Below are 71,512 nucleotides of genomic sequence, written 5' to 3'. Positions count from 1 at the left end.
CCATCTGAGGACCATCTCTCTGTCCTTATATCGGAGAAATCTCACCACTATGCCTCGAGGAATTTCTCCAGCCCTCGGTCTTCGCGCCATAACTCGATAGGCTCCCTCCACCTCCAGCGGACTCGTCGGGGCCTCCGATCCCATCAACGAGTGCAGCATCGTGCTCACATATGCCCTGGCGTCCACCCCTTCTACACCTTCGGGAAGACCAAGAATCCTTAAATTCTTCCTCCTCGCATTATTCTCCAGCATCTCCAGCCTTTCCACACACCTTTTGTGTTGTGCCTCGTGCATCTCCGTTTTCACCACCAGGCCCTGTATGTCGTCCTCATTCTCAGCAGCCTTTGCCTTCACGACCCGAAGCTCCTGTTCCTGGGTCTTTTGCTCCTCCTTTAGCCCCTCAATCGCCTGTAATATCGGGGCCAACAGCTCCTTCTTCATCTCCTTTTTAAGTTCTTCCACGCAGCGCCGCAGGAACTCTTGTTGGTCAGGGCCCCATATTAAACTGCCTCCTTCCGACGCCATCTTGCTTTGTGCCTGCCTTCCTGGCCGCTGCTCTAGAGGATCCACCGCAATCCGGCCACTTTCCTCTCCTTTTTCCATCCGTGTCCAGGGGGGATTCCCTTCTGGTTTACCGCACAGTGTTTTTTGCCGGTAAAATTGCCGTTGGGGCTCCTGTTAAGAGCCCAAAAGTCCGTTCCACCGGGAGCTGCCGGAACGTGCGACTTAGCTGGTCATCGCCGCACCCGGAAGTCGTTGATATACTGTTTAATTGGCATTGATTTCTACCCTGTGTGGGAGTCACAGCAATATAGCTAGTTTTTAACATTCAGTTACGAGATATGGGCGTTGCTAGTTAGGCCCAGTCACAGCGGGCTATGGCCAACGTGACACAGATCCAGAGGGAGTTGGCACAGCCACTGCACTGCAAATCATACCCCTGCTTGTCCCCCTCTCTCCCCCTCCCCACACCCACCCCGGCCGTTCCCCCTGGCACTGTGTGGGCCCTCTGGCCCTAGCGCCCGTCCCTGCTGCCAGAGGTACCAGCGGTGTGGTCCGCAGGCCCCATCCAGCAGCCTCCTACAGCGGCAACTGTGGGTGTTGCCCTTGGGTGGGCTGCATGCTGCCCTGCCAGCAGATGGCGGCCAGTTGGGGGGGGGGGGGGGGGGTGGGGTAGGGTTGGTGAGGTGGAGGGTGAGGGATGGGGTGGTGGGTGGGGTTGGGGTGTGGGGGTGGTGGATGGAGGGTGGGGGCACCCATCGGGCTGGTGTCTGCACCACCAGGTTCCACGGTGAGCAGTCAGTGGGTGCACAGCAAGATGGCTGCCTTGCAGGTCGTGGCAATGGCGAATCATGCCTGGACACCTCAATTCCATGGGGGGGGGATCACCCTGATCCCTCGGCCTAGCCCACCGCTGCACCCCCTTGGCCTGGCAGACATTTTCCTTCCCCAGCCTGCCCGCCAGCAGCAGGACCAGCAGCCCACAGTCTCGCTCTGCATGTCCTACCTCTTCTCGTTTCCTCATCAGACGGCGCCTGTTTCCCAATTTTTAAAACGACAAGTGAAACAGGCCATCGGTAATTTCCCCCGGCGGAGGTGGAGCATTGCGGAGGCCCCGGAGAATACCGGATCAGGTCTGCTAATAATATACAAACGCCATGTATATTATTATCCGTATCTGCGGAGCAGAATGCATTGATGCCGCTGTCGGGGAACAGGAACATGGCATCGGATGCAAGCCACGATTTTGGCGCCGGGACTGATTGTCCACCCAATCGCGTTTCGCAATTCCGGTGTCGGCCAATGGTTAATCCCGCTGCATATGTACACAAAGAAGACATTTCTATTCCCTATCTATCCTATTCCTCAGCATTCCTAAGAAACAGGACAATAATAATTATCTTTATCATCACAAGTAGACTTACATTAACGCTGCAACAAAGTTACTCGAAAATCCCCAAGTCGCCACATTCCGGCGCCTGTTCGGGTACACGGAGGGAGAATTCAGAATGTCCAAATAACCTAACCTGCACGTCTTTGGACTGTGGGAGGAAACCGGAGCATCCGGAGGAAACCCACGCAGACACGGGGAGAACGTGCAGACTCCGCACAGAAAATGACTTAAGCTGGGATTCGAACCTGAGACCCTGGCAGTGAATTGCTTTGGAAAAAGGTTCTTCCTTACATTCCCCTGCATCTTTTGCCCCAAATCTTAAATCTGTGCCCCTTATTCCTTGTAGCTAGCTAATGTGAAGAGATTTTCCTTGTCTACTTATCCAAGCCAGTCATAATATTCACAACTCTATTAAATCTCCCTTCAATCTCCTTTACTGCAAGAGGATCAACCACAGCCTTTCCAACCTCAACCTGATGTTGTATCTAAAACCTGCATTCCTAGAACCATTCTGGTTAACCTTCTCTGCACTTGCTGAAAGACCTTCACATAGAACGTACAGTGCAGAAGGAGGCCATTCGGCCCATCGAGTCTGCACCGACCCATATAAGCCCTCACTTCCACCCTATCCCCGTAACCCAATAACCCCTCCTAACCTTTTTGTGGACACTAAGGGCAATTTATCATGGCCAATCCACCTAATCTGCACGTCTTTGGACTGTGGGAGGAAACCGGAGTACCCGGAGGAAACCCATGCAGACACAGGGAAAACGTGCAGACTCCACATAGACAGTGACCCAGCGGGGAATCGAACCTGGGACCCTGCGCTGTGAAGCCACAGTGCTATCCACTTGTGCTACCGTGCTTCACATTTTTCCTCAGGTGCGATGACCAGAACCGCATACAATGGGAAGAGGTAGTGTCGTAGTAATGTCACTGGACCAATAATCCAGAGACCTCGGCTAATGCTCTGGGGGCAAGGATTCAAATTCTACCATGGCCACTGGTGGAATTTAAATTCAATTAAAGAAAAAAATGAAATTGAAAACTGGTCTCAATAATGGAAATAGTGAAGCCATCGTCAATTGTTGTATTTTCAACAGAACCCCCAAAACCAGCACCTCTCCAGCTTAGAAGGACAGGGGAATGCTATTATCACAGTTGTGGCATGTAAGTCGACTATTGAAGCTCCAAAAAACAGATGTCAACTTATGCATGGAGATGATGCCATCGGAGGAGGGAGAGGCGGAGATAGTGGCAGCTATGGACGCGGAGAAGGCCTTTGACCAAGTAGAGTGGGAGTACCTCTGGGAGGTGCTGCGTAGGTTTGCGTTCGGGGTAGGGTTTATCAATTGGGTTTAGCTCCTTTACAGAGCCCCGATGGCGAGTGTAGCGACGAACCGGCGGAGGTCGGAGTACTTTCGACTGTACCGAGGGACGAGGCAGGGGTGCCCCCTGCCCCCCCTGTTGTTCGCATTGGCGATCGAACCATTGGCCATGTCATTGAGGGAGTCTAATAAATGGAGGGGGGTGGTCCGAGGGGGAGAAGAGCATCGGGTGTCGCTATTTGCGGATGACCTGTTGCTGTACGTGGCGGATCCAATGGAGGGGATGGTGGAGGTCATGCAGACTCTAAGGGAGTTTGGGGAGTTTTCGGGCAATAAGCTCAATGTAGGGAAGAGTGAGCTCTTTGTATTACAGGCGGGGCACCAAGAAAGAGGGATAGGGGACCTACCGCTGAGGAGGGCGGAGGGGAGCTTTCGGTATCTGGGGATCTAGATAGCCAGGAGTTACATAAACTGAATCTGATGAGGTTGGTGGAGCAAATGGAGGAGGATTTCAAAAGATGGGACATGTTACTGCTCTCGCTGGTGGGTAGAGTGCAGTCGGTCAAAATGGTGGTCCTTCCGAGGTTTCTGTTTGTGTTTCAGTGCCTTCCCATCGTGATCACTAAGGCCTTTTTTAAGAGAGTAGGCAGGAGTATTATGGGGTTTGTGTGGGCGAATAAGACCCCGAGAGTAAGGAGAGGGTTCCTGGAACGCAGTAGGGACCGAGGAGGGTTGGCGCTGCCAAACCTGGGGAGCTACTACTGGGCAGCAAATGTGGCGATGATCCGCAAGTGGGTTATGGAGGGAGAGGGGGCGGCATGGAAGAGGATGGAGATGGCGTCCTGTAAAGGAACGAGCCTGGGGGCGTTGGTGACGGCACCGCTGCCGCTCTCGCCGACAAAGTATACCACGAGCCCGGTGGTGGCGGCAACGCTAAGGATCTGGGGCCAGTGGAGACGGCACCGGGGTGCAATGGGATCGGTGTGGTCCCCGATCAGGGGTAACCACCGGTTTGTCCCGGGGAAGATGGACGGGGGGTTCCAGAGCTGGCATCGGGCGGGGATTGAAAGAATGGGGTCCTGTTCATCGACGGGACGTTTGCGAGCCTAGGGGCACTGGAGGAGAAGTTTGAGTTACCCCCGGGAAATGCCTTTAGATATATGCAGGTGAGAGCTTTTGTGAGGCGACAGGTGAGGGAATTCACGTTGCTCCCGGCACAAGAAGTTCAAGATAGGATGATCTCGGGTGTATGGGTCGGGGAGGGCAAGGTGTCGGAAATACACCAGGAGTTGAAAGAAGAGGGGGAAGCGCTGGTAGAAGAGTTGAAGGGTAAATGGGAGGAGGAGCTGGGGGAGGAGATCGAGGAAGGTCTGTGGGCTGATGCCCTAGGTAGGGTTAATTCCTCCTCCTCGTGTGCCAGACTCAGCCTGATACAATTTAAGGTGGTCCACAGAGCGCACTTGATGGGGGCGTGGTTGAGTAGGTTCTTTGGGGTAGAGGACAGATGTGGAAGGTGCTCAGGCAGCCCGGTGAACCATGTCCATATGTTTTGGTCATGCCCGGCACTGGAGGGGTTCTGGAGAGGAGTGGCGGGAGCAATATCTCAGGTGGTGAAAGTCCGGGTCAAGCCAAGCTGGGGGCTAGCAATATTTGGAGTAGTGGACGAACCGGGAGTGCAGGAGGCGAAAGAGGCCGCCATTCTGGCCTTTGCGTCCCTAGTAGACCGGCAAAAGATCTTGCTAATGTGGAAGGAGGCGAAGCCCCCTAGCCTAGAGGCCTGGATAAATGATATGGCTGGGTTCATAAAGTTGGAGAGGATTAAGTTCGCCTTGAGAGGGTCTGTGCAGGGGTTCTACAGGCGGTGGCAACCGTTCCTAGACTATCTCGCGGAGCGTTAGAGGAAGGTCGGTCAGCAGCAGCAGCAACCTTTGGGGGGGGGTGGAGGGGACGTCCTGGGAGTGGGGGGACCGGGGAGGGGGGAAAGGGGGGACTGCCTGGGAGGGTGGATGAGCAAGAGATAACATGAAGGGTTGGGGAAACTGGCACGTACGGGTGAGGGCCAGTGTACAAAGCTGTGTAAATATATCATTTTGCCATGTATATATCTTGCTCTGCGCGATTTCTCTTTTTTTTTTGTTACGCGGGGGGGGGGGGGGTTATTGTTTGTAAGGGAGAAAAATTGTGTTAAAAAACTTTAATAAATATATATATTTTTTTAAAACTTATGCACGGAGTCTAAAATGTGAAACATGGGTGGTCGGCATTTTGAAATGTGAACCACATAATACTGATGACTAAGAATAAATTGCGTGGCCCAGTTTATTGGATGAATTTTGGCAGAAAATATTGCAAAAAGATTATCTAAATGATAAGAGGTTGCAGAGGGACCTGGGTGTCCTCGTGCATGAATCACAAAAGGCTAGTACACAGGTGCAGAAAGTAATTCGGAAAGCTAATAGAATGTTATCATTATTGTGAGGGGAATTGAATACAAAAGTAGGCAGATTATACTTCAGTTGTACAGAACATTGGTGAGACTGCAACTGGAGTATTATGGACGCTATTGGTCTCCTTATTTAAGGAAAGATGTAAATGTGTTAGAAGCAGTTCAGTTCAGCAGGCTAAAAGCAGGAATGAGCAGGTTGTCTTATGAGGAAAGTTCGGACAAGTTAGGTTTGTATCCGCTGAACTCTGAAGGTGGCTTGATCAAACCTTTAAGATCCTGAGGGATATTGACAGGGTGGATATAGAGAGGATGTTTCCTCCTGTGGGAGAATCTAGAACTAGTGGCCACAGTTTTTAAAAAGGCATCACTCATTTGACAGAGATGTGGAGAAATTCTTTCTCTTGGAGGGTCGTGAGTCTCTGGAACTCTCTTCCCCAAAAGTGGAAGCAAAGTCTGAATATTTTAAAGGCATAGATAGAAAGATTCTTGATTAACAAGGTGGTGAAAGGTTATCGAGATATGCAAAATATGCAGTTGAAGTTACAGTGAGATCAACCTGGATCTAATTGAGCGCGGGGCAGGTTTAAGGGGCTGAGTGGCCTACTTCTGTTCCTTATTTTTATGTTTGTAGATTATTAATTGTACAAAGATACCTTTAACCACAACACAAGCATTTTAAAAGCACCACATTAATTGCCTTAAGCATCTAAAGGAAAGAGTCCATCAAATCCATTCTTGTCACTTTGGCAATGAAAATAGACTTCTGCACTGTAAATTCTATGATAATCTATGAAATCATTGTAAGGATCCCATTCTGGATCAGACTTGAGCTTTCATTTTCAAAATCTCTCCTCCACAAACACTCATCTTCCTCTCCATCCAAGGACTTGAATATTCCACATTTTGTGAACAATCTGATGACACTTTGTGCACCACAATTTCATAATGAAACCAAACAAAACATCAAGCAGGGCAGTGCATAGGTTTCCACTCTTTGTGTAGGTTTTTCTCCATTAACCATCCATCTATTTCATTTGGCAAGAATGTGATCCTTGAATGACTTGCTTAGGCACACATCCAAAAGTTGAATTATGGACATTGCCCCCCCCGCCCGGGTATAACGGAAATGTCGCTGTTATTTCTTCATAGGCACCTCTTGATCTCTTTGGTTGTATGGAATCTGAGCATGTCTCACATGTATAAACTGTGTTCTTTATGTAGGTCGCTAGGACTCATAAACCGCACACCAATCACTCTGTCCTAATCCATCCAACCACTATGAGGAACATGCCCAAAAACCCCTGCGATGAACTTTATGTTCGGCATGATTTTATGGTAGACGATTACCATAGGCTTTAATTTTGCTTTGTTAACCATGCATGCAGGCTGGTACAATGGTGAATCTTTTTTGCTCCTAGCCTGTCATTTTTCACTAGAACTGCTTTTGAACCTTTTTATTCCACAGATTGGGGGCTGGGCATATTGAAATTTGTGGTGTTTCAGCCATGTTGCCAATGTGACAAAATGGGTACTCAAGTTTTTTGCCACTGATTTGATGGTGAACTGCTAAAAATTTGTCATTTTGGCATCGATGTCATGCTGTTGTCTCTGAGCACTCTGAGTCTTTTGTTCCAATTCGAGACAGTTTTGCTCCTTAAAGTGGCTACACCAATGATGTGTGGGTCTGAAATCTTTGCTGGACTCATGGTTTGATTTGGCCCTCGTAAGTATGCACGTACACAATTTATCTCTGGTGATGATGTAAACACTGCAACAACTTTCGAGGACCCTTTCCAATGCATATTTCTCAAGATCAGGCCAGTGGCTGGTTCCTGGTCTGATGATGCATTGGCCTTAGGCACCTTCTTCAGTTTGGAATTTTATTCCTTCATTCTTGCATCAGATTTTCCCCAGTATTAAACTCCCTCACGGCAGCAAACACTTGATGAGTGAGCAAATATTACGACTTTTAGCTTAAAATCGGCTTCCTACTTTATTATTTTTGCTGGAGGACCCATTTTTGTTTGTCACTCGCCAAGTTCAAGATATCTTGATATCTTGAACTCCTGTGCATCTTCTTCACAACACAGCCCATATCGTCTGCTTGGCCTGGTGTGCCGACTTATATTGAAAGAGTAAAACTTGCATTTCTGGGAGTGAAAAATTGAGGTGGACTATTAATGGGAGTTATAGCATTTTGTAGCTGGAAGGATGTGGGGGTGAGACTTCTATGCCGAGTATATTTAAAAGCATGATTTTTGGTGCCAAATGGGGTCATCTTATACGTGGGTTACATATATGTCGCAATCTATGGTCCCGCCAAATGACATACCATACAGAATTAGACATATGTCACCATTCCCCCATCATCACCAGGTCAAGTTACATTCGAGCCACACAGGCAACGGCCATCTCTTACAATCGCTCCTTGTCATTCAATGGCATTACCATTGCTGAATCCCTCACAATCAACATCCTGGGGATTACTATTGATCAGAAACTGAACACGACTACATATTAATACTGTGGCTACCAGTGCAGGTAAAAAGCTAGGAATCCTGTGGTGAGTAACTCACCTCCTGACCCCCAAAGCCTGTCCACCATCTACAAGGCACAAGTCAGGAATGTGATTAAATACTCTCCACTTGACTGGATGAGTGCAGCTCCAATGACACTCAAGAAGCTCGATACCATCCAGGACAAAGCAGCCCACTTGATTTCTCCCCCTTCCACAAACATTCAATCCCTCCACCGCCAACCAATAGTGGCAAATGTGTACCATCTGTTGTGTTCTTTGTTTTAATTCTTTCAGGATGGTGAATGTTGTAGTGCTAACAAAGAACAGCAAACTGCTTTTAATAAACAAAGCTAATGTATTACACTACACTGAATTAGATTTGAACATTTACTAAGGAAATAGCGAAGTAAAGATTGCACTACACATCTACACTATTAGTTCAACTATCTCACAACTACTCTATCTTGCTCTCTTCCACTCTCTCCATCTATCTCCATCTATCTTCCAGATGTCAAAGAGGCATGTGATATTTGTATGGTTGCTCGATAGCACCATCTAGTGACCAGAGTAGTAACATTACATTAACCATTTGTGTGCTTTACAATATCCACATACTGTGACACCATCTACACTATTCGCTGCGGGAACTAGCCAAGGTTGCTTTGGCAGCACCTTCCAAACCCATTACCATTAACACCTAGTAGAACAGGAGCAGCAGATACTTGGGAACCCCACCATCTGGAGGTTCCTCTCCAAGTCACTCACCACCCTAACTTGGAAATATATCGTTGTTCCTGTGTCAAAATCTTGGAATTCCTTCCCTAACAGCACAGTGGGTGTACCTACACCTCAGGTACTGCAGCGGTTCAAGAAAGCAACTCACCACCACCTTCTGAAGGGCAACTAGTGATGGGTAATAAATACTAATCTAGCCAGCGATGCCCACACCCCATAAATTATTTTTTTATTATATGTCTTGAAATTCCCTCACAAGCATTGTGGATGTATCTTTACCACATGGACTGTAGTGGTTCAAGAAGAAGGCCCACCACCTTTACAATGTTGGCCCTGCCCATATTTCCAAAATGAATAATAATTATGGGTACATCAAGTACGGCACACCTTGGATCTCAGTTCAGCACTGCATGCAGCCAGGCATGAGGGACATGGCCTGACAGCCCACATGCAGCCCAGCCCCCTCCCTCAACTCTCTCTCTGGCCAATAACACCTTGTGCCGGCTTCAGGAAAACTAAAGTGGAATCACTCCAATGCCACATTGGTGTCATGATATGCAGACATGCAGATAATGATATACAGATAAGAACAGGCAGTCAGCTAATGAACACAGAGAACAGGAGATGACCAATGAGCAGGCAGGACTCTCAGGGGTGGTATCTCACTATAAAAGGCATGAGGCACTCACACTCCACTCTTTCCACTGATGAACATCTACAGAGTGAGTCAGGGTGTATTTACAGTATCACACCTCCAGCACGTGGCTAAGAGCTAGTCTGGTTCACTCAGACAGAGTAACCACACTTAGGTTAGCAGAGAGTCAAACTCATAGAGAACTGTGCTAACTGTGCTACTGGCTCAATAAATCAGATTGAACTAACTTCAAGGTCTGGAGTACCTTTTGGTTAAAGCTGCATCCTGTTGCGGCCCGTGTTATCCCAGAGTACATGACAATTGGCACCATACTGATTCATGGTTCTATATTTAAAATCAGATGATTAAAGTCTGAATCCAGAATTCTATTAACTTACCGCCTCAGTAACATTAGTCTGACCAAAAAGAAGCTACTGGCAGTACACTGCTAAAAGGAAGATGCTGGTGTCAGTCAAGAATGACATTTACGTTACACTGATCAAAAGTAAACTCCAGCACTTCTCCAAGGCTTTATTTAAGACATGGCCTGATCAAATAGAATCACTGTTTTTCACAGTAGAGTTTTAAAAATTTTGAACTGCTCTGGAAAACCTAACGGTTGGCGTTTTAAATTCCTTTTTCACCTGATGCATCTGTTGTTAAGCACCGTATTGTTATAACCTGACAGGAGGCCCAGAGATCTGAAACATCAGAGTCCCTGTGGCCTCACTTGAACACGATTTACCCAGATGAGGGGTGGGGTGGCCCCTTTTCCGAGGGTACGGGAGTGTACAGTTAGGAGAATAAACTCGCTAGCCTGAGACTTTACACATACACTGCAGCCACATACTGAGCTCCCTCCAAACACGAGCTGCTCTCCATCTATTTCAGAAGTACAAGAATGCATGTGCTTCATGGGAAAAAGGAACAAACTGTATAATTCCAGTAGAGAGATAGCCTGATGGAAGCATCCAGCATATAAGGGGAGCAGCTCGATCAATCCATGCAAATGCAGTACGAGTCCACAGAACAGACTTTGGCCTCCAGAAAAATGCATTACATTGAAAGGCAGCAGACGGCAGATGCACAATTGAGAGTATATCAAACTGCAAGGGTGTAAATGACTCTGCAAACTGCAAGAGCCAAGCCCTGTAGCACACTCTTGGCCTTTGCTTATTTTCCGTTGAATTTATTACAAATTAACTTATTCCGTGAGAACTTTGAAGTTACAGCATTAAGTCTTTAATCCTGTGGATCATTTGGCATCAGACGTATTTTCTCTTGTAACCGCAATGATGACGCTTCTAAAATACTTAATTGGCTGTAAAGTGCTCAGGAAAACCCTGAGGTCATGGAATGCACTACTTCATTTATAATGTGTTCTTTTTTAGATTGCATTTTGGAAATTGGACCCGAAGATATTGGAGAACAAGTTCCAATAATTGCCAACGCTGGATAGGAATCAAACACACAACACATCCTTCTCTGCTTAATGAATTGATGATGATGGATTGCCCTGACGCTTCAATACAAGTGGAAAACAAGTTTACATTCTAGGTTGATGTTATCTCACGTGTGATGTTAGGCTAAGTCCCTATGAGGTTATTCATGAAGGCCCCGCCTTCTTGACCTTGCCCCTCGCCTGAGGTTTGGTGATCCTCAGGTTAAATCACCACCAGTCACCTCAAAGGGGAGAGCAGCCGGTGATCATCTGGGACTACGGTGATTTTACCTTTACCTATTGGCATAACTATTTGCAAATACTGCACCTGCAGTCAGTGCTGGAGGGATGGATGAAGGCATTAGCTTTGTGCCACACTCACAATTCCAATCCTGTTTTCTGCAAATTAATTACTATCCAAAAAAAAAGAGAAGTGGAAAAATAATTCCTGGAGCTGTAGCACAGGAACTGACTAAAGTTTACTACACTTTAAAAAGTACTGAATTATTGCCCGCCAAAAGTAACTTCCAAAATAAATAAAGCCTAAGTTCTTCAGAGATGTCTAATCTCCCTGTTGCCTTATTCATAAATCCCAAAGAACCAAACACATGTGTACTTTAGGGATTGCGGCTGTTTAACACGAACCAACTGCGAGGGTCAATAACAGTCTGTTTATCTTCCAGATGGCAACATATGTCAAATACATACTGTAGTGGGAGTGCTCTATTGCAAGTCAACTAATCAATAATCAGACTGATATTACTGTGGTTTAACAATGAACCAGTTTCACATGATTGTGCAGCAGAGCTTTTTATTAAAAGCAAAATATTGCAACTGCTGGAAATCTGAAATAAAAGCCGATATTGCTAGATAAACTCAGCAGGTCGGGTGGCATCTGTGGGGAGGAACAGAATTAGGTTTTCTGGTCTAAATGACCCTTCTGCAGAACTTTTTGTTACGCTTTGTTTTCACTTTTTCAGGGTGTACTGCTCGCCTTGCCATACAGAAGAACTTACAAAATAGGAACAGAAGTAGGCCATTCAGCCCTTTGAGCCCCCTCCAGCATTCAATGAGATCATGGCTGATTTTCCTGCACTATCCCTTGATGTTTTAAATATGTAGAAATCTATCGATCTTAGTCTTTAACATGCTCAATGACTGAGCTTCCACAGTCGAAAGATTGACCCTCCTCTGAGTAAAGAAATTCCTCCTCATTTCAGTCCTAAACGGTCTACCCCTTATTCTAAGACTGCGTGTCCTGGTTCCTGAACACCCAGCCAGGGGAAACATCTTTCTTGCATCTACCCTGTCAAGCCATGTAAAAGTTTTGTATTTTTCAATGAGATATCCTCTCATCTTCTAAACTCCAGAGAATAAAGGCCCATTTTATTTACGCTTTCCTTGTGGGACAATCCCTCCATCCCAGGAATTAGTCTGATGAACCTTTGTTGAACTCCCTCAATGGCAAGGATATCTTTCCTTAGGTAAGGAGACCAAAACTGCACAAAATACTCCAGGAGTTATCTCACTGAGGCTCTATATAATTGCAACAAAACATCTTTGTTCCAATAACAAATTGTATAGTAATATAGGTCACAACATGCCATTTGCATTCTTTTTTTTTAATAAACATTTTATTGAGGTCATTTTTGCATTGTAACAGCAGCAATATAAACAATGTACATGAAAATATAAACATAGTGAAAATATCACCTCCCTCCGCAACAGGTCCCACCATTAATTAACCCCCTAATCTACGCTAACCTAACCTCTGCTGACGATTAATTCGCCGCGAAGAAGTCGATGAATGGTTGCCACCTCCGGGCGAACCCTAACAGTGACCCTCTCAAGGCGAACTTAATTTTCTCCAGACAGAGAAAGCTCGCCATGTCCGACAGCCAGGTCTCCGACGTCAGGGGCCTTGAGTTCCTCCAAGCTAATAGTATCCGTCTCCGGGCTACCAGGGAAGCAAAGGCCAGAACGTCTGCCTCTTTCTCCTCCTGGATTCCTGGATCCTGCGACACCCCGAAAATCGTCACCTCTGGATTCAATGCCACCCTTGTTTTTAATACCTTGGACATGACATCAGCAAACCTCTGCCAAAATCCCCTCAGCTTTGGACATGCCCAGAACATGTGGACATGGTTTGTGGTCCTCCCGCACATTTTGCGCACCTGTCTTCCACCTCAAAGAATCTGCTCATCCGGGCCACTGTCATGTGGGCCCGGTGAACGAACTTGAATTGAATCAGGCTGAGTCTGGCACAAGTTGCGGTCGCGTTGACTCGACTCAACGTGTCCGCCCAAAGGGCCTTCTCTATCTCTCCCCCCAGCTCCTCCTCCCACTTTCGCTTCAGCTCCTCGGTCTGCGTCTTCTCTGATCCCATAAGATCCTTATAAATGTCAGAAACGCTCCCATCACCTATCCATCCTCCAGAAACTACCCTATCCTGAATCCCCCTTAGCGGCAGGAGTGGGAAGATTGATGCCTGTCTACGCGGAAAGTCCCACACCTGCAGCTATCAAAATTCTTTTCCCCCCGCCAATGCAAACTTCTCCTCTAGAGCCCTCATATTCGGAAAGCTTCTCTCTATAAACAAGTTCCCCATCCTCACAATCCCTGCTCTCCGCCATATTCGGAAACCCACATCCATCCTCCCCGGGGCAAACCGGTGATTATTGCAGATTGGGGACCAGACCGATGCTCCCACTGCTCCCACATGTCTCCTCCATTGCCCCCAGACTCTCAAGGCTGCCACCACCATGGGACTCGTGGAGTACCGCGCCGGTGGGAATGGCAGAGGCGCAGTTACCATTGCCCCCAAACATGTGCCCTTGCAAGAAGCCGCCTCCATATGCACCCATGTCGACCCACCCCCCCACCAGCCACTTCCTAACCATGGCCATGTTAGCCACCCAGTAATAATTGCTAAAGTTCAGCAGCGCCAGCCCACCCTCTCCCCGACTCCGCTCCAGCATTACCCTCCTCACTCGCGGGGACTTGCCCCCTCCCCATACAAAGCCTGCTATAACTTTATTGATCCGCTTAAAAAAGGGCCACGGAATGAAGATGGGCAGACATTGAAATCCAAACAGGAATCTCAGGAGGACAGTCATTTTCACCGTTTGGACTCTGCAACGGGAGCGCATCCCATCTCCGGAAATCACCTTTCATCTGATCCACCAACCGGGCCAAGTTCAATTTATGTAGCCGGTCCCCTACCAATTAGATTGGTAGGGGACAGTTACAGGTACCGAGGCATCCAAGTGGATACCGAGGTACCTGTAACTGTCCCCTACCAATCTAAACGGCAGTTCCCCCAGTCGCCTCTCCTGACCCCTCGCCCTGACCGCAAACATTTTGCTCTTCCCCATATTAATCTTATACCCTGAAAACCGGCTGAATTCCCCTAAAATTCCCATGATTTCTTCCATCCCCTCAATTGGATCTGAAACATACAGAAGCAGGTCGTCCGCATACAGCGGGATTCTGTGTTCCACGCACCGCACCCCCCCCCCGGACCAGCCCCTTCCAACCACTTGAGGCCCTCAGAGCAATTGTCAGCGGCTCTATAGCCAGCGCAAACAACAGTGGGGAGAGGGGGCATCCCTGTCTCGTTCCCCCGGTGCAGTCTAAAATAGTCTGAAGTCGTCCTGTTCGTCCGTACACTTGCCACAGGAGCTTGGTACTGCAACCTGACCCAGTCAATAAAGCCCCTCCCAAACCGAACCGCCCCAGAACCTCCCATAAATAATCCCACTCAACCCGGTCAGAAGCTTTTTCCGCGTCCATCGCGACCACTACCTCCACCTACCTACTTTCCAGGGGCATCATGATCACGTTTAACAGCCTTCTTACATTGGCCACCAGCTGCCTGCCCTTAACGAACCCCGTCTGATCCTCCACAATGACGTTCGGTACACAATCCTCAATCCTGGAGGACAAAATTTTGGCCTACAGTTTGGCGTCTACGTTCAACAGGGAAATCGGCCTGTAAGACCCATATAGCTCCGGGTTCTTGTCCTGTTTCAGGATAAGCGAAATCATAGCCTGTGACATCGTCTGGGGCAGAACCCCTCTTTCCCTTTCCTCATTGAACACCTTCTTCAGCACCGGTCCCAATATCCCGGAGAACTTTTTGAAGAACTCCACTGGGTACCCGTCCGGCCCCAGGGCCTTACTCGACTGCATGGCCTTCAAGCCCTCCACTATCTCTTCCAACCCGATCGGGGCCCCCAGTCCTTCTACCAGCTCCCCGTCCACCTTCGGGAAAGTCAGCCCCTCCAGGAAGTGCCTCATCCCCTCTGGCCCCGCAGGGGGTTCCGACCTGTACAACCTGCTGTAGAAATCCCCGAACGCCTTTCTCACCCCTGCCGAGTCCCCAACTAAATTTCCATCCCTGTCAATAAATTTCCCTATTTCTCTAGCTGCCTCCCTCTTTCTGAGCTGCTGTGCAAGCATCCTGCTGGCCTTCTCACCATGCTCATAGATCGCCCCCCTCGCCTTTCTGAGCTATTCCACTGCCCTCCCTGTGGTTAACAAACCAACTCCCTTAAAAGCCCCATCTCTGGAGACTCCGCGCACCTCCTGTCGACTTGTAGAATTTCTTTTACCAGTCGGTCCGTCTCTGCCCTGTCCGTCCTGTCCCTGTGAGCCTGGATCCAGATCAGCTCTCCTCTCACCACTGCCTTCAGCGCTTCCCAGACCACCGCTGCTGAGACCTCCCCATATCATTTACCTGCAGGTAATTTTGTATGCATTTCCTCAGCCACTCGCACACCGCTTCGTCCGCCAACAGCCCTACATCTAACCTCCATTGCGGGCGCTGATTGCTATCTTTACTAACCTGCAGGTCAACCCAGTGTGGAGCATGGTCCGTGATTGTGATCACCAAGTACCCCGTGTCCACCACCCCTGCCAGCAAGGCCCTAACCAAAACAAAGAAATCGATCCGAGAGTATACCTTATGCATGTGGGAGTAGAAGGAGAACTCCTTCACGCTCGGCTGTCTAAATCTGTCCATGGATTCCCCCCCCCCCCCGCCCCCCCCCCCCCCCTCCCCACGCAGACATGGGGAGAACATGCAGACTCCGCACAGACAGTGACCCAAGCTGGAAATCAAACCTGGGACCCTGACGCTGACCCACAACCCAAAGATGTGCAGGGTAGGTGGATTGGCCAACTAAATTGCCCCTTAAATGGAAAAAATGAATTGGGTACAAAAAGAATCTAAATATACCGCACCTACCAGTTCCCCCTTATCTGCTCTACCAGTTACATCCTTAAAAAAACCTCCCAAATGGTTTGTTAAATGAATTTCCCTTTCATAAATCCGTGTTGACTCCAGCCAATTCTACCGCGATTTTCCAAGTGTCACGGCAAATGCTTAAATACACAGCACGTCGCGCAGCACCTGCGGGAGTTGGTGGCTTTTTGTCAGAGGTGGCGAAAGTAAGGGGTGTAACAGGTTTTAAGCAAGCTCAGAAGCAGGAAAAGGAGGAGAGGAAAAGCAAGTCGGGCGGTCTGTGATAGTATAAGAAGCAGGAGTTTAGCGGTAAAAGGATGATGGTGCAAGGCAAAAAGAGATGATAATTTAATAAGTGCGGAAACAAAAGGTTGGCCTATTAGCGGTATTTATGCAAATAGCAGAATCATTAGTAGCTATTGTTCAAAAATAAACGTCAGCAGAGGTTATGATCTGAAATTTTTGAACTCACTAAAGTAAAAGCAAAATGCTATGGACGCTGGGATCTGAAATTAAAATAATTGCTGGAACAAATCAGCAAGTCTGGAAACTTCAAAGTGGAGACAAAAACAGAGTTAGTGTTTCAAATCCAGCATGACTCTTCTTCGGACCCCTGGAGTGCCTGAATGTTTGTATATGGGCTGTTCAGTGCAAGGGACAGAGTGAATGTCAGGCCAGGTGAATGGGTCAGAGCCTGCCTGAGGGAAAGTGCACTCTGGTTTGAACCCCCACCTCGTTCCTGCCCTGACTCCCTCATTCCACTGATCCACATTTTCCCACCCCCTTCAACATGCTAGATTTTAATGTTTCCATGTCACCAAATTGAAGAGTGAGTGCACTCCAGTAATTCCCACTTTTGATGTAATGGACACCAGCCCCTGCCCAAACCTAGTTTCAGCCTCCCCTGCTGGAAAGCATAAATCTTTTTGTTTCTACCATTGTAAGTTGACAACTTATCAAAGTATCATAGAATGGTAAAACAGAATCAAATCATAGAATCCGTACAGTGCAGGAGACCATTCGGCCCACTGGCTGCACCTACCCTCTGAAAGAACACTCTATCCAAGCCCAGGCCCATTCACCACCACCTCCCTCCGCTAATCCCATAACCTCACCTAACCTTTTGACACTAAGGGTTAATTTAGCATGGTCAAACAACCTAATCTTTGGACTGAGGGAGGAAACCAGAGCACCCAAAGGAAACCCACGCAGACATGGGGAGGAAGTGCAAACTCCATACAGTCACCCGAGACTGGAGCTGTGAGGCAGCAGTGCTAACCACTGTGCCACTCTGTATATTAATGTATGAATGATTAAACATTTTCTATAACTCATTATGAACTTTTTGGCGTACTAAATGTGGTCTTATTCATGGGGGGGGGGGGGTCGTGAACAAGAAACCCGATTTAGCGCTGTTTAGCACAGGGCTAAATCGCTGGCTTTGAAAGCAGACCAAGGCAGGCCAGCAGCACGGTTCAATTCCTGTTACAGCCTCCCCGGACAGGCGCCGAAATGTGGCGACTAGGGGCTTTTCACAGTAACTTCATTGAAGCCTACTCGTGACAATAAGTGATTTTCATTTTCATTTTCAATCTGGGGGCCCCCTGAGATGAAGATGAATGAGGGCCACTCGTGCTGCCCTCTCACTAGCCCAGGTTGACTGGTTGAGTCAATGTGTTGTCAACCATGCCCTGTACACGTCGTGCTTAACTTCCATTAGGAAGTCATTCAATTCCTCAGTGATGCGATTAAAACCCCACCTCTACCACATGTCAGCCTATGAGTCAACACTCTGGGCTACGGATATCTTCCTCCCCTTCTATATCAGTCTGTCGGAGACGGTATTCCTGAACGGTAGGTGCTGTGGTCAATTTTGCCTTCTTAAAAAGTTACTGTTATAACCTGCCTACTTACCATTGGCTGGGGACTAATGACAATCCCACAATCCTGTGGGAGAATGAGCTTCCCCAATGAAGGGGGCGGAGAAACCATTAGTAAACTCCTAGTATAAATAAAGTTGGCCAGTTCAGGAACCAGCAGGAAGGAGTATGCAGCAAGGGAAGTTACTGCTACTGTTATATATATATATATATATATATGTTATTGTAAATAAATGTTATTACTTTGTATCCTTAAAACCTGTGCTGGATTCTTCGTGGCCCTCACAAAACTGGCGACGAAGGTTAAAGTGAATAGCTGTCTACACTGCTGAAGCCACCTCCCTGGATCTTTGTTGGATACAGGTTGGAAGTTGTTTTCTATTATACCATGCCTCTGTATGGACATTTGGATGTTTTTGATGCTGCGCTGGAAAGCTGGAACCAGTACACACAACGGATGCGTTACTATTTCCGGGCAAACAATATCACCAAAAACGAGCGCCAGGTGGTCATATTGCTCACCGCCTGCGGCCCGCATACGTTTGGGGTGATTAGGAGCCTTACGTACCCAGCTGTGCCGGAGACCAAAACGTTTGATGAACTTGTGAATATAGTGGGGCAACATTTTATCCCAACCCCGTCCACGATAGTCCAGCGTTACCGGTTTAATACCGCTGAGAGGACCCCTGGAGAATCCCTTGCCGATTTTCTATTCAGGCTATGCAGGTTTGCGGAATACTGTGACTATGGTGTGACCTTGTCAGAAATGTTACGCGACAGTTTGGTTTGCGGTATTAACAATGCGGCCACCCAGAGAAAGTTGTTAGCTGAGCCAACATTGACTTTTCAACAGGCCATTCAAATAGTATTGTCCCGAGAGAGCACAGAACGAGGAGTGCAGGAGCTACAGGGAATGGAAGTGCATGCCTTGGGGCGCAACCCCTTCCGTCGAAAACGTCCCCCCGCACTCCTGCGGTATCTTGGGCGAGGCAACGTCCAGACCGACGCCAGTGGCCATTGGACATTCCTCCCCGAAGGGAGCCTTCTCCAGAACCAATGGATGAGGAGCCATGTCCGTGTCAGACTTGTAGGCGCCGACCCCGTCGCGGACGGTGGTCCTGGGGGCGCCAGAGGCGCCGTCGTTCCGACCGAAACTGGGACCAGCCCAGGGGCCGTACCTTCCATGTGGATGAACCTGCGCCGACTACTCCTGAGGACGTGGAGACGGAGGACGACTGCCTGCAGCTGCATTGTGTGGCAGCTCCCCGTGTGGCCCCCATTAAGGTGACAGTACGGGTCAATGGCCACCCGCTTGAGATGGAGTTGGATACTGGCGCAGCGGTCTCCGTGATCATCCGGAGGACATTCGACCGCATCAAGCAGGGTATACAGACCCTTACATTAACCGACTCACAGGCCAGGTTGGCCACCTACACGGGGAACCACTGGACATTGCAGGAACTACAATAACCCCTGTTGTTTATGGACGCCAGGAGGGGCGTTTCCCACTTATCGTGGTGCACGGCCATGGGCCCAGCCTGTTGGGTCGGGACTGGTTGTGCCATTTGCGGTTGCAATGGCAGCACATCCTCCAAACAGTTTCTGAAGGGTTGACTGAGGTGCTAGGACGATATCCAGATGTATTCCAGCCTGGTTTGGGAAAAATAAAAGGGGCCGTAGCCCATATCCAAATCGAACCAGGAGCCACGCCGCGCTATTTCCGGGCGCGCCCAGTGCCTTACGCCTTGCTCGAGAAGGTAGAAGGGGAGCTCACTCATTTGGAGAGTTTGGGTATTATCAGGCCCGTCCGTTTTGCTGACTAGGCAGCACCAATTGTACCTGTAATGAAGCCAGATGCCACAGTTCGCTTGTGTGGCGACTATAAACTTACAGTGAATACTGTTTCCCGACTTGACCGATATCCAATGCCTCGCATAGAGGATCTCTACGCGAAACTTGCAGGTGGACTCTCGTTCACAAAATTAGATATGAATCACGCCTACCTGCAGTTGGAGCTAGTCCCTGCCTCCCGACCATATGTAACGATTAATACACACCGGGGCCTGTATGAATATACACGGTTGCCCTTTGGAGTATCCTCTGCCTGTGCAATTTTTCAACGTGTTATGGAGGGCATTTTGAGAGGTTTACCACGTGTGGCTGTCTACTTAGATGACGTTTTGATTACAGGGACGTCGGAGCAGGAACATTTGGATAATCTGGAGGCTGTCCTTAGACGCCTTTCGGAGGCTGGAGTCCGTTTACGTCGCACAAAGTGCGTATTTCAGGCAAAGGATGTAGTCTACCTAGGTTATCGGATGGACCGTGAAGGTTTGCACCCCGTCGCAGAGAAGGTGCGTGCAATTCAACATGCCCCCGCCCCGACTGACACTTCGCATCTTCGTTCTTTTCTCGGTCTCGTAAACTATTACGGGAAGTTCCTCCCCAATCTGGCAACTACGCTGGCCCCTTTGCACCTTCTGCTAAAGAAAAATCACACCTGGGTTTGGGGTCAGCCGCAAGAAACCGCTTTCTGGCGGGTAAAGCAACAATTGTCGTCGTTTGGGTTACTAACCCACTATGATCCTGGAAAGCCTTTGCTCGTCACGTGATGCATCCCCGTATGGTATTGGGGCCGTCCTGTCCCACAAGATGGAGAACGGGGCCGAGCGACCGATAGCTTTGCCTCCCGCACATTGACTGCAGCGGAGAAAAAGTACGCGCAGATCGCGAAGGAGGGCCTGGCAGTGGTTTTTGCGGTGAAACGCTTCCACCAGTACGTGTATGGCCGCCATTTCACTATCGTGACTGATCATAAGCCTCTGCTGCGACGTTTCAGAGAGGATAAGCCAATACCGCCCATTGCTTCTGCACGGATCCAGCGCTGGGCTTTGTTGCTTGCTGCATACGAGTATTCTCTGGAGCGCAAAACAGGTACGCAGATAGCAAATGCCAACGCACTGAGCCGATTGCCTTTATCGACCGGCCCCATGTCGACCCCCACGACCGGTGAGGTGGTTGCAACCCTAAATTTTATGGACACCTTGCCTGTCACGGCATCACAGATCCATGAGTGGACCCAGATGGAGCCAGTCCTGTCAAAGGTTCGGCACATAGTCCTGTATGGTGGGCAGCATAGACAGCTCCCAGGTGAGTTGCGGGCATTTTTCTCCAAGCTATCAGAATTCAGCGTGGAAGACGGCATCCTCTTGTGGGGGATGCGTGTGATTGTCCCGGAAAAAGGCCAGGAGCTGATACTAACAGACTTGCACAATGGGTATCCAGATGTGACCAAAATGAAAATGTTGGCCCGGAGTTATGTCTGGTGGCCAGGCCTCGACACCGACATTGAGAAGGTGGCCCAAAACTGCTCCATTTGCCAGGAGCATCAGAAGCTTCCGCCGGCCGCGCCCCTACATCACTGGGAATGGCCAGGGCGGCCTTGGGCACGCTTGCATGCAGATTTCGCAGGCCCTTTTCAAGGATCCATGTTCCTTCTATTAATTGACGCCCAGTCTAAATGGCTAGAGGTGCATAAGATGCAGGGGACAACGTCCTGCGCAACAATTGAAAAGATGCGTTTGTCGTTTAGAATGCATGGCCTCCCTGAGGTGCTGGTCACGGATAACGGCACTCCATTCACGAGTGAGGAGTTTGCGAGGTTCACGAAGATGAACGGCATACGCCATATCCGCACTGCCCCATACCACCCGGCTTCAAATGGGTTGGCAGAGCGCGCAGTGCAGACATCAAAAGAGGCCTAAAGAAGCAGTCTTCCGGATCAATGGACACGAGACTGGCTCGCTTTTTGTTTATGAACTCCTAATGGGCCGGAGACTTCGCACCCGCCTTAGCATGGTTTTCCCGGACATTGGCGCAAAAGTACGCCGCACACAAGAACGGCAGGGACAGGGATTTTCTCGGCATCGGCCGATTCGGCAGTTTGCGCCCGGTGACCCAGTGTTCGTTCAGAATTTTGCTGGTGGTGCCCAATGGGTTCCTGGTGTAATCTTTCGCCAAACGGGCCCTTTATCTTACCAGGTGCAAGCCCAGGGTCATCTCCAGCGCAAACATGTAGACCACGTTCGGTCCAGAAGACTATCCCCTCAAAGGATTCCCCGCCCCCGGAGCTCATTTCTACAGCCGCAGAGACCAGAGACAAGAGAAGGTAGTCCTCACAATCTTCCACTGGTGCCTCACTCGAAGCCTGCGCAGGTCGTTACGGAACCGAATGGAGATAGAGACGCTGACATGACGGAGGCAGCAGACTCTGACTCCGAGATGGAGACACAGGATGCATCAGAGGGGGAATCCTCGGGTCCACGGGCCGTGGATGTACAACCGTTGCGCCGTTCATCACGGAAGCGCCGGTCTCCGTCTCGTTACACGCCGCCTGATCCAGCGCCGCGTGCAAATGGTGTCCGGCCTGCGGCCAAATGAGTCCGACGCCCTCCTTCGCCAGGGTCTTCGGTGGATTCCTTGGACTTTGGGGGGGAGGGATGTTATAACCTGCCTACTTACCATTGGCTGGGGACTAATGGCAATCCCACAATCCTGTGGGAGTATGAGCTTCCCCAATGAGGGGGGCGGAGAAACCATTAGTAAACTCCTAGTACAAACAAAGCTGGCCAGTTCAGGAAGGAGTGTGCTGCAAGGGAAGTTACTGCTACTGTTATATATATATATATGTTATTGTAAATAAATGTGATTACTTTGTATCCTTAAAACTTGTGCTGGATTCTTCGTGGCCCTCACAGAAGTTCCTCCTGGAGTTGAGCGAGTGGTGAGTGCAGAAACAGCCCCGTGTAGTGCTGAGAAGAACTTGGCGTTTCTTTTTTCAATGGTCTGACGTTTTGCACTTTATCTATTTTTTTGGAAAGCTGTCAGGATGTCAGTGGCTGTAAGTTCCAAGCTGAACAAAGCCATCCGGGAACAGTACCTTAAACTGCCCCAGGGTGACAAGGTGCAGGCTACCTACGTGTGGATCGATGGTACAGGAGAATGCCTTCGCAGTAAAACCAAAACTCTGGATTTTGAGCCTAAGACTGTTCAAGGTCGCGTATTTATAATTTAAAGTTTACACACACACAGTAATGCTGTGACTTGATTCAGATGATTTTTAAACTTGGCTAATTGTAGCTTTACTTTCTTCCCCCACTTCCAACAGATATCCCGGAGTGGAATTTTGATGGCTCCAGTTCCTTTCAACCGGTAGAAAACAACACCATGTATCTGATTCCGGCCCACATGTTCCGGGATCCTTTCACCCTGGATCCCAACAAGCTTGTGCTCTGCCAAGTTCACAAATGCGATAAGAAGCCAGCAGGTGAGTACTGGGGAACTGCTGCCTGGTTCAACTGCTTTGAATTAATGCTGGTTAATATTTTGACTTTTTTTGGGCGGGGAGGGGGGGAGATATCCTGGAAAGATGAACAAGCGACTATTCCTCCCCCTGTTTAAATGGTATAATTTCCTAGCCTCTTTATCTCTTCTTTCTTCCCCCCCCCCGCCCCCCCCAATTCCAATCCATTCCTCAAATGTTTCAATGTATTTTTTGGTTTGGGAACCTAACTGCTCCAAATTGTGTTGTAGAAACTAACTTGAGACAAACGTGTAAAGAGGCGATGGACAAGGCGAGCTCCTCTCATCCCTGGTTCGGGTTGGAACAAGAATACACTCTATTAGGAATCAATGGACATCCTTATGGCTGGACTGAAAATGGGTTTCCAGGGCCGCAAGGTGAGGAGAGGCATTATGGGATGCCCTTGGCAGTATGCATTTTTCTTAAAGCCAATTTTACCCCAGTTTTCACATTTTGATTTCATAAGTTTCTGTTCCTGTTTGTTCTTTTCGGGCTATGCTCCAATTTACCCCTCTGGCAATTTCTGTTTTTCTATTCAGTTGATTGGCCCTAAAACATGTTATATTATCATGACACACCTCTATGCTATGGGGGGGGGGGGGGGGGGGGAAATAGTTGAGGTATACCTCTTATTTTCTGGGAACCTTTTGTTTTTAACTTTGCCCTGTTTTATTTCCAAGAATTAATAATAATTTTGTGGCTTCTAGCCAAATGTATTGGAATGACATCAGTCAGGGACTTGGCCCACATTAAAGTTCTCATTTATGGGCTGTTGAGGAAAACCATTTCAGTTGGAATGAGGGAATTAATACATGTATTAGCACAGAACAGTTTAACCAGTGAATTTGTCAAGAATGTAAATACAGTAACCTGGGGACAAGAGGTGTCACTTGATACATTTATTATAAACAATAGGGTTAAATAATTGGTTCTAAGTTACAGTAAATAACTAAGTATTGCTAGCTTGTAAAGTTACTTCTAACTTAAAAATAGAGATGCAAGACAAACATTGTAAATGAGATGTTGCTGCATTCTGATTAATTTATAACAGGACCCTACTATTGTGGAGTTGGAGTATATAAAGCTTTTGGTAGAGATATAGTGGAAGCTCACTATAAAGCATGCTTCTATGCTGGAGTGACGATATCGGGAACCAATGCTGAAGTCATGCCATCGCAGGTATAAATTTGGGCAGAGGTTGCATGCTTGCCTGGTAGTTCAATGGAAATAAAATTAAACTATGAGTTTATTTATCTCTTCCAGTGGGAATTTCAAGTGGGACCATGTGAAGGGATAGAACTGGGAGATCACTTGTGGATTGCCAGATATATCCTTCATCGCATTTGTGAAGACTTTGGAGTTGTCGCTACATTTGACCCAAAGCTAATAACTGGAAATTGGAATGGAGCTGGATGCCATGCTAACTTCAGCACAGAAGCCATGCGGAAGGAAGGCGGAATCAAGTAAGATTTTAATCATTTGTAATTATATATCTATGGGTTTAGTGATATCAAGAAACGTGTTGCTCGAGTGTAAATAGGTCAATTTAAACTGATTTTAAACATTCAATGATTAAAATCAAGCCAATTTAAACATTGTCAGGAAGTATCTATGATAGATCTACTTGGTAATGAAGGTGATACATTTGAAATGTCAGGATTATTTTGTTCCAAATTCATGATTACTCTTTGGATGGATAATTGCAGCATTAATAATTGGCGTCGGTTGGCAGACGTTATCCTTGTATTAAGTCGCCCAAAACAAATTCTATGGATCTTTACCCTAGTTACCACTTTAAAGGTACCATCGGGATATTTTGTATCCTTCCCAAGAGCTATACCCTCTGCACAGTGAAGTCTATGGTCTAAATCACATGAGCTACATCCACCACTGATTTATAAATGTTTCTTTTCTGAATTGAACATCCTAAAACTGTCCCAGTAGGAATATGTTGCCCCTTGGATATAGAACTTGTGATGTGGATAGAGAACTGGTTGGCAGACAGGAGACAGAGTGGGAATAAACTGGTTCTTTTTCAGAGTGACTAGTGGGGTACCACAGGGTCCATGCTGGGACCCCCAGCTGTTCACAATATACATTAATGAGTTGTACAAAGGAATTGCGTGCAATATCTCCAGATTTGCAGACAACACTAAGCTGGGTGGCAGGATGCAGAGAGGCTGCAGGGTAACTTCGACAGGTTAGCTGAGTGGGCAAATACTCGGCAAATGCAATATAATGTGGGTAAATGTGAGGTTATCCACTTGGGTGGCAAAAACAGGAAGGCAGATTATTACCTTAATGGTGGCAGTTTAGGAAAGGGGATGTGCAACGAGACCTGGGTATTGTTGCTCTTATTAGCCTTAGTTTATTTAGTTCTAATTACGTCACCTTTGCTCATGAGCCGCCAGGTATCTTTCTGATACCGCCACGTGGTTCAAGCTCGAGTTATGATTAATAAGTCAGCACACGGCTTAGTAAGATTGAAATCAACGGTCATTTATTATATACAACAAGTAATGCTTACACAATAATGCTATTCTCTATATGGAAACCTATCACTACTGGTCAATACTTAGCTTTAGGAAGGGCCCACCAGGTCAGGGAAACAAAAGGCTTATCCAATCGGATCTGGCCCACGGGATTCAAAAGGCTGATACATGTCGATGGCTAGGAGTCTCTATCGGGTAGCGATCGCTGGAGTCCAACTTACGCTTTCTGGTCGATGTTCTTGCGAAGGACACGAGCAGGCGAAGATGAGAGAGAGAGAGCTCTGAACTTGGCCCCGTATTTTATAGGGCCAAGGGGCTTCCCGCCTCTCGGGGCGGCCCTTGGCCCTGAGTCCCAAGTGATTGGACTTGTTCCCAATCACTGGGTTCGATATGTCCAATAACGGTGCGATTCCTCGATCAGGGGGTGGTCGTTCACCTGTCTTTGTTTCGGCCACCGACAGGTCTGGCCCGGCATTCAATTGCTAATATGTTGCAATTGTTCCCGGGGATAGATGATTAAACTGTAGATGTCTGGGTTGATGTGTTGCTAATGGTCTTGAGTATCGCTCTGGGCCGACTTCCCCAGAGCCGAATACGCTATTCTGTCTGCAGCTGTCCGTTTGTATCCTGTTGGCTGCTTTTCCCATCAGCCTTTTCGGTGAACCATTTTAAATCGTGTTTTGGCCAAATTAATAGGGAATCAGCCATTTTAGGTGGCTACAGCCCTCCTTGTGATCCTAATGCGAAGCGTGAAGGATCACATAACTTTTGCCCTTTTTGTTCCCTGACCGGGGGGGGGGAATACCTCCTACATGGCCACTACTCTGACCCTAGCTATGCACAAAAATTTACCTAAACAATTCTTGGGGGCGCTATGTCAGGCAGGGCATGTATTAACAATTAAACTAGGAACCTCTAATTTTTTACCTTAATACGCTATACTCCATAAACATTGCATTATACTATCTTCCTAAAACATACAACAATAATCACAACATTTAATATACTCTTTCCTGACTTGGCAGTCAAGCTCAGGATCATACTTTTTTTTTTCATGACAAGGTTTGTACATCTCTTTATTTACAGTAGTAACGCAAGTGAAAGCTCTTTATTATTCTGGTTTCATAGGTCTCGGGGGTCTGGGGTCTGGTCATAACCGAATATAGGGGATCGGATCCGATATACCGGGGTTCGAGCGCGGTACGCTCTCCTTTTCCATTTGCGGAGGCGCATAGTCTGTACTGCACAGCAGAGTATGGCCAATGCTAACAGTGCCTCAATAATGTCCGATAGGGAGTACCAAGTTATGAACTTGGCACACCAGGATAATGCAGCGTGGCTGGTGACTGGGCCCTCGGTACTGTGGGGCAGTGAAACATTAACGGTAGGGGGGTTTGGAGTAATGGGGTCCGCATTCCCGCGCAACCAAATGTCCAAAAAGGTGTTGAGCACGATGAAAGAAGTCCTCATGGTTGTCCTCTTTCTTTTCTTTCTCTGTGTTCGCTTTTTTTCTCCGGTCTTGGAGCTTCTGGAGTTCTGTAAGACAAGCATAGTATCTGTAACTACCTTGGTTTAATATCCGGTGTGTTAGTGTGTCTGTCCTTGGGGCCAATTAAACCCTTATAATTGGTCACAATATGTGACTTCTCCCCCATTTATTTTTTCAAAACAAACGGCACACTTCCCAATGGTGGACCAGTGCTAAGTTTAGCATCCAAATGTTCTAGGATGTAAATAGCATTTGGCGGCAATCCAAAGGTTGCCTAAATAAATAAAACTGTTTTTGAAAGGAAAAGGTCGAATGAGGTGCGTATGGGCCGCGACGGGTAAGATTTGGATGGAGTCCCCGGGTAGGACGGCTACCAATACTGTATGTCCCCTACCCGAGCGTTTTTGACCAACGGGGGGCCCCCAGGCAGGGCGGGTCTCACGGCGTCAAATCAGAAGATCAGTTACGATCGGGCGTCTGATACCCGAACAAGTTTCAGCTGAAAAGCTAGTTCCTCTGAACAAGCGTCTGGTGTCGGTGGGTGTCTGAGGCAAGTCCTCAGAGGTTTCAGCCGAATGGGCATGTGGCGGTGGTGGTTGTCAGTGGGAAAAAGCTAAAAAGTTCAGGTGAATGGGTGTGTGGCGGTGAGAACATTCTCCTGTTGGACGAACAACATTAAACAAACATACAAACAACGGAAAACATCCTGCAGGTTCCATCAGGAAGGACAACACTTTTCACCAAGTGTCTCCTTTAAATCATCATGTGGACACCTCAGTTCTCTGTTGCGAACAGGATCGCAAAGGGGTTGGCGGATTGGGGGTCTGAGTCGGGGTCGTCCCCTTCTCCCGAGTGCCAAACTCTGGAGTGAATTAGGGCGGAAAGGGCTGCGTGGTGTGAGTTGGGGTCGCTCTCGTCGTTGCGGACGAGTCTGCAGGAGTTGCCGCGGTGCCAATGAGTTGGGTCGAGTTGGGTGGGAACAAAGTCAGGGTCGTCCGTGTGGTTCGGTGGTCGGTGGTGTGGTTTATTTAAGAAAGTGATGAGGAAGGGGCACTGGAGTCGAAGTCGGAGTTGCTGGGTGTGGGACCAGGATAGTAGGGAGGCGTGCTGTGGCTGTCGTCAGAGTCACAGTCGCTGCCTCTGCTGGTGCAGTCTGTGGGCGTTCCGGGGCGGAGTGTATAGTTTGTGGGTGGAGTCGGGGGCGAGTCCGTGTCTGGACTGGACGTGGAAGGGGTTGGTGTGGTTACGTTGGCTGTGGGCGGGGTTTGGTCTGCTGCGTCAAGCATGACGTGGTGGGCGTGGTTTGACTGTGCTCCGTAAACCTTTAGCTGGTTTATGTGAAACCACGCAGTCTTACCATTTTGGTATTTGATTTTGTGTACCGATGGGCTTACTTTATCCGTAATGGAGTACGGACCCGAGTATTTCGGAGACAGAAATGTGCTGGGGTTATACACAGACAACATCACTTGTTGTCCTATATTATACTCCGTTGCATGTACTGCCTTATCAAAACAGGCCTTGCTCTGTTTTCTTTTAATGCCCAGTTTAACAGCGGCTGCTAACTGAGCTGTTTTTATATTCGCAAGTAATTGGTCAATGGCTTTCTCATGGTTGAGGGCCGTAACTTCAGGGCTGGTCAGGTCTAAACCCAACAAGTACTCTGTTCCTTTCATGGGGTGTCCGGTCATGAGGGTGTGTGGGGTGAAACCTGTGGAGGTGGAAACAGTGTTACGCAAAAACATCAGCGCCAAGGGGAGGACCGAATCCCAAGTGGTGTTATTCTGCTGGACCATTTTCCTAAGGGTGGTTTTTAGGGTCCGATTCATGCGCTCCACTATACCACTCAACTGAGGGTGGTACGCAATGTGAAATTTTTGGGTTATGCCAAATATCGTGAGGACGTTCTGCATGACCCGTCCCGTAAAGTGAGAGCCTTGGTCCGATTCAATACTGCGGGGGAGTCCCCATCTTGTAAAGATGTGGTGGGTTAGGATTTTGGCTGTGGTTTTCGCGGTGTTGGTGCGGGCGGGAAATTCTTCCACCCACTTTGTAAAAGTGTCAATGACCACCAGAACATATTTATAGCCATTCCTGCAAGGGGGCAATGGACCTATGAAATCGATCTGGAGGTTAGTCCAGGGGCCATTAACGGGTCGGGTGTGGCTGAGATGTGCCTTTTTGGCATATCTATCTGGGTTGTTCTGAGCGCAGATGAGGCAATTCTCAATGTAATGGGATACATCCTCTTTGAGATAAGGCCACCAACGAAGCTGTTTGAGGTGGGCTGTGGTGGGATCGATTCCCTGGTGTCCATGACCATCATGGAATAAACAGATCATTTGATTCCTATCCTGCTCAGGAACTACATAAAGGGTGTCCTTGAGCACCACACCGTCATGTGTGGTTATTGTATTTCTGTACCTCTCGTATGAGGCTGGAAACTTCTCTTTCACGATGTCAGTGAGAGCGCTATCCTGCTTCTGGGCCTCTACTAGATCTTCGATCCTAGTCTGCGCGACCTGAACTGCACTCACTGGGGCGCACTCGGGGGGCTTCCAAAAGTACCCATGCCTGGATCCTGCCTTAGCCAGTGCGTCGGCCTTTACATTTCCAGGGGGGGAGGAACGATGGTGGCTGCGGACTTTTATAATGCCAAAAGTCCTGTTCTTGGCTTTTCTCAGAATATGGCGGAGTAATGGGGCTGACGGGAGGGGTTTCCCATCCGCGGAAACAAATCCTCTCGTTTCCCAGAGGGGCAGAAATTCAGTGAGGCTGTTGCACACGTATAGACTGTCTGAATATATGTCTGCTGGGCTGGGGAAGGAATCTGGGTGCTCTACAATGTAAGTGATGGCCGCAAGCTCTGCTGCCTGCGCGCCTAAGTGTCCGGGTAATTTTAGTGCGATTTCCTGGAGGGCACGTCCCTGCGCATCCTCCACATAAATCCCACAACCTGTTATGCGTTGCCCTTCCAGGATCGTGGAAGATCCATCCACATAAATCCTAATGGGGTCACACGTGTCCGGGTGAGGGGGGTTCTGAGATGGAGTGGCTAGTTTTCTGGGGGGTGTTTAGGCTATAAAGGGGCCTATATTATGGTGGGGCGAGATGATTTCACACTCATGGGGGGTTCCGGGGTACTGTAAATTGTCCGCTAAGTATGTGTGAGTCTTTGTCCGTTTTACTGTGATGTCCCGTCCTTGTAAGAGAAGGGTCCACCTAGCAGCGCGTATCTGGCTGACGGTACCGTCTTTAAGTCGTCCGTCTAGGAAAAGTTGGGTGGGGGTGTGCTCGGTAAAAATGGTGATGGGGTTCAGTCCGGTAATGTATGAGAAGTACTGGACTGCCCAGAAAACTGCGAGCAGGTGCCTCTCACAAGCTGAGAATCCCTGCGCCACAGCATCTAAAATCCGGGAGGCATAAGCCACGGGTCTTAGCTGGTCGTGCCGTTCCTGCAGGAGCACGGCTGAAAGGGTGCGGTCTGTGGTCGCTACCTCTATGGCGTAAGGGGAAAGCCGGTCTGGAACTTGTAGTGCGGGGGCGGTTATGAGCGCCTGTTTTAATGATTCCACAGCATCCGTATGCTGCGGACGCCATGCCCAGGGGTTCCTTTTTTCAGAAGGTCTGAAAGGGGTGCTGCCTTGCTGGCGAAACTGTCAATGTGGTTTCGGCAGTAGCCAACCAGTCCTAAAAATGACTGGAGGGCTGAAACGTGTTGGGGAAGGGGCAATTTAGCGATCTAGTCAATTCTTTTGTGCTCGATCTTGCGTTTGCCGTGTGTGATAATTGTACCCAAATATACCACTTTTTCTTCCAATATCTGGGCCTTTTTGGGGTTGACTTTACAGCCAATGGAATGTAGTAATTCCAGGAGTTCGGACAGAAGCTCAATGTGCTCTTCCTTTGTGTCTGTCTGCAGTAGTAGGTCGTCTACATACTATACCAGACATTCGGGGTGAGAAAAGTTTGCTAGTCCATTTGCCAGCTGTCGGTGGAAAATGGAGGGGGAATTGTGGAAGCCTTGTGGCAGGCATGTCCACGTGTACTGCTGCGCTCTGAAAGTGAAGGCAAATTTATACTGGCACGCCTTTGCCAATGGAATGGACCAGAACCCATTACTGACGTCCAAAACCGTGAAATATCGGGCATGGAGTCCCTGTTTGAGCATGGTCTCGGGACTTGTTGCAACGGTGGGGGCTGCTGCGGGGGTGACTTTATTGAGTTCCCGATAATCAATGGTCAAGCGCCATGATCCGTCGGGTTTCCTTACTGGCCAATTCGGTGTGGCGCACAAAGACTCCGTGAGACAAATAGAGTGAAGTCGATGAGGCTTTATTAAGCGTGTCTGTTCCCCAGCAGCCCGATAGTAAACTGGCCTGCGGGGGAAGGCACCGGCTTCTTATACTTCGCCTTCAGGGCGGAGTATGAGGTCAACGGCCAACCAGGACCCGGGATCTGTCAGCCAATGACATTAGGGCTTCCAGTCCCACATGACCCCCAATACATACTACCACATTCACCCCTTGTCAAAAATGAACCCGGCGGGGTGATGCTTCGTATGGTGGTAAGGGTTTACAGTACTGGTCCTGGGAGGATAGAACAGTTACATGGTAGTACCGTATTGGACAGTATCGTCCTGTTACAACTATTTACAGAGGATATAGGAAAAACAAAATGTTCATTGGACAGTCCATCTTTGTTTTACATCGACGCCACGAGTCGGTCGGGCGGTCTGGTCGTCCGTGTCGATCGCCTCGGCCCCGGCGATGGTGGTGGTGCTTGTACCAGCGTTGTCGCCTCCGGGAGCCGCACGGTTTCAGCTGTCGGTGCAAAGGGGAGGGGGACTGATCCTCCTGGGAAGGGGGCGGTCGCGGGGTGCGGCGGTGACAGGAAGGAGGGCGGTTGGGTTGATGGTGCCGGGGGGGTGTGCGTGGTGCCGGCGGGCGCCAGATCCCGCAGGGAGACCGTGTCCTGTCGGCCGTCGGGGTACTCCACGTAGGCGTACTGGGGGTTTGCGTGGAGAAGGTGAACCCTTTCGACCAACGGGTCCGCCTTATGTGCCCGCACGTGCTTTCGGAGCAGGATGGGTCCTGGGGCCGCCAGCCAGGTCGGCAGCGACGTTCCAGAGGAGGACCTCCTAGGGAAGACAAGGAGACGCTCGTGAGGCGTTTGATTAGTGCTCGTACATAATAACGACCGGATGGAATGGAGAGCGTCCGGGAGGACCTCCTGCCACCGTGAAACTGGGAGATCCCTGGACCGTAGGGCCTGTAGGACGGCCTTCCAGACCGTGCCGTTCTCCCTTTCTACTTGCCCGTTCCCCCGGGGGTTGTAGCTGGTCGTCCTGCTTGAAGCTATACCCTTGCTGAGCAGGAACTGGCGCAGCTCGTCACTCATGAAAGAGGACCCCCTGTCGCTGTGGACGTATGCGGGGTAACCGAACAGTGTGAATATGCTGTTCAGGGCTTTAATGACTGTGGCCGCGGTCATGTCGGAGCAGGGAATGGCAAAAGGGAAGCGGGAGTATTCGTCCACTACATTAAGGAAATACGCGTTGCGGTCGGTGGAGGGGAGGGGCCCTTTGAAATCGAGACTGAGGCGTTCAAAGGGACGGGAAGCCTTAATCAGGTGCGCTCCATCTGGCCTGAAAAAATGCGGTTTGCATTCTGCGCAGATGTGGCAGTCTCTTGTGACTGTACGGACCTCCTCTAAGGAGTATGGGAGATTGCGGGACTTGATGAAGTGGTAAAACCGAGTGACCCCCGGGTGGCAGAGGTCCTCGTGGAGGGCTTGGAGGCGGTCAATTTGTGCGTTGGCACATGTCCCGCGGGATAGGGCATCAGACGGCTCGTTCAGCTTTCCGGGCCGGTACAAGATCTCATAGTTGAAGGTGGAGAGTTCGATCCTCCACCGCAAGATCTTGTCGTTCTTGATCTTGCCCCGCTGTGCATTATCGAACATGAAGGCTACCGACCGTTGGTCAGTGAGGAGAGTGAATCTCCTGCCCTCCAGGTAATGCCTCCAATGTCGCACAGCTTCCACTATGGCTTGGGCTTCCTTTTCCACTGAGGAGTGGCGGATTTCTGAGGCGTGGAGGGTTCGGGAGAAGAAGGCCACGGGTCTGCCCGCTTGGTTAAGGGTAGCCGCGAGAGCTACGTCAGAAGCGTCGCTCTCGACCTGGAAGGGGAGGGACTCGTCGATGGCGCGCATCGTGGCCTTTGCGATGTCCGCTTTGATGCGGCTGAAAGCCTGGCAAGCCTCTGTCGACAGCGGGAAAGTCGTGGTCTGTATTAGGGGGCGGGCCTTGTCTGCGTACTGGGGGACCCACTGGGCGTAGTATGAAAAGAACCCCAGGCAGCGTTTCAGGGCTTTTGGGCAGTGCGGGAGGGGAAATTCCATGAGTGCGCGCATACGTTCGGGGTCGGGGCCTATTATCCCATTGCGCACTATGTAGCCCAGAATGGCTAGCCGATCGGTGCTAAAAACGCACTTGTCCTCGTTGTACGTGAGGTTCAAGGCTTTGGCCGTCTGGAGGAATTTTTGGAGGTTGGCGTCGTGGTCCTGCTGATTGTGGCCGCAGATGGTTACATTGTCGAGGTACGGGAACGTGGCCCGTAACCCATGTTGATCAACCATTCGGTCCATTTCCCGTTGGAAGACCGAGACGCCGTTTGTGACGCCAAAAGGGACCCTTAGGAAGTGGTATAATCGCCCGTCTGCCTCGAAGGCTGTGTACTTGCGGTCACTTGGGCGGATGGGGAGCTGATGGTAGGCGGACTTGAGGTCCACGGTGGAGAAGACTTTATACTGGGCAATCCGATTGACCATGTCGGATATGCGGGGGAGAGGGTACGCGTCTAGTTGTGTGTACCTGTTGATGGTCTGGCTATAGTCAATGACCATCCTTTGTTTCTCCCCTGTCTTCACTACTAGCACCTGCGCTCTCCAGGGACTATTGCTGGCCTGGATTATGCCCTCCTTTAGTAGCCGCTGGACTTCGGAGCGAATGAAGGTCCGGTCCTGGGCGCTGTACCGTCTGCTCCTAGTGGCGACAGGTTTGCAATCCGGGGTGAGGTTCGCAAACAAGGACGGGGGTTGCACCTTGAGGGTGGCGAGGCCGCAGATAGTGAGTGGGGGTATGGGGCCGCCGAATTTAAACGTAAGGCTCTGTAGGTTACATTGAAAATCTAAGCCCAGCAAGGTGGGGGCACAGAGTTGGGGAAGGACGTTAAGTTTGTAGTTTTTGAATTCCCTCCCCTGTACCGTTAGGGTAACTATGCAGAATCCCTGGATCTGTACGGAGTGGGATCCTGCAGCTAGGCAAATCTTTTGTGCGCTGGGGAAGGTAGTTAAGGAACAGCGTCTTACCGTGTCGGGATGTATAAAACTTTCCGTGCTCCCGGAGTCGACTAGGCATGGCGTCTCGTGGCCGTTAATTAGGACCGTTGTCGTCGTCGTCTGGAGAGTCCGGGGCCGAGCCTGATCGAGTGTAACCGAAGCGAGCCGTGGTTGTAGTAGTGGGGTGGGGTCCGTTGTTGCCGTCCAAGATGGCGCCGGGGATGGACAAAATGGCCACCCCCATACCTCGCCCGTAGCTGAGGGGTCACAAGATGGCGTCGGGGGTGGACAAAATGGCCACCCCCATGCGTCGTACAGGTCGGGGGCGGTCCAAGATGGCGGGGCCCCTCCTCCCCTCGTGGTGGTCGGGACCCAAAATGGCGGCGTCTGCGGGTCGCACATTGAGTGCTGGGGGGTCTGGGGGGGCGCTAGGACCACGCGGAGTTCCTGCATTGCGAGCGCCAGGGCCGCGGGCGCTAGGACCGCGCGGAGCTCCCTCGCCGGGGACAGCGGTGGTCGGGGCCAAGGCCGGCGGGTCAGTACTGCGACGCTGGGACCGTGAGGAGGTCCCTCGCCGGGGACGGAGATCGGGGTCCAGGTAAGTTGTATTGCCGGCGGGTCAGGCGTGGGGCGCGGGACGGGGGTGAGGGCCCAGGTCGGCGGCGCTGGCGGGTCAGGCGTGGGGCGCGGGACGGGGGCGAGGGCCCAGGTCGGCGGCGCTGGCGGGTCAGGCGTGGGGCGCGGGACGGGGGCGAGGGCCCAGGTCGGCGGCGCTGGCGGGTCAGGCGTGGGGCACGGGACGGGGGCGAGGGCCCAGGTCGGCGGCGCTGGCGGGTCAGGCGTGGGGCGCGGGACGGGGGTGAGGGCCCAGGTCGGCGGCGCTGGCGGGTCAGGCGTGGGGCGCGGGACGGGGGTGAGGGCCCAGGTCGGCGGCTCCGGCGGGTCAGTCGTGGGGCCGCGAGCGCTGGCACCGCGCGCAGCTCCCTCGGCGGGGACAGCGGTGGTCGGGGTCAAGGTAGGTGGCGCCGGCGGGTCAGGCGTGGGGCGCGGGACGGGGGTGAGGGTGGCGTTCGGGATGCGAAAAACCCCCTCCTCTCCGTGGAGAGTGTTGGCCGGCACCCAAATCGGGAGCGCCGGCGGCGGGTCGTACATGGGCTGCGGGGAGGGGGGTTGGGGAGCGTAGGCGGCGTGCAGGGCTCCCAGTTCTCCCGGGGCCGCGGTGGTCGGGACCCAAAATGGCGGCGCCTGCGGGTCGCACATGGCGTGCTGGGGGGGTTGGGAGGCATAGACTGCCTGTAGGGCTCCCTGTTCTCCCGGGACAGCGGCGACCGGCACACCACCGCATAGTGGCTCTTTTTCCCGCAGCTTTTGCAGATGGCTGCGCGGGCCGGACAGCGTTGTCGGGGGTGCTTCGCCTGGCCGCAGAAATAACAGCGGGCGCCCCCGGTGCGACTCGGCGTTTGGACTGCGCAAGCCTGTGGGGTGTCCGGGGGGGGAGGGTAGGGGGTTTGCCGCGGCGGGTACGTACGGGGCCCAATGGCCTGCCGCGCGGTCGGGGCCGTAGGCGCGGGTATTACGCGCGGCTACGTCCAGCGAGGCTGCCAGGGCCCGTGCCTCTGAGAGTCCTAGTGACTCTTTTTCTAGAAGTCTTTGGCGGATTTGGGAGGATTGCATACCTGCAACAAAAGCATCGCGCATTAACATGTCTGTGTGTTCGTTTGCGTTCACCGACGGGCAGCTGCAGGCTCGTCCCAAAATCAGCAGTGCGGCGTAGAACTCGTCCACCGATTCTCCGGGAGCTTGCCGTCTCGTCGCGAGCTGGTAGCGAGCGTAGATTTGGTTAACTGGGCGAACGTAGAGACTTCTCAGTGCTGTGAAGGCCGTCTGGAAATCGCGGGTGTCTTCAATGAGGGTGAAAATCTCCGTGCTCACCCTCGAGTGCAGGACCTGCAGTTTTTGTTCATCTGAGACTCGGCCTGTGGTCGATGTGATGTAGGCCTCAAAGCAAGTCTGCCAGTGTTTGAAGGCTGCTGCCGCATTCACTGCGTGGGGGCTGATCCTCAGGCATTCTGGAATGATCCTGAGCTCCATAGTCCTTTTTAGGCACGCTTAATAAATTGTGGCGCACAAAGACTCCGTGAGACAAATAGAGTGAAGTCGATGAGGCTTTATTAAGCGTGTCTGTTCCCCAGCAGCCTGATAGTAAACTGGCCTGCGGGGGAAGGCACCGGCTTCTTATACTTCGCCTTCAGGGCGGAGTATGAGGTCAACGGCCAACCAGGACCCGGGATCTGTCAGCCAATGACATTAGGGCTTCCAGTCCCACATGACCCCCAATACATACTACCACAATCGGGGCATTATTAGTTGAGGCTACCGATCTTAGGATGCCCTGCTCTAATAAGCTTTCTATGACCTTTAGGATTTCTCCCTCTGCTTCTAAGGGAAATCCGTACTGCTTTTGGGGTCTAGGGTCCGGTCCGGTTATTTGTACGGAACCGGTCATCCGCCCACAGTCGTGTTTGTGGGTGGCGAATGCTGCCCTGTTCTTTTGCAGGACTGCCTTACCTGTCGGTCCGTGCTGAGTGTGCTGGGGTTGAACCAAAACTCACCTACTGCACTAATTTTGTTCATATAGTCCCCTATATTGAGCGTTGCGGGGGCTCTAGCGGATTTCGCCATCTTCCAGACACACTGGTTGACTGGATCGAAGCAGAGGTGATGAGAGTTCATAACGTCTATCCCCAAAACGTGCTCTGCTGTTGGGGGCAGGTCGACTAACACTACGGGGTGTTTTGTATTAATGGTTCCGATTTGGATGGGTACAGGGGTTGTGATATGTCCCTGCTGTGAGTGGCCTGTAAAGCCGCTGAGGGTGATAGTGGCTGTGGTGGGCCACGTGTCCTTTCCAAGGGTGGAGGAACTTAAGGTTGTGCGGGACTCTCCTGTGTCCCAGAGAAGCTCGATCGGCTGTCCCCTAACCTTTGCTGCGACTACGGGTTGTCCTGACCTATCCCAAATGATATTGCAGACCCAGCTGGGGGAGTCTGTACACCGTCAGTCCGTTCCGGTCAAGTCTGTCTGGTCGGACTGGGCGCTAACGCTATGTATGGGCTCTGCCTTTTTCTTATTGATAGTGCCTGTCTGTTGGGCTTTCTGAGGATTTTTAGGGGCCTTGCATTCTTTGGCAAAATGTCCCAACTGTCCGCAATTGTAGCATTCTTGCGGTTTTGCTGGGGGGCTGCTCTTTCCCTCGGTTACCCAGGCGGGGTTGTGGAGAGTGGTTCTTACTGCCTGCACGTCTGCGGCGGCTTGGTTTTCCTCGGGGGTTCTAGCTGCGGGTTTACCGTGAGCCGCTTGTTCCCAAACACGGGACAATCTTTTGACCACCCACTTCTCATTATGAGCCTCCTCCGAGGGGTCATATTACTACAGGCATTCTGTCCTGCTTCCATGGCATGGGAGATAAGGGTGCGGGTCCATTTGGCCATATTGTCTGCGGACAAATGGGCATGGTCTACATTTCCGAAAACGGCTTCAAAGTGAATCCACAAGCATCCTGCGAACGCTGTGGGGTGTTCAGACTTTTTCTGTCTGCACTTATTTAGACCATCTACGGGGTCGCCCCGGTTGTACCCGATCGCATCCAGGGTCGCGGTATGCATTTCTGCAAGGGTGCCTTCTCCTACATTCTGTGGGTCGGGAAGGGCTGCTGCGACCCATGGGTCAAAGCTGAGGACTGTGAGCTTTACCTGCTCTTTCTCATCCAGGCCGTACATGGTCGCCTGGTTTTGACGGTGGCAAAGAAATGGTGTGGGTCTGAAGCGGGGAGGAACGGTGCGATTTTAGCACACGCGTCCCGTAATTGGGTCACTGTGAGGGGGGTGGAATATAAAACTTACGCCTCGTCTGCTGTGGCGGTGCGGTGGGTTGTTACAGGGTTCATGGGAGCCTGTATTACCTGCTGTGTGGGGGGTGGGGGTGCTCTCCTCCTTTGGGGTTTTCCCTGCGCACATGCTCCCTGAACATATCTCTGCGCTGTCTCTTGCAGTTCTTCCTAATCAGGGCCGTCTTCCTGATCTAAACTTTCCCCAAAGGTGTCTTGGAATCCCTTTTGGACAGAAAGCATTGCTTGCAGGTCTGCAATTTGCTTTCGGCACTTCGCATGGTCTAAGGTACTCTGCCTTTGTTCCGTGGTTGCAGCGTGGAGCGCTCTCGAGGCTGCCTTGAGATCATTACATTGCTTCTGTAGTGTCTCCACCTGCTTCTCCGTCTCTTTCTTAACCAGGACTGCACGCTGCGTGTCCTGATGAGCCTTCTCATACTGGGATTGAAAACTGCTTAAAGGCGCCAGACAAGACTGGTGACCCCGTTTGGCGTCAGCCACCTCTTTGTCCTTGGCTTCTAACTGCCTTTTCAGTTCCAGGTTTTCCTTCAGAAAATCTTCACAATAGAAGAGACCAAAAGCATCACTTGAGGAAAAAGTACGAAGAAAATTAATGGGGCTTGCGACTCCAGTAGGGTGGTGTGAAAGGAAGTGGCTGAAGAGATGATGGATGCCCTGTGTGTGATCTTTCAACTTTCTCTAGATTTTTGGAAGATTGCAGTGAGAATTGGAAGTAACCACTGAGGAAACCGTAGGCCAGTTAATCGAAGATCTGTTTTTAGGAAAATGTTGGAATCCATTATTGAGTAGTTGCAGGATATCTAGACAATTGTAATCTAATCGGGCAGAGACAACATGGTTTTGCGAAAGGGAAATTGTGTTTGATAAATAGAGATGTAACCAGCAGGTTGGATGAAGGGGAACCAATATGTGTAAAAGGTTCCTGCGGAAGATAAGCATGTTGGGGTGATATATTGGTACAAGTGGAGGATTAACTAACAGGGTGCTGTTTCAATTGGCAAACAAACTAATGGAGTGCCATAGGAGCTAGTGCTCAGACCTCTGGTATTTATGATCTATTTAATGACTTGGGTACAGGGACTGACTGTGTTGTAACCAAATTGCTGCTGATAAAAGTTGAGGAGGGTGCTAAGTCTGCAAAGGGATAGGCGACTGAGGGAACTGCCGTTCAGAGTGATAGGGGTAAGTTTTAGATATCTAGGCATCCAAGTAGCACGGGAATGGGAACGCCTACACAAACTTAATTTGGCCCGTCTGGAGGAGCAAATGAAGGTCAATTTTCAGAGGTGGGACGTGCTCCTGTTGTCACTATCTGGGAGGGTCCAGACGGTGAAGATGATGGTCCTTCCAAGATTCCTGTTCATGTTCCAGTGTCTCCCCATCTTCATTCGGCGGACCTTTTTTAAACGGGTTAACAGAGTTACCACGGGCGGGTAAGACCCCGCGAGTAAAGAAGGGGATGATTGTGCAGAGCCGGGGAGTGGGTGGGCTGGTGCTGCCAAACTTCAGTAACTATTATTGGGCGGCGAATATAGCCATGATCAGGAATTGGGTGGGGGGGGGGAGAGAGGGGGGGGGGGGGGGGGGGGGGTTGGCATGGGAGCATATGGAGGTGGCTTCATGTAAGGGCACCAGCTTGGGGGCGTTGATAACGGTGCCTCTGCCGTTCCCCCCGGCACGGTACTCCACCAGCCGTGAGAGTCTGGGGGCAATGAAGGAAGCATGTGGGAGCGGAAGGAGCATCGGTCTGGTCCCCAATCTGCAATAAACAGCAGTTTGCTCTAGGAACAATGGGTGGGGGTTTCGGAGATGGCAGAGGGCAAGAATTGAGAGGATGGGGGATATGTTTATAGAAAGGAGCTTTCCTAGCTTGAGGGAGCTGGAGAAGAAATTTGGCTTGGCGAGGGGAAACTAATTTAGGTACCTGCAGGTGTGGGACTTCTTACGTAGAGAGGTCTCAATCTTCCCGCTCCTACCACCAAGGGGGATTCAGGATAGGGTAGTTTCCAGAGTGGGGGTGGGAGAAGGGAAGGTCTCCGACATCTATAAGGAGTGTGGTGAATGGAACTCCTGTTAATTCGCCAGTGCACTGTGATATCATGTTACTGCTGTATTGTGTTACGTTATGTGTTTAACCATGTGGGCTCCACCTATGGGCCATTGTACGGCTTCACCCACAGGGGGATATGTCTGGGCATGTACGGGTTCGCCCATGGCTCCACCCCCTACAGGAAGTATAAAGGCAGCTGATCTGCGGGGCCGCATTCATTGTTGTACCGGTCACAGGCAGGCTCAGTTGTAAGCTGGATGAGCAGGCTCTTTGGTGTAAAAGACAGGTGTGCGGTGGGGGGCAGCAAACCATGTCCATATGTTCTGGGCATGCCTGAAGCTTTGGGGATTCTGGCAGGAGTTTGCTGACGCATGTCCACGGTGTTAAAAACAAGGGTGGCACCAAGTCCGGAGGTGGTGATTTCCGGGGTGTCAGACGATCCGGGACTCCAGGACAAGAAAGAGGCAGACATTCTGGCCTTTGCTTCCCTGGTAGCCCGGAGACGGATACTATTAGCTTGGAGGGACTCAAAGCCCCCGAAGTCAGAGACCTGGCTTACTGACGTGGCTAGCTTTCTCTGTTTGGAGAAAATCAAGTTCGCCTTGAGAGGGTCACTGTTCGGGTTCGCCCGGAGGTGGCAACCGTTCATCGACTTCTTCGCGGAAAATTAATCGTCAGCAGAAGTGGGGGGGGGGGGGGGGGTGTTAGTTTAGTTTAGAGTAGGGGATTAATAACGATGGGACCTGTAAGGGAGGAAGCAGGTGCAATATGTTTAGACTTATGTATATTGTTTATTTTGTCGTCGTTGTAAAACCAAAAATACCTCAGTAAAATGCTTACTTTAAAAAAAAAGTCTGCAAAGGGATGAGTCGGGAAAAATGGTAGATGGAATATAATGTGGGAAATTGTCCCCTTCGGCAGGAAAAGCGCAGAGACCGCAGTCCAGGGGATCGGAGTGATCTGGTGTAGAAATCACAATGTTAGTATGCAGGTACAGCAAGTGATTGGGAAAACAAATGGAATCTTGCCCTTTTATTGCAAGGAGAATGGAGTATAAGCAGGGAAGTCGTACAGGGCATTGGTGAGACTGGAGTTTAAGGAAGGATATATTTGTATTGGAAGCAGATGATTTGCTTGACAGATTCCTTGGAAGAAGTCCTCTTATTTTATTTTTTTAAAATTTAGAGTACCTAATTCATTTTTTCCAGTTAAGGGCCAATTTAGCGTGGCCAATCCACCTACCCTGCACATCTTTGGGTTGTGGAGGAGAAACCCACGCAAACACGGGGAGAATGTGCAAACTCCACATAGTCAGAGCCGGGATCGAACCTGGGACCTCGGTGCCGTGAGGCAGCAATGCTAACCATTGCGCCACCGTGCTGCACTGAAGAGGTCTTCTTGTGAGGAATAGTTGAGCTTTCATTGGAATTTGGCAATGTGTCTGCTCTGCCATTCAATCATGGCTGATATTTTTCTCATCCCCATTCTTCTGCCCCCCCCCCCTAATAACCCCTAATCTCCTTATTGATCAAAAACTTATCGATGTCTGCCTTAAAGACACTCAGTGATTTGGCCCCCACAGCCTTCTGCGGCAAAGAGTTCCACAGATTCACCATCCTCTGGCTGAAGAAATTCCTCCTCATCTGTTTTAAAGAATCGTCCCTTTAGTCTGAGATGGTGTCCTCTGCTTCTAGCTCTTCCTACAAGTGGAAACAAACTCTCCACATCCACTCTAGCCATGCCTCACAGTATCCTGTAAGATTCCCCCCTCATCCTTCTAAACTCCCAACGAGTACAGACCCAGAGTCCTCAACCGTTCCTTCCTAAGCATTTCCCCATTTAGAAGATAGTCTATGCCTGAATTCCTCCTTTCACAGAGCATCCCCTCACACTTTTCCAAATTGTATTTCATCTGCCACTTAATTGCCCACTCTCCTAGCCTGTCCAAAGCCTTCTGCAGCCCCCTTGCTTCCTTATAGGGGACAGATGGGAATGTGGAGCTGTGGCTACTTCAGATCAGCTGTAATCTTGTTGACTGGTGGAATAAATCTGAAAAGCACACCCCGAGTGTTTTTAATGACCTTGTGTAATGTGCACTTTTTTTGTTTGAAGTAGAGACTAGGTTGAAATCCTCCTGGATGAGGGCTGAATCGGAGATAACATTTCCATGTATAAATGTTTAATTTAGGTATATTGAAGAAGCGATTGAAAAGCTGAGTAAGAGGCACCAATACCACATCAGCGTGTATGATCCAAAACGAGGACAAGATAATTCCAGAAGGCTAACCGGACTGCACGAAACATCAAGCATCTATGACTTCTCAGCTGGAATAGCAAACCGTGGGGCTAGTATTAGAATTCCCCGGCAGGTTGGACAAGATGGTTGTGGATACTTGGAGGACAGAAGACCAGCTGCAAACTGTGACCCTTATGCTGTCACTGAAGCTCTGGTCAGGACCTGTATCCTAAATGAAACGGGTAATTAGCTAAAATGTTGCACTCAGTGGGCCCTATAGCACCTAAAAAGATTGGTGATATTTTACCTAATGCAAAATGGTTTCATTTGTCAATATATATATTAGACATGCATAACTTATATTTTTAACCACCTACTTGAATATTAACAGTTATTTAATGCTCTGTATAGAAGCTTGATTACACCTGTAAATCTAAAGCACACAATGTCCAGTAATAGATGATTTTAGTGTCAGTCTAAATGGGTTGAATGTGCATGGGTGTGGGAATTACACTTGTATAGTTTTCTGAATCCGTTTTTTCCTGACATCAGTTTGAATTCCCTCTAGGATACTCCAATTGTTTCATTGATTCGAGGGGGTGCCTTAAACTTTCGGTCACCAACTTCAAACACAATAGGTTAATTTATATTGTGATATTTCAATGGTGTATGGAATAAACTTTTTTGGTATCTTGTTTATTGTAATATATTCTTGTAATGAACACAATGAATTATCCAAAACAATCGCAAAACGGGTACAGAATGACTCCTAGCAAACATAGGAACAAGTACGACAGGACAATTCAGAACTATACTTCAGGAACTGGTATCTCCTTGGATTATATAATGGATCAATTCAACTGCTGAACAAAATGAGTGGGGTGGGGGAAAACAAAATGAAATTGCTCATGGTAAGTCAAAAGAGTCCATGTGGGCATGCCAAATTTCCTGAGAAAGCATAGGAGATATTGTGCTTTCTTGATTGTAGTATTTTCTAACTGGTGGTCCAGTTTAAGGTATACCAGTTCAGACCATTGATTTTATTTCCCGGATTCACTTTTTCTTTTCCTTCTGGGCTGACATCCCCTCAGCCTCATTAAGTTACATTATCTTGTCCTAAAACCAAAATACTGTGGTGCTGGAGTTCTGAAATAAAAACATAAGACTGGGTAAACTCCACAGGCCAGGGTAGCATGGTGGCGCAGTGGTTAGCACTGCTGCCTCACAGCGCCGAGTTCCCAAGTTTGTTCCTGGCTCTGGGTCACTGTCTGTGTGGAGTTTGCACATTCTCCCCGTGTTTGTGTGGGTTTTGTCCTGACAATCCAAAAGATGTGCAGGCTAGGTGGATTGGCCACACTAAATTGTCCCTTAATGGGAGAAAATGAATTGGGTACTCTAAATTTTAAAACCAATCTCAGCAGGCCCAGCAGCATCGGTTAATGGAGTTAAGGTTTCAGATCTGTATGTAAGCACTGTAAGAAGGTCTTATGGACAAGAAATGTTAACTCTTGTTTCTCTCACCACAGATGCTGTCTGATCTGAGGTTATCCAGCATTTTCGGGTTTTATTTTTCATTACCCTGCGCCTGTAAAGCCTCTTGGGTGACTAATTACCCCCCTCTAATAGCCACTAAACATTGTGATGCCCCCTTGCCGCAGAGGCTGAGTGAGGCATTTGAGACTGGCATTACTACTCTGCCAGTGCTTGGAAGTACCACAGATAAGAAGGGGCTGCTCTAATCCTAGATTTAACATTTTAAAAAAGTGCTTTTTCTTAATACCTGGGGGTTGAACTTAGGTTATGGCTTTCCGTGGTCCTCGTATACCAGGCAACCCCGTGTCCAGGATGTTCATTTCACACAGGTGGCGTTCCTGACCCATGGAAAAGGAATGCAAAAACGGTTCAGGGATGAGGGGGAAAATTTGATTTCCTCTGAAAGAAAATCCAAAGACCTGCATAGTTTCGAGAACCAAAATGTGCCTCAGCCATGCAATTCCATGATGGTGAACGTATGTGGCAGCAAAGACTAGGCCTGGCAAGGTGGTTTGGTGCAGACAGTGCCAAACGCTGGGGCCCAGGGTCTGTGGGTACCTACAGTTCATCATCGTCTATGCTGAGCAGCCAGACCGAGCTGAGATACCTGGGGTGGGATCCTTCAGCCAGCGACGCCAGGATCGTGAAATACAATTGGGTGAAGAATTCTGTGTCGGCCAAAAACCGGTGTTGCTAATTGTACAGTAAATGTCATTGGCATATTAACGGGCCCAACCTGGCATTTTGTAGGCCTTTCACACTGCTCGCCACCACCAAGAGGAATTACCAACAGTGTGGGTCACTTGTGGTATTAACAATTAGGAAACGGGTGCGGAGGGGGTGTGAAGGGCGCTGTCCCTTGTGCCGCTGGCTGGAGGGCATCTGACAGGGTTGGGGAGAAATAGGGGCGGCCAGGAGGTAGGCTGTGGGATCGGGGTGGCCAGGCATAGACCACCAATACTGCAGCTTGCAAGACAGCTATCCAACTGCGCACTGTGAACTTAGCACCATGGGTCGTACAGGTGCTCCCCAGGCCGCCACCTGGCCCCAGATAACCCATCAACGGATGGGCGTGCTCCAGTGCTGTCTTCACTGGGATGAGGGTTGGCATGCTTTGGAATTGCACAAATTCTACATGGCGCTGGTGCTAAACCATTAATGGGACCTGGATTACCCCAGGGCTGGCACTGCCTTTGTGAACGTAGAACAATGCAAATCAGTCCCAGCATCAGCACCTAGTCTCTCCAAATGGAGAATCAGACCCTGATGTTTTTTAAACTGGTCTATCTCCGGTCAATTCTACTGCTTCCTGATGTAATGTGCCTGCGTGCATTGTAATGTAAATGTGCTCAGCAGAACAATGGTTAAGGTGGGGTTGGAGAGTGGTACTACCCACTGTATGATATATATATAGTCACACAGTCAGCGAACAGTGTAGTGAGAATAACATTCTTTAAGCAACTAGCCTGCATGCTGGCGACAACCGCATGCAAGATCGTACTGGGAGCTGTAAATAGTTAATGACTACCCTTAGCTCAGTTGGCTGGACAGCTGATTTGTGATGCAGAACGATGCCAACAGCATGGACTCTATTCTTATTCCTTTTGCCCTTGCCTGAGATGTGGTGACCCTTGGGTTCGAATACCCATCAGTCAGCTGTCTTTCGGGGGCGGGGAGGTGGGGAGGAGCAACCTAATCCTCGGGGACTGTGGTGACTTACATTTCACCAATAAAGATGTTAATGTTTAAGCACACAAGCCTCAACCTCATAAGTGAGCCACCGCTGCAATATAATGGACCCATCGTGTGTAGATAATGACACTTCCTACCTTCAGAGAGTTTTACAATTTGAATTTTTTTTTTTGCGAAGCCCACCAGGAAATCGTGAACCTTTCCAGAAGTTGAGAAGCAGCAACTCGTGTTCCTGCTTGAAAAATGGGAAGTCAAATACATGTCATTGTAGAACTTAATGCTGTTTGGGGGGGAGGGGACATTGAACGGCCTTGGAGGGGAACCTGGAGGTTGGTTCGGGGAACTATTGAAGGGAAGGTGTGAGAGGGGGTGGGGAGGAGTTTGGGAGAAGGTTAGCGTGAGGGTGGGAGGGAGTTTTTGAGGTAGGTTATATGGGTTGTTTTGGAGGGGGTTGGGGGTAAGGTTCAGAGAGTAGGGGAGGCAAATTTGGAGATGGTTGGGATGTTGGGGGGGGTGAGTTTGGAGGTGTTTGGGAGAGATTTGGAGGGATGTTGGGTAAGGTTGGGAGGGGGGGGTTGGGAGAGATTTAGAGGGACGTTGGATGGAGCATTTGGACGGGTGTTGGGGGAAGGTTGGGAGAGGCTTGGAGGAGGGTTTGGAGGGGTTTTGGGAGGTTAGCTACAGAACTTAATTGTAAATGTAGTGATTTATTTGTAGTTATATGTTGTGGCATGAGGTAATATGATGAGGCAGAGTTAAATCACAATGGTATTTATTAACAAAAGGAAGAACTTTTTACATACAGAACAACACAACTCCAACACAGGACTAATTCTCTCGACTCCCAGGCTTATACTGACTCTCCAGGTTTGTGTGCTCCAATCGGCCGAGGTTCGTGCGCTTCACTTCCATAGGTCCCAGGCAGGTCACATTGCCCATGAAGCACCGCCCCTTAAAGGGGCCACGCTATTATATTCCTCTCCCTTACGTTCCCTTACAATTTCATAAAAAGTACTCTTATACACAAGTAAGTACAATCAAACAGAAGGGAGCTAATGGGTAAAATCTATAAGGGGACTTTCGGACTCTTACAGTATGTTGCATCTCTCACTTGGTTCTTCTATATTAAGACCACAGCACTGGACCTTTCGATCCATCGAGTCTGCTCCGCCATTCAATCATGTCTGATATGTTTCTCATCCCCTTATTAGTCAAGAAACTAACCTATTTATCTCTGTCTTAAATACACTCAGTGATTTGGCCCCCACAGCCTTCTACGGCAAAGAGTTCCACAGATTCACTACCCTCTGGCTAAAGAAATTCCTCCTCATTTCAGTTTTAAAGGATTGTCCCTTCAGTCTGAGGCTGTGTGCCCTCGGGTTCTAGTTTTTCCTACTGGTGGAAACATGTCCACTCGAGTTAGGCCTCGCAGTATCCTGTAAGTTTCAGTAAGATTCCTCCTCATTCTTCTAAACTTTGAGTAATCCAGACCCAGGGTCCTCAACCGCTCCTCATACGACAAGCTCTTCATTCCTGGGACATTCTCATGAACCTTCTTTGGACCCTTTCCGAGGACAGCCCTTCCTTTGATTTGGGGCCCAAAAATGCTCAGAATTCTCCAAATGGGGTCTGACCAGAGCCTTATACAACCTTAGAAGTACGTCCCTGTTCTTGCATTCTAGCCCTCGAATGAATGCTAACGTTGTGTTTGCCTTCCTAACTGCCGACTGAACCTGCACATTAACCTTAAGAGAATCTTGAACTGGGATCCTAAGTCCTTTGTGCTTCTGATTTCCTAAGCCTTTTCCCAGTTAGAAAATATTCGAGACATCAGAGTTCCCATCAGTGGCAGGCAGTCATACAGATTCTGAAGATGAGCCGGTACCGACACTTTCTCCAGCTACTTCTGCTAACACCTGAGATTCCCCCTGAGAAATCCTTGGTTCTACCACCATCGACTCTGTGGCTGGTACAGTGGTGAGTACCACTGGGTCCACACATCTCACTGTGGGGCTGGCAGCTTCCAGCTTTCTTGTATGATCTTCATGCATCTGCACTCTGCGGCTCTGTCTGTGACGACATAAGACACTAGGCCAGTCCTTGCTGAAACCTTCATAGGTACCCAAGCTGGTCGCCCTCCAAAATTTCGAATGAAAACTAAATCCTCCACTTCAAAACTGCCCACCTCCCTTGGTTGAGTTGTGGTGCTTCTTCGGTGAGGCTTGCTTAGCCTCCACCCTCCCCATCAATTTTGGGAGAACAAGGTCAAGGTGGGTCCTCGGGCCTCGACCCATCAACCCCATGTATGGGAGCAAAATATCGGCTAATTGAAATGGCAGTGGCTGTTGGGCTGTTTCCTCATTGAAGGATTAAAGGTTTGGACTGCTCGTTCCGCGAAGCCATTGGAAGCGGGGTGGTAGGGTGCTGTACGCATGTGGCTTCATTAGGCTTGATGAAGAGTTGAAGCTCATCGGATGAGAAAGCGGTGCCATTATCGTAAATGATCACCTCCAGGATGCCGCGTGTTGCAAAATTCTGTCGCAGCTGTGTGATGGTGGCTGACGAAATCGTTGAACGCATGAGTTGGACTTCCAACCATTTTGAGTGGACATCCACAACGATTAAAAACACCATTCCCATAAAAGAACCAGCAAAATTGATGTAGAGCTTTCTCCAAGGGCACTCCCCAGGGTGTAGTTTTGCTGTGGGTGGAAGGGTCTGTTGCGTCTGGCACTGCTTGCAACAATTGACGAGAACCTCTATTTCTTTGCCTAACCCTGGCCACCAAATGTAGCTGCTGGCCAACATCTTCATTTTGGTTTGGCCAGGATGCGTGTTGTGCAACTCCTGGAGAGGTGACTGTTGCCCCAGGGGTGGCCTGAACACTCTGTACTCTCAGAAAAGAACCCTGTCTACACAGGTGATTTCAGCCCTAAACTGCACCATAGGGAGAATGGGGAATTGTAAAAAACATTAAACACCCTTGTGCAGCGGCATGGTGGCACAGTGGTTAGCACTGTTGCTGAGGATCTAGGTTCGATCCGGGCCCCGGGTCACGGTCCGTGTGGAGTTTGCACATTCTCCCTGTGTTTACATGGGTCTCACCCCCACAACCCAGAGGTGTGCGGGCTATGTGGATTGGCCACGCTAAATTGCCCCTTCATTGGAAAAAAACAGAATTAGGTACTCTAAATTTATTCCAAAAAAAAAAAAATTAACATTCTTGTGCACAACCATTATGACATCCCTGTCACTTTCTTACGCAATGCAGGCTCACCTCCGATCCCTTGGCCCATCTCTCCAGGCATTCTCTCTCCTACCCGTGGCACTCACCCACCCTCCAGCCATTGTCATGTCCCCAGAGCCGTGTCCCATCCCCTGGGTGTTCTGATGTTGCGTGTGAGGTGTTACTTCCGCAGTGTTCAAGCGCAGTGTCCATGCATCAAGGTGTGATTGGGATCCTAGGCAATGACTTTGACATGCTATATGGCCCGCCCACCCACAGGAACCTACTTGGGTTGTGTGAAGTGCTCACTTAACCACCACTGCCAATTCCCTATTAGCAAGATCTTTCAGCTGCACGGCCAGAGGCCTCGGCAGTGGGTGGGGTTATGGGTGGTTCTTGGGGTAGATGGGCAGGGACAAGGGTTGTCCCTGGAATGGCAAACAAACCAGGGGTTGGCATGGGCTGCATCCTGGGGAAACACCTATATGTTGTGGTAGTGTTAGGAGGGCGAAGCACAGGGGCGGCACGGGGCGCAGTGGACGGCAGTGCTGAGGACCCGGGTTCGAATCCCGGCCCTGGGTCGCTGTCCGTGTGGGGTTCGCACATTCTCCCCGTGTCTGCGTGGGTTTCACCCCCACACCCCAAAGATGTGCATGTTAGGTGGATTGGCCACGCTAAATTCACAGTGCCCGTCTGTTGCGCCGTAGCAGGGAGCCATTAGCCATGCGGACAAGGAATGATCTTGGGGCCACTTGTTTGAGCACAACAGCTGTGGCTGACCAGCCGCCCTCAGGCAACTGTACGCGAACATGATCAGTTGGGGCCAGCTCAGGCAGATCCGTGGCATGGGCATCGTACGTGGCTTTCTGTTGGGCCCGTGAGTGCTGCATTTTCTGTAGGACCGTGAGGTGGTCAAGGTCGGGAATGTGGATGGCTGGAACTGTGGTCCTCAGAGTGCGATTCATGAGCATCTGGGCTGGAGACAATCCAGTGGACAGTGGGGTCGCCCTGTATGCCAGCATCGCCAGGTTAAAATTGGAGCCTGAATCTGCAGCTTTGCACAGCAGCCACTTTACAATGTGGACCCCTTTCTCGGCCTTCCCGTTTGACTGCGGGTAATGGGGACTGGAGGCAATGTGATGGAAGTTGTAGGACTGTGCGAAGTCAGACCATTCCTGGCTGTAAAAGCAAGGACCGTTGTCGCTCATTACCATGAGCGGTATCCCATGCCTGGCGAATGTTTCTTTGCAGGCTTTGATTACCACCTTCGACGTGAGGTCGGACAGTTTCACTACTTCTGGGTAACTGGAGAAGTAGTCGACCAGGAGTACGTAGTCACGCCCCTTGGCGTGGAAAAGGTCTACACCGACTTTGGACCACGGAGAGGTCACAATCTCGTGCTGCTGCAACGTTTGTTTGGGTTGAGCTGGCTGAAACTTCTGACAGGTAGGGCAATTGAGGACTGTGTCGGCAATGTCCTGGCTGATGCCCGGCCAATAGGCCGCCTCCCGCGCTCTGCATCGGCATTTCTCGACCCCAAAGTGACCCTCATGGAGTTGGCCCAGCACCATAGCATGCATACTCTGAGGAATTACGATTCTGTTGAGTTTCAGAAGGATTCCCTCCACCACCGTCAGGTCGTCTTTTACGTTATAGAACTGGGGACATTGTCCCTTCTGCCAGCCATTGCTGAGGTGCTGCGTCACGCGCTGCAGCAGAGGATCCTTGGCTGTCTCCTCACGAATTTGGACCACCCGTTCGTCGGAGGCCTGAAAGTTCGAGGCACCCAACTGCACTTGGGCTTCTATGTGGCAGATGAATTCGCTTTGTTCATGCGGTGTGGTAATGGACCTGGACAGGGCATCTGCAACGATCAGCTCTTTACCTGGCGTGTAGACCAGTTTGAAGTCGTAGCGGCGTAACTTTAGAAGAATACGCTGTAACCGAGGTGTCATGTCATTTAAATCCTTTTGGATATCTCTACCGTGATTTTCGGCAGGCCATAAACATAGTCGTGGAACTTGACTATCCCTGTTAGGACGCCCAGACACTCCTTCTCAATCTGAGTGTACCGTTGCTCAGTGGGCGTCATGGCCCTGGAGGTATACGCTACTGGAGCCCAGGACGCGGAGTCATCCCGCTGAAGGAGCACCGCCCCAATGCCATCCTGGCTTGCATCAGTTGATATCTTGGTTTCCTTGGTTGGGTCGAAGAACGTCAGGACCGGGGCTGTCGTGAGTTTTGCTTTCAGTTCGCGCCATTCCTCTTCATGCGTGGGCAGCCACTGGAATTCCGTCGACTTTTTGACGAGATGGCGGAGGGCCGTGGTGTGGGATGCCATATTGGGAATCATAGAATCATAGAATCATAGAAGTTTACAGCATGGAAACAGGCCCTTCGGCCCAACCAGTCCATGCCGCCCAGTTTTTACCATTAAGCTAGTCCCAGTTGCCCGCACTTGGCCCATCACCCTCTATACCCATCTTACCCATGTAACTATCTAAATGCTTTTTAAAAGACACAATTGTACCCGCTTCTACGACTACCTCTGGCAGCACATTCCAGACACTCACTACCCTCTGTGAAGAAATTGCCCCTCTGGGCCCTTCTGAATCTCCCCCCTCTCACCTTAAACCTATGCCCTCTAGTTTTAGACTCCCCTACCTTTGGGAAAAGATGTTGACTATCTACCTTATCTATGCCCCTCATTATTTTATAGACCTCTATCAGATCACCCCTAAGCCTCCTACGCTCCAGGGAAAAAAGTCCCAGTCTATCCAGCCTCTCCTTATAACTCAAACCATCAAGTCCCGGTAACATCCTAGTAAATCTTTTCTGCACTCTTTCTAGTTTAATAATATCCTTTCTATAATAGGGTGACCAGAACTGCACACAGTATTCCAAGTGTGGCTGTACCAATGTCTTGTACAACTTCAACACGACGTCCCAACTCCTGTATTCAATGTTCTGACCAATGAAACCAAGCATGCCGAATGCCTTCTTCACCACCCTGTCCACCTGCGACTCCACCTTCAAGGAGCTATGAACCTGTACTCTTAGATCTCTTTGTTCTATAACTCTCCCCAACACCATACCATTAACTGAGTAGGTCCTGGCCTGATTCAATCTGCCAAAATGCATCACCTCACATTTATCTAAATTAAACTCCATCTGCCATTCGTCGGCCCACTGGCCTAATTGATCAAGATCCCGTTGCAATCCTAGATAACCTTCTTCACTATCCACTGTGCCACCAATCTTGGTGTCATCTGCAAATTTACTAACCATGCCTCCTAAATTCTCATCCAAATCATTAATATAAATCACAAATAACAGTGGACCTAGCACCGATCCCTGAGGCACACCACTGGTCACAGGCCTCCTGTATGAAAAACAACCCTCTACAACCACCCTCTGTCTTCTGTCGTCCAGCCAATTTTGAATCCAATTGGCAACCTCACCCTGGATCCCGTGAGCTTTAACCTTTTGCAACAACCTACCATGCGGTACCTTGTCAAAGGCTTTGCTAAAGTCCATGTAGACAACGTCTACTGCACTGCCCTCATCTACCTTCTTGGTCACCCCCTCAAAAAACTCAATCAAATTTGTGAGACATGATTTTCCATGCACAAAGCCATGCTGACTGCCCCGAATCAGTCCTTGCCTCTCTAAATGCTTGTAGATCCTGTCTCTCAGAATACCTTCTAGCAACTTACCTACTACAGACATTAGGCTCACCGGTCTGTAGTTCCCAGGCTTTTCCCTGCAGCCCTTCTTAAACAAGGGCACAACATTCGCTATTCTCCAATCTTCAGGCACCTCACCTGTGGCTGCCGATAATTCAAATATCTCTGTTAGGGGACCCGCAATTTCCTCCCTAGCCTCCCACAACATCCTGGGATACATTTCATCAGGTCCCGTGGATTTATCTACGTTTATGCGCTTTAAGACTTCCAGCACCTCCTCCTCTGTAATATGCACACTTCTCAAGACATCACTATTTATTTCCCTTAGTTTCCTAACATCCATGCCTTTCTCCACCGTGAATACCGATGAGAAATATTCATTCAGGATCTCACCCAACTCTTGTGGCTCTGCACATAGATGTCCTTGTTGATCCTTAAGAGGCCCTACTCTGTCCCTAGTTACTCTTTTTCCCTTTATGTATCTGTAGAAGCTCTTTGGATTCTCCTTTGCATTATTTGCCAAAGCAATTTCATGTCCCCTTTTTGCCCTCCTGATTTCCCTCTTAACTCTATTTCGACAATCTCTATACTCTTCAAGGGATCCACTTGATGAATTTCCCGAGGAAACAGACCAGTCTGAGAAGGCGGAGGACCACCTTTTTGTCCTCCGGGGTCTTCATGGCGTTGATCGCCGATACCTTGTCTGCGTCTGGCCGTACACCCTGCTGCGAGATGTGGTCACCGAGGAATTTGATCTCCGATTGACCAAATGTGCACTTGGCCCTGTTGAGCTGAAGACCATGTTCATGGATTCTTTGGAATACCTCCTTGAGGCGAACAATGTGTTCCTGGGGCGTTGTGGACCAGATAATGACATTGTCAACGTACACTCGCACCCCCTCGATGCCCTCCATCATCTGTTCCACAATGCAATGAAATACTTCGGAGGCAGATATGATGCCAAAAGACATCCGGTTGTAGCAGTAATGACCACACAGGGTGGTGAACGTGCACAGCTTGCGACTGGACGAGTCCAGTTGTATTTGCCAAAAACCCTTGGAGGTGTTGAGTTTAGTAAAGAATTTGGCATGAGACATCTCACTGGTCAACTCTTCTCATTTTGGTATCGGGTAATGCTCCCTCATGATGTTTCGGTTAGATTCTTAGGGTCAATGCAAATGCGAAGCTCCCCTGACGGCTTCTTGACGCAGACCATGGAGCTGACCCAGTCTGTGGGCTCTGTAAACTTTGATATGATGCCCTGGTCTTGGAGGTTCTGTAATTGCTTCTTCAGACGATCCTTGAGGGGCGCCGGTACCTGGCGAGGTCCATGAAGTACAGGGGCGGCGTTCGGCTTGAGCAGGATTTTGTATCAGTACGGGAGCGTGCCCATTCCGTCGAACACGCTGTGGTACTGCTTGATGATGTCATCTATGCCAGCTTGCAAGTTTCCATCGGGCGAGGCCGTCGCCGGTGATGATGACATGGTTTGGACGCGTTGAACAAGGTTCAGGAGCTTGCAGGCACGAGCACCGCGCAGAGATGCTCTGTCAGGCCCAACGATATCGAACCGCAGCGCCGCCTTGATCGCCTTGTTGGATACCCCCAGTTGACACGAGCCACTGGCAGCTATGGCGTTGCCATTGTAGTCAAGGAGCTGGCAGGCCGGTGGAGGAATGCTTGGTTTGGCGCGGATGGATGTTGAGATGAGGTTCGCCGATGAGGTTCGCCGGTGTCCAGTCTAAACCGGATGCGGGCCTTGTTCACTGTGAGGACAGCAGACCACTCGTCGTCGGGATCCACACTGAGGATCGGGAGGCGTTGCGCAGGTGTGGTGGAAGGCAGCGCATGTGTAGTTATGATGCCCACCCGGTAGGGACTTGAGGCACTCAGCATCAGGGTCTGTTGGGCTGTCGGGATCGGAATCTGGCATGCCTTGTTGTATTGAGCGGACACTTCTGCGCCGCAGCTGGGATCGCTGCCTGCTGAGGGGTGGAGCAGATCTGCAAAGGGCTGCGTAGTGACCAAGCTTGCCACACTGTAGACACCGGCGTCCTTTTGCCGGACATTGCCGCTTTAAGTGGGCAGAACCACAATTCGGACACGTCATGACGCCGGTGTCAGTGCGTTCAGTGCGCCATCGCGCATGCGCAGTGCGGTCGGTCGATGTACTCACCTGCGCAGTCGGGTTGTCGGCCTCGTCGTCCACTCGGTCGTGGCGTGCATGCGCAGGAACCCGGGAAATGTGCGCGAAACAGCAACTCTCCTCGATGCTCAGGCCCTGCATTTGTGCAGTGGCCTGCACCCGTTCCGCCTCGTGTGAGGCCATCTTCGCAGTTTCTGCCGCCCTGATGTGGGAGTAATGATTCTTAGCATGCTCATGGACAACGCCTGTCTCGATAGCGACAGGGAGGGTCAACTGTTTGACTTTCAGGAGCTGCTGCCAAAGGAAGTTGGAGTGGACCCCGAAAACGATCTGACCCCGGATCATGGAATCAGCCGTCGATTCATAGTTACATGACTGCGCTAGGATGTGGAGATGGGTGACGAAGGACTGAATAGGTTCATCCTTACCCTGAAGCCTCTGCTGGAAAACGTACCGTTCAAAGCTCTCATTCACCTCAATGTCGCAGTGGCTGTCAAACTTCAGCAGGACTGTTTTGAATTTTGTTTTGTCTTCGGCGTCAGCGAACGTGAGGGAGTTGTAGATGTGGATGGCGTGGTCCCCCGCGGTGGAGAGAAATAGCGCAATCTTCCTGGCATCCGATGCTGCTTCGAGGTCGGAGACCTCGATGTACCAGAGGAACTTTGCTTGAAGAGCTTCAAATTTGCGCCGCATTTGCCGGAGATGCGGAGCTGCGGAGGAGGCTGGATGTTTTCCATGTCACCGGATGGCTGCTTGCTGGTCAATGCTGATTCACTCGAGGTAGGTCTGTCAATTTGTAGTATCACTCCGTGATCCCATGATGTGTTAGGCAGGTCGGGTTGGTGTGGACTGCACTTGATGCAGCGATGCGAGAAACAGACCTCTAACACTGTAGAAGATCCAACATGGTTTTATTGAACGATAGAACTAACATACATATTTAACTGTGGGTCGACACTATACTGAACTGACTGGAGACCTTGTCCTAGCCTGACCAGACTTACTAGCTCCCGCATGGTGTTTGCACTGAGCTAGCTCGTGGACTCTGACTGTCTCAGTGGCTGGGTCCAGAGAGAGCGGGAAACCTAGTGCCATCTGGCTCTATAGTGGTGGTGTCCTGTCTGGTGATTGGCTGCACTGTGCTGTGTGCTTATTGGTCATCCTGTGTGTCAATCACTGCCTGTCTGCACTTCATTATATACATGCGTGGATATTATGACAGGGGTGAGACCCACGCAGACACAGGAAGAATATGCAAACTTCACACGGCCAGTGTCCTGGGGCCAGGATCGAACCTGTGTCTTTGGTGCTGTGAGGCAGCAGTGCTAACCACTGGGCAACCGTGCCGCCCAATTTTCCAATTTCTGATGAGTATCTGACTTGGGTTTTTTTGTGGGTGTAAGTTAAATGGGTGTATATAGAAATTTGAGTTAAGAAGTTTGGTTTAGAGTATATGTAACTGTGTTTATTGTGCTTTAAATACCTTTACAGTGACGGACTATTTAAGGCTCGAGTTATCAGTGTTTATGTCCTTTGATTTTGTACAATCAAATTATTTTGTTTTAAACAGTGAACCACGTGGCTTTGTTCCTTCAGCAAATACCTGGGGTTTTTTTGATCGCCAAGAATAAAAATGTTACCCGTTTCTATAGAGATTATAACAACATGGCCTCCTTCTGCACTGTAACTTCTATGATACTTCTATGAACATTTAGAAAATCATTGTGATCAGGCGGCACCAAGGTGGTTTTGTGAAATTGTGTTTGACAAATTTATTAGAGTTCTTGGCCAGCGTAACAAGTTGTTTGGATAAAGGAGAGCCAGTAGATGTTAGTGCATTTGGATTTCTGCAAAGTTTTTATTAAGCATTAAAAAAATCATTATACAAAATAAGAGATCATGGTGTCCGGGCGGTGCGGTTGCACAGTGGTTAGCACTGTTGCTTCACAGCGTCAGGGTCCCAGGCTCGATTCCTGGCTTGGGTCACTGCCTGGGCAGAGTCTGCACTCTGCCTGTGTCTGCGTGGGTTTCCTCTAGGTGCTCCGGTTTCCTCCCACAGGTCTCGAAAGATGCGCTGTTCGATCAATTGGATATTCTAAATTCTCCCTCTGTCTACCCGAACAGGCGGCGGAATGTGGCGACCAGGGGCGTTTCACAGTAACGTCATTGCAGTGTTAATGTAAGCCTACTTGTGACAATAAAGATTATTATTATTTGGGTGGTATATTAGCATGGGTAGCTGATTGGCTAAATGGGTTATCACAGGGATCAGCGCTGGGGTCTCAACTATTTATGCTCTACATATGAGCTTACAATGTAGAGGTAGGCCATTCAGCCCTTCGAGCCTGCTCCAGCATTCAATAAGATCATGGCTGATCTGATTGTAGCCTCAACTCCACATTCTGCCCTCCCCTGAATACATTTGACTCCCTGATTAGTAGAATCTATCTACCTCTGTCTTGAAAATATTCATTGCCCGTCTCCAACGTTCTCTGGGGGACTGAGCTCCAAAGATTCACAACCCTCTGAGAGAAGAAAATTCTTCTCATCTCCAGCTTAAATGGGAGACGCCTTATTTTAAAACTGTGTCCCACAGTTCTAAACCTGGGGTTGGTTTAGCACAGTGGGCTAAACAGCTGCCTTCTAATGCAGAACAATGCCAGCAGCGTGGGTTCAATTCCTGTACCGGCCTCCCCGAGCAGGTGCTGGAATGTGGCGATGAGGGGCTTTTCACAGTAACTTCATTGAAGTCTACTTGTGATAATAAGTGATTATTATTATCTAGTCTTTCTCACAAGGGGAAACACCCTTACAGCATCCGCACTGTCAAGGTTCCTCAGGATCTTCTATGATTTAAAGGACCACCTCTCAACCTTCTAAACTGCAATGGATAGAGATCCAATCTTTCCTCATAAGATAAAGACCCCCCTCAATTCCAGGTATCAATTGAGAGAACAACTTCCTAATATATTCATAACATGGATGAAAGGAACAACTTTATTGTAGCCAAATTTGATAATGAAACAAACATAAACAAGAAAACAAGGTGTGAGGAGGTTACCAATAACCTGCAAAGGATATGAGAGTGAATAAGATGGGTATAACGTAGGAAAATGGGAGGCTATCCACTCTGCCAGAAAACATCGAAAAAACAGAACATTATTTAGATGGGGACAGACTGCAGAATGTTGCAGTAGAGCCGGATTTGGGTGAGTGCATGAGTCACTTAGCACGCACGCAATTCCAGCAAGCAATTAGGAAGGCAACTGGAATGTCAGCCTGCTCCTTCACTTGTTTCTCTCGGTCACTTCCAATTCCACACTGCCTCGATCATATTTCCTCAAATGCAAACTGATAAATGTAGCCACAGTCCCAGAGGACCATAGGCTACTCTCCCCACCGAGAGCTCGCCGCTGGTGTTTCGGCCGGAGGGTCACCACACCTCAGGCGAGGGGCAAGATTGAGTAAGTGGGGCCTTCATGAATAAACTCAGCCAGTGCGGGAATTGGGGACGTTCCGCATCACGAACCAGCCGTCCTGCCAACTAAGCAAACCGAACGCTTGCAAGTGGAGTGCAGCACATATAAAATGGTAGACCCGTTTTAGGCTTGAAATATGTTTTTGGGCAGGATAATATTTTCCTCCGTTGCCCTATACCTCTCTGCTCTAATGATTCTCTCACTGCTGATCATGGCCGCAGATGGTGACATTGTCTAGGTACGGAAAGGTGGCCCGCAAACCGTACTGGTTGACCATTTGGTCCAACTCCCTTTGGAAGATGGAGACCCCGTTGGTGACGCCGAAGGGAACCCTGAGGAAGTGATAGAGGTGACCGTCTGCCTCGAAGGCAGTGTATGGACGGTCCGCTTTATGGATGGGGAGCTGGTGGTAGGCGATTTGAGGTCTACTGTTGAGAAGACCCGGTATTGTGCAATCTGATTGACCATCTCAGATATGCATGGGAGGAGGTACACGTCGAGCTGCATGTCCCGATTGATGGTCTGGCTGTAGTCCACGACCATTCTGTGTTTCTCCCCACTCTTAACTACTACCACTTGGGCTCTCCAGGGGCTGTTGCTGGCCTCGACGATGCCTTCTCGAAGCAGCTGCTGGACCTCGGACCTGATGAAGGTCCTGTTGTGGGTGCTGTACCGTCTGCTCCTGGTGGCGACGAGTTTGCAATCCGGGGTTAGATTTTCGAAGAGAGAAGGTGGATCGACCTTTAGGGTCGCGAGGCCGCACACAGTAAGAGGTGGTGGGGCCCACCGAATTTCAGGGTTAGGCTCTGGAGGTTACACTGGAAGTCCAGACCGAGTAGTAGGACAGCGCAGAGATTAGGGAGGACATAGAGGCGGAAGCCGCTGAAATCTACGTCCTGGGCCGTGAGTGTGACCGTACAGTACCCCCGGATCGCCACGGAATGGGATCCGGAGGCCAGGGAGATTCTTTGATTGGCGGGGTGTACCGCGAGGGAGCAGCGCCTTACCGTATCCAGGTGGATAAGCTTCAGTGCTCCTGGAGTCCAGCAGGCAAGAGGTCACGTGTCCATCGATTTTAACGCTGGTCGATGCGGTAGCCAGGTTGTGCGGACGAGACTTGTCGATGGTCACTGAGGCGAGTCGTGGTTGGTCGTCGCTGGTATCGGATGATGGGGTGCCCGGGGGGCACGGGTCCTGCAACGCTGGTGGTGCCCATGTGCCGTGGGGGAGACAAGATGGCGGCGCCTGGAGATCTTGGGGAGGACAAAATGGTGGCGCCCACGGGTCGCACATGGCAGGGGTTGAAAAAGATAGCGGCGCCCATGGGCCGCACGAGTTGCGCGGAGGGGAAGATGGCGGCGCTGGCCTTGGTCTGAGGCGGAGAAGATGGCGGCGCCCACTGGCTGTGCGTGGTCTGAGGGGGAGAAGCTGGTGGCGCCCACTGTCCGTAAACAAGGGGGGGGGTGGGGGCGATAGCGGCGACTGCGCGGGCCTGGCACACAGCGGCGAAGTGCCTCTTCTTACCGTAAGCCTTACAAAGGGCAGCGTGGGTCGGGCAGCGTTGGCGAGGGTGTTTCTGCTGGCCGCAAAAGTAACATCAGGGACCCCCGGTGTTCGCTGGCTGGCGCGTGGCGCAGGCGCATTAGCTGGGTAAGGCCCCCGCTGGGGCGGCCGTCTGTGGGGTCCGCAATGCGTAGGAGGGTGGGCCATGCGGCTGGATGTGTAGACCTGGATATTGCGCGTGATGACCGTCATAGAGAGTGCTGGCTTCTTTGCCTCTGTGAGATCGAAGTCGCTGGCGTATGAGGTCCAACCCAATCCCCGTAACAAAAATGTCCCGCATAAGGAGGTTTGAATGTTCCGTGGCCGTAACGGCCTGACAGTCACAGTCCCGGACGGGTGGGATTAGGGCCCGCCAGAAGTCTTCTATGGACTCACCAGGGAGTTGAGAGCGAGTGGCGAGTACGTGCCAAGCGAAGTGCGTGTTCGTCTTCTGGGCGTAATTTTATTTGAGTAGCGTCATGGCTTCGGCGTAGTTTGGCACGTCCTGGATCAGCGGAAAGACGTTGGAGCGCAATCTCGAGTACAGTATCTGAATTTTCTGAGCCTCCGGAACAGGGCTTGGCGCCGAGTTGATGTACGCCTCGAAACAAGCTAGCCAGTGCTGAAAGTCCTTTTTGGCGTCGCTTGATTGTGGATCCAGCTGCAGGCGATCCGGCTTGATACAGAGGTCCATCTTCTGAAAGTCTGAGAGCAATAAATTGACGCACGATCAATTGCATAAAGATGAGAGTTGAATACAACTGAGGCTTTATTGCTCTAAGATGTGTGGCCTCCCACAGTAGCTGGCGAAATGGCTGCTGCAAGGAGGACACACATATTTATACTCCGCCTACTGGGCGGAGCCAGCAGGCAGGGACTACCATTGTACCTGTAGTACAGGTCCTACCATACATCACCTAATATAGGTGCAACAGTGGTTTACCACAAACAGCATCATACACGCACAGGGCCCAGTTACCTTTCACCAAGTCCTCATTCCTTTTATAGCTGGCTCTACAGCTGCCGGCCTTTTATGCTAGTGCTGGGTTAACTCAGTCCAACTGAGCACTGGGAACAATCATCCCCAGCTGGATGAGTCCTGTGCAGGTTACTACAGGTTATTACACAAGAATTCGGCCAGAATAGCAGCGAACATCGAATGAGATTTCAGGCAGGAATACGTGACTGTAAATTGAAATATTTCAAGCAGACAGTGGGGTACGTAAGACTCCAGCGGGTTTAGCACACCGTATCGAGCGAGACCTCAGTGAGAAAACTTTAAAGAGTGGGTGTGCAGAGGGCATAGCGAGCCTACAATAAAGGGAGATTTCAGTGAGGGGAGCAGGGGAGTGTAAAGTGGGAGAATCAGCGGAGTGATGGGGAGACTTCAGTGAGGAGAGCGGGATAAATGAGCAAGAAGTTAGCGAGGAGCACTGGGGATAAAACTGATCTTCAATGAGCAGAGTTTGCAGGTAAAGACAAGAGCAGCAGAGGCGATCTGCAGTTATCATGACTGACAATGCGAATTGTTTCTGGAATCTGTACCCCTCTTAAGATCAACATTGGTTGAATCTCTGATGAATAAAGACTCGCATGTCTCCTCTTTGTATGGGAAAATCTTTCCCGATTTCACTAGCCCTGAAGTGGGTGCTCCGTGGAATTGTTTGTCTCACTGAAGTGTGCCGTGTTACTGAAAAGATTGGGAACCACTGCTCTAGGCAGCAAGAATTGCGGGAATATGTGAGGGGAGAACGAAGCTATGATGAACCTGTATAACCTGTATACACACTGGTTCAACCTCAACTGGAATAGTGTTCAGTCCCGGGTACTGCATTTAGGAAGCTTGTGAAGGCATTAGAGAGAGTGCAGAAAAGAGTCACGAGAATGGTTCCAGGGATGAGAACCTTCATAGATTGGAGAAGCTGGAGCAGATTTTGCTGTATAAGGGCTGTGAGGAGATTTGATGGGTATATCCAAAATCTTGAGAGATCGGGATAGTGTGGACAGGGAGAGGTTGTTTGTTTTGATGGGAGAATTGAGGGGCAGAGGACATCTATGTGAAATGACTGACAAAATAAAACATGGAGACATGAAGGAAAGCCTTTTTTTATTGCAGCAGGTGGTTGGAAGTTGGAATGCAAGGCCTGGGAGCGTGGTGGGGAGAAGATTCAATCGGTAGCACAGTGGTTAGCACTGCTGCTTCACAGCGCCAGGGTCCCAGGTTCGATTCCTGGCTTGGGTAATTGTCTGTGCGGAGTCTGCACGTTCTCCCCGTGTCTGCATGGTTTTCCTCCGGGTGCTCCGGTTTCCTCCCACAAATTCCCGAAAGACGTGCTGTTAGGTAATTTGGACACTCTGAATTCTTCCTCTGTGTATCCAAACAGGCGCCGGAATGTGGCGACTAGGGGCTTTTCACAGTAACTTCATTGCAGTGTTAATGTAAGCCTACGTGCAACAATAAAGATTATTAAAAAATTATTGAGAGACAATGGCTGTGGAGAGGAAATTTGCTGGGCTACAGTGAAAAGGCGGGGGAATGGCATTGGGTGCCACTCTTGCAGAGTGCTGGCAGACGTATAATGGGCCAAATGGCCTCCACCTGTGCGGTAACCATTCTACGATTGTAGTCTATGATTCTATAATCCACACTTGAGTTACAAGGCTGGGTACTCCGATTGTGAGGCTATGGAACAATGGCTTTTTACCCCCGATAATTCGGCGCAAAACGGCCACCGATCCTCCATTAACTGGGGGCTAGCAGCCGAGCAGCAGGAGCACCGGTCCTAGGTGCCGATGTGGCCCGGAGAATTGCCAGGTCTGTGGCCGCGCATGCACACAGCGGCGGCCCGCAGCAGCCAAGCCGAGCAACATGGCGCCGGGTGGGCAAGGACACGGCCTGCGAAATAGTGCCCCCACCTTTGGCCGGCTCGCGAGCCTTGGACAACCCCCCAACATTGCCCCCAGCCCCCGACAAAGTCCCCTCCTGCCAGCGTATCGGCCCTCCCCCGACTGTGACGGCTCTGGACTGAGTCTGCAGACCCGACTGGTCAGGGGCAGAGCATCGGGAGGGGCTTCAGGCAATGCCCTCCCGAATGACCAGAATGATGAGCAACGCGACAGCAGTGTTGCCCCTGATGTGGTCGGAAACGCGATTTCGGGATTGGCGACCGGAGAATCCCGGCCATTGTCTTGCTTTGAACTGCACTGTCCTCTTCACCAGCAGCAGAGCAAAACATCAAGCAGCTTGAAAGGAATTATTTTGGTTGGTAGGACCAAACGGATCACAGATATTAGCTGCAGAACTTTGGGGCCGTGTGCAGTTCTCCAAATTGTAGGAAGGAGGTGATTGCACTGGAGAGGGTGCAGAGGTGATTTACCAGGATGCTGCCAGGGTAATCTGAACTATGAGGAAAGATTGGAGAGACTGGAGCTGTTTTCCTTGGAGCAGCGAAGGTGGAGAAGGGACCTGACAGAGATGTATAAGATTATGAGGGGCATAGGTTTGGTGGTATGAAAGCACTTTTTCCATTAGTAGAGAGGGCGGGGTCAATAATCAGGGGGCATAGATGAAAGGTAAGAGGTATGAGGCTAAGGGGGGAGCTTTTCATCCAGAGGGTGGTGGGAGTCTGGGACTCACTGACTGAGAGAGTGGCTCAGTTAGAAACTCTTGTAGCATCTAAGAATCATTTAGATATTCACTCGCACTGCCATAATTCCAGGACTATGGGCCAAGTGCTGGAAAATGGGATTAGTGCAGTCAGATCTTTGCTAGCTGGCATGGACACGCTCGGTCGAATGGTCTCCTTCTGTGCTGTAAAGGACAATGAAACAAATCAATGAATTCTCTCATCAGGGCAAGGAGGCTAAAATGCCCCTCATTTCTTTATTCATATTGTTTAACCAGGGTTACTGCATAGTCATTTTCAAAACTGCCGCTTTGTTCTCTCATGACCAACGATGTAAGAGCAATTCAGAACATTAATTCCTTCTTCGACCATAGATCATGGAAGATCATAGATTATACAGTGCAGAACGAAGCCATTCGGCCCATCGAGTTTGCACCGGCTCTTGGAAAGAGCACCCTACTAAAGCCCATGCCTCCACCCTATACCCGGAACCCATTAGCCCCACCTAACCTTTTGGGGCACTAAGGGCAATCTAACCTGCATATCTTTGGACTGTGGGAGGAAACCGGAGCGCCCGGAGGAAACCCACGCAGACACGGGGAGAACGCGCAGACTCCGCACAGACAGTGACCCAAGCCGGGAATCGAACTTGGGACCCTGGAATTGTCATGCAACTGTGCTAACCATTGTGCTACCGTGCTGACTCTTGTCCCCTCTATGAAATCAGTGGGGAGACTCTCCATGTTATTTTCATCAAACTGTGAATCATGGTTCTGTGGGTAACACTCCTGTTTCCGAGAAAGACAGCTATACATTCAACCCCCACTCCATCGGAACCATCGTGTCATTTAGGTTGGCAGCAGGGAGTGTTGCACTGTTAGAATTGTCACCGGTTAGAAGAAATATTGAACTGAGGCCCTGGCTATACTTTCAGGTGAATGCGTACATCACTGAGCATTATTTGAAGGAGATTAATGCTCGCTGATGTCCCAGTTAATGTTTATTTCCTGACTTCCGGTGGCGGCTATGTGGTGAGACGTCACACATGCGGTGGCTCCATCCAGGGTACTTTGTTTTTGGCCCTTTTTACTCAGCTTGTGGGCGATTTGGTTTGGAGGAAATTTGTGTCATTTTGATGGAATAACATCCCCTCATTTGAGTAATCTCCGGTAAATATAACATGAGGCAGAAGTCCGGCAAGGGATCGTCGTCAGACTTCATCGAACCTCAGCAGGGAGGCTTCTGCTGAGTCGTTGGCCCCTCAGTGGTTGACTGAGACATTGGTTAGCTTTTTGACCGACGAATTTAAGAAGCAGAGGCAAGAGGTCGCTGAGGATCTGGCGATGGACATGGACAAGATGGGATCAGCGGATAGAGGTACAAGAGGTGATGATACAGAAGGTGGAGGTGGCACTCTCTGACAACAGTGACAATAGCAATAGGGGGCGCGATTCTCTGCTCCCGTGCCGTTTCAGAGAATCGCCTGGGTCGCCAAACTTTCCCGCGACGCCGGTCCGACGCCCTCCCGCGATTCACAGAAGCGCCCCGGGAAGACCCCGAGAGTGAGGAAGGGATTCTTACAGCGTAGCAGGGATAGGGGGGGGGGGCTGGCACTACCGAGCCTAAGTGAGTATTATTGGGCCGCTAATATTTCAATGGTGAGTAAGTGGATGGGAGAGGAGGAGGGAGCGGCGTGGAAGAGATTAGAGAGGGCGTCCTGTAGGGGGACTAGCCTACAGGCTATGGTGACAGCCCCATTGCCGTTCTCACCGAGGAACTACACCACAAGCCCGGTGGTGGTGGCTACACTGAAGATTTGGGGACAGTGGAGACGGCATAGGGGAAAGACTGGAGCCTTGGGGGGGTCCCCGATAAGAAACAACCATAGGTTTGCCCCGGGGGGAATGGATGGGGGATATGGAATGTGGCAAAGAGCAGGAATAACGCAACTGAAAGATCTGTTTGTGGATGGGAAGTTCGCGAGTCTGGGAGCGCTGACCGTGAAATATGGGTTGCCCCAAGGGAATGCATTCAGGTATATGCAACTGAGGGCTTTTGCGAGGCAACAGGTGAGGGAATTCCCGCAGCTCCCGACACAAGAGGTGCAGGACAGAGTGATCTCAAAGACATGGGTGGGGGATGGTAAGGTGTCAGATATATATAGGGAAATGAGGGACGAAGGGGAGACTATGGTAGATGAACTAAAAGGGAAATGGGAAGAAGAGCTGGGGGAGGAGATCGAGGAGGGGCTGTGGGCAGATGCCCTAAGCAGGGTAAACTCGTCGTCCTCGTGTGCCAGGCTAAGCCTGATTCAGTTTAAGGTATTACACAGGGCGCATATGACTGGAGCACGGCTCAGTAAATTTTTGGGGGTGGAGGATAGGTGTGCGAGGTGCTCGAGAAGCCCAGCGAATCATACCCATATGTTTTGGTCATGCCCGGCACTACAGGGGTTTTGGATGGGGGTGACAAAGGTGCTTTTGAAAGTAGTGGGGGTCCAGGTCGAACCAAGCTGGGGGTTGGCTATATTTGGGGTTGCACAAGAGCCGGGAGTGCAGGAGGCGAGAGAGGCCGATGTTTTGGCCTTTGCGTCCCTAGTAGCCCGGCGCAGGATATTGTTAATGTGGAAAGAAGCCAAGCCCCCGGGGGTGGAGACCTGGATAAATGACAAGGCAGGGTTTATAAAGCTAGAGCGAATTAAGTTCGTTCTAAGGGGGTCGGCTCAAGGGTTCACCAGGCGGTGGCAACCGTTCGTCGAATACCTCGCAGAAAGATAGATGGAATGGAAAAAAGAAGGCAGCAGCAGCAGCCCAGGATTGGGGGGGGGGGGGGGGGGGGGAGGGGGGGGGGGGGGCGGGAGGAGGAACCAGAAGGACTCTCAGGGTTGTTAATATATACTGTATACTATGTATAGGTCGTTGCGACAGATAATTATATATTGGACTGTTAAATTATATTTTTGGAGAGTGTTACTTGTGATAAGGCAGTTGCCAATTAGGGTTAGTTTTCATTTTTGTTATTTATTATTTATTCATTTTTTGTTTATAAAATAGGTCATTGTTATTTGTGTTGTTATAATATTGTGTAAAGGATGCACAATGTACTGTGTTGGTTGACCAAAAATTTTCAATAAAATATTTATAAAAAAAAAAAAATCTCCACCCATTACCGACTTCCCCACCTCTAGGTCCGGGATACGTCCTAACATACGCTTCATAAAGTTGGCATCATCCCAGTTCGGGGCATATACGTTCACTAAGACCACCGCCTCCCCTTGCAATTTGCCACTCACCATCACGTATCTGCCCCCACTATCCGCCACTATAGTCTTTGCCTCAAACATTACCCGCTTCCCCACTAGTATGGCCACCCCCCTGTTTTTTGCGTCTAGCCCCGAATGAAACACCTGTCCCACCCATCCTTTGCGTAGTCTGACCTGGTCTATCAGTTACAGGTGCGTCTCCTGGAGCATAACCACATCTGCCTTAAGTTTCTTTAGGTGTGCGAGTACCCGTGCCCTCTTAATCGGCCCGTTCAGCCCTCTCACATTCCACGTGATCAACCGGGTTGGGGGACTCTTTACCCGCCCCCCCCTTGTCGACTAGCCATCCCCTTTTTTAATCCAGCTCCTCACCCGGTTCCCATGTAGCCGTATCTCCCCCCAACGGCGCCCTCCCGCCCCGACCACCCCACCCCATACCAGCTCCCCCTTCTCCCCAGCAGCAGCAACCCAGTTAACCCCCCCCCCCCCGCTATATCCCACACTAGCGTAATTGCACCCCCCATGTTGCTTCCAGAAGTCAGCAAACTCTGGCCGACCTCGGCTTCCTCCCGTGACCTCGGCTCACACTGTGCGAGGCCCCCCCCTTCCTGCTTCCCTGTTCCCGCCATGATTACCATAGCGCGGGAACAAAGCCCGCACTTCCCTTTTGGCCCCGCCCCCAATGGCCGGCGCCCTCAGCTCCTCATCCTCCCTCCCCCCCTCCCCCACAACATGGGGAAGAGAGAAAAGTTACAGGGTCGCAGGATTAACCACTTGGGAAGTCATCTCTTCCCCCTTTCCCCCCCCACCCCCTTCATCCCACATATTCACCCCACCACTTTGTCCCAAACGTTCTTTTTCTGGCCCGCTCACTCCAGTTTCTCCTCGACAATGAATGTCCACGCCTCATCTGCCATTTCAAAGTAGTGGTGTTTCCCTTGATGTGTGACCCACAGTCTTGCCGGCTGCAGCATACCAAATTTAACCTTCCTTTTGTGCAGCACGCCTTGGCCCGATTAAAGCTTGCCCTCCTTCTCGCCATCTCCGCACTCCAATCTTGATATACGCGGATCACCGCGTTCTCCCACCTCCTGCTCCGAGTTTTCTTTGCCCATCTGAGGACCATCTCTCTGTCCTTATATCGGAGAAATCTCACCACTATGGCTCGAGGAATTTCTCCAGCCCTCGGTCTTCGCGCCATAACTCGATAGGCTCCCTCCACCTCCAGCGGACTCGTCGGGGCCTCCGATCCCATTAACGAGTGCAGCATCGTGCTCACATATGCCCCGACGTCCACCCCTTCTACACCTTCGGGAAGACCAAGAATCCTTAAATTCTTCCTCCTCGCATTATTCTCCAGCATCTCCAGCCTTTCCACACACCTTTTGTGTTGTGCCACGTGCATCTCCGTTTTCACAACCAGGCTGTGTATGTCGTCCTCATTCTCAGCAGCCTTTGCCTTCACGACCCGAAGCTCCTGTTCCTGGGTCTTTTGCTCCTCGTTTAGCCCCTCAATCGCCTGTAATATCGGGGCCAACAGCTCCTTCTTCATCTCCTTTTTAAGTTCTTCCACGCAACGCCGCAGGAACTCTTGTTGTTCAGGGCCCCATATTAAACTGCCTCCTTCCGACGCCATCTTGCTTTGTGCCTGCCTTCCTGGCCGCTGCTCTAGAGGATCCACCGCAATCCGGCCACTTTCCTCTCCTTTTTCCATCCGTGTCCAGGGGGGATTCCCTTCTGGTTTACCGCACAGTGTTTTTTGCCGGTAAAATTGCCATTGGGGCTCCTGTTAAGAGCCCAAAAGTCCGTTCCACCGGGAGCTGCCGGAACGTGCGACTTAGCTGGTCATCGCCGCACCCGGAAGTCGTTGATATACTGTTTAATTGGCATTGATTTCTACCCTGTGTGGGAGTCACAGCAATATAGCTAGTTTTTAACATTCAGTTACGAGATATGGGCGTTGCTAGTTAGGCCCAGTCACAGCGGGCTATGGCCAACGTGACACAGATCCAGAGGGAGTTGGCACAGCCACTGCACTGCAAATCATACCCCTGCTTGTCCCCCTCTCTCCCCCTCCCCACACCCACCCCGGCCGTTCCCCCTAGCACTGTGTGGGCCCTCTGGCCCTAGCGCCCATCCCTGCTGCCAGAGGTACCAGCGGTGTGGTCCGCAGGCCCCATCCAGCAGCCTCCTACAGCGGCAACTGTGGGTGTTGCCCTTGGGTGGGCTGCATGCTGCCCTGCCAGCAGATGGCGGCCAGTTGGGGGGGGGGGGGGGGGGGGGGGGGTGGGGGGGGGGGGGGTAGGGTTGGTGAGGTGGAGGGTGAGGGATGGGGTGGTGGGTGGGGTTGGGGTGTGGGGGTGGTGGATGGAGGGTGGGGGCACCCATAGGGCTGGTGTCTGCACCACCAGGATCCACGGTGAGCAGTCAGTGGGTGCACAGCAAGATGGCTGCCTTGCAGGTCGTGGCAATGGCGAATCATGCCTGGACACCTCAATTCCATGGGGGGGGAATCACCCTGATCCCTCGGCCTAGCCCACCGCTGCACCCCCTTGGCCTGGCAGACATTTTCCTTCCCCAGCCAGCCCGCCAGCAGCAGGACCAGCAGCCCACAGTCTCGCTCTGCATGTCCTACCTCTTCTCGTTTCCTCATCAGACGGCGCCTGTTTCCCAATTTTTAAAACGACAAGTGAAACAGGCCATCGGTAATTTCCCCCGGCGGAGGTGGAGCATTGTGGAGGCCCCGGAGAATACTGGATCAGGTCTGCTAATAATATACAAACGCCATGTATATTATTATCCGTATCTGCGGAGCAGAATGCATTGATGCCGCTGTCGGGGAACAGGAACATGGCATCGGATGCAAGCCACGATTTTGGCGCCAGGACTGATTGTCCACTGTAGCGCACAAAGACTCACGAGAGACGAATAGAGATGAAGTCGATGAGGCTTTATTAAGCGTGACTTGTTCCCCGCAGTTCAGCAACAGACTGGCCTGCGGGGGAGAACTCCTGGTTCTTATACTCCGCCTTCAGGGCGGAGCTAGTGATCAACAGCCAACCAGGACCCGGGATCTGTCAGCCAATGACATCACGGCTTCACAGTCCCACATGACCCCTAATGCATACTACCACATTCACCCCTTGTTAAAAATGAACCCGGCGGGGTGGTGCTTCGCATGGTGGTAGGGGTTTACAAGGCTGGTCCTGGGAGGAAAAAACTTTTGCATGTCATCACAGTGCCCTACACTGGGCTATGTACAGGGTTTTTGTTTTGAACTATTTACAGTATTCGTAAGAGGGAAAAAGGAAAAAAATTCTCATTAAAGTCCACAACATTCGAGTGTTACACCGATGCCACAAGTCGGTCGGGCGGTCTGGTCGTCCTTGTCGATCGCCTCAGCCCCGGTGGTGGTGGTGCTTGTTCCAGTGTTGTCGTCTCCGGGAGCTTTACGGTTTCTGCTTCAGCTTTACTTCTGGTCGGACCTGGGAGGAGTACCGATCCTCCCGGGTAGGGGGCGGTCGCGGGGTGCGCCGGTGGCAGGGAGGGGGTGATTGGTGTCGGGGGGGTGTGCGTGTTGCCGGCGGGCGCCAGATCTCGCAGGGAGACCGTGTCCTGTCGGCCGTCGGGGTACTCCACGTAGGCGTACTGCGGGTTGGCGTGGTGGAGGTGAACCCTCTCGACCAACGGGTCCGACTTGTGCGCCCGCACATGTTTCCGGAGCAAGATGGGTCCTGGGGCCGCCAGCCAGGTCGGCAGCGACGGTCCAGAGGAGGACTTCCTGGGGAAGACAAGGAGGCGCTCATGAGGCGTTTGGTTAGTGGTGGTACACAGCAGCGACCGGATGGAGTGGAGAGCGTCCGGGAGGACCTCCTGCCACCGTGAAACTGGGAGATCCCTGGACCGTCGGGCCAGTAGGACGGTCTTCCAGACCGTGCCGTTCTCCCTCTCTACTTGCCCGCTCCCCCGGGCGTTGTAGCTGGTCGTCCTGCTCGAGGCTATACCCTTGCTGAGCAGGAACTGGCGCAGCTCGTCACTCATGAAGGAGGACCCCCTGTCGCGATGGACGTATGCGGGGCAACCGAACAGTGTGAATATGGTGTTAAGGGCTTTAGTGACTGTGGCCGCTGTCATGTCAGGGCAGGGGATGGCGAAGGGGAAACGGGAGTACTCGTCCACCACGTTCAGGAAGTATGTGTTGCGGTCGGTGGAGGGGAGGGGCCCTTTGAAATCCAGACTGAGGCGTTCAAAGGGACGGGAAGCCTTGATCAGGTGCGCACTATCCGGCCTGAAAAAATGCGGTTTGCACTCTGCGCAGATGT

General features: G+C 50.4%; 1 protein-coding gene across 2 annotated transcripts; it reads left to right on the top strand.

Moving 5' to 3' along the window:
* Positions 1 to 22,733: 22,733 nt before the first annotated feature.
* On the top strand, positions 22,734 to 43,695 carry LOC140399112 (glutamine synthetase-like). 2 transcript variants are annotated; one of them, XM_072488290.1, is made up of 7 exons: positions 22,734 to 22,904; positions 23,002 to 23,175; positions 23,289 to 23,447; positions 23,714 to 23,860; positions 24,535 to 24,662; positions 24,747 to 24,946; positions 42,951 to 43,695. In XM_072488290.1, the coding sequence occupies exons 2-7, from the start codon at positions 23,010 to 23,012 to the stop codon at positions 43,246 to 43,248; spliced, it is 1,098 nt and encodes a 365-aa protein (XP_072344391.1). In that variant the 5' UTR covers positions 22,734 to 22,904; positions 23,002 to 23,009; the 3' UTR covers positions 43,249 to 43,695. The 2 variants fall into 2 exon arrangements, with proteins under 2 accessions (XP_072344391.1, XP_072344389.1); XM_072488288.1 differs by lacking the exon at positions 22,734 to 22,904 and having other exon boundaries at positions 22,933 to 23,175.
* Positions 43,696 to 71,512: the final 27,817 nt, after the last annotated feature.

This window comes from Scyliorhinus torazame, chromosome 22 (assembly GCF_047496885.1).
Source record: "Scyliorhinus torazame isolate Kashiwa2021f chromosome 22, sScyTor2.1, whole genome shotgun sequence".
NCBI lineage: Eukaryota > Metazoa > Chordata > Chondrichthyes > Carcharhiniformes > Scyliorhinidae > Scyliorhinus > Scyliorhinus torazame.
Note: the sequence above shows the minus strand (reverse complement) of the source record. Positions and strands in the feature narration are given on the sequence as shown.

Coding starts and splice junctions, on each gene's coding strand:
- LOC140399112 (XM_072488290.1), top strand. CDS start 23,010: ATGTCAGTGGCTGTAAGTTCCAAGCTGAACAAAGCCATCCGGGAACAG. Junction 23,861..24,534: donor TGGGTTTCCAGGGCCGCAAG/GTGAGGAGAGGC, acceptor AATTTATAACAG/GACCCTACTATTGTGGAGTT. Junction 24,663..24,746: donor CTGAAGTCATGCCATCGCAG/GTATAAATTTGG, acceptor TATCTCTTCCAG/TGGGAATTTCAAGTGGGACC.